We start from the raw sequence: 72,089 nt of genomic DNA, 5'->3' as shown, positions 1-72,089 counted from the left end.
TGGATAGATTTAAATAGACCTCATAAGATAAATAAAAAAGTTAATTTAGAATTTTATTTGGATAGAATTTTATGATAAAATTAGTTTAATATATGAAGCTAAACTTTTAGCCAGGTCACGAGGCTGTGACACTTGGCGTTCTAACTTTTTGCCAAATGTCGCGCCACGTTGGATAGATTTAAATAGACCTCATAAGATAAATAAAAAAATTTAATTTAGAATTCTATTTGGATAAAATTTTAGGATAAAATTAGTTTTATTTTCGATAAAATACCATTATTTCAAATGTACAAATTCAATTATAATTTTATTAAAAAAATTATTAGATTATAATTCTTAAAAATTAATAAATTATTTTTTGTATCATAATATGTTTTTGGGCAAAGCAAACAGTTCAAAGCGTAAAACATGCATTTATAATATATACTAATCGGTTAAAACAATATACTTCACAATCTAGCAAATCGTATAAAGATTAAAAATTTATTTTATAATTCAATAAACAACCCGGGCATCGCACGGGACACAAAACTAGTTATCATATAAATTTATTTTTTGTATCGTAATATTTTTCTGGAGCGAAGGAATTAGTTCAAAATGTACCACATCCATTGTTTATAATATATTCTAATCAATTAAAATAATACACTTCACAATCTAATATAATTTTATTACTATGTGTAGACCTGTCAATTAGGTCGGGTCACCAGTCATTTCAGACAGGGTCATTATTTCAGGTTACGGGTCAAGAAATATTTTTCACCAATATTATTATTATTAGTCATTACATGTCTACAAGTTTAAATCGTCACAAAAACATATCAATTCCTAACTAATTTTGTATTAATGATATATATTAAAATTTGACATACAAATTAAAAATATATCTTAAACTTCAATAAAACAACCCGGGCATCGCACGGACACAAACTAATAATAATAATAATAATAATAATAATAATAATAATAATGATAATAATAATAATATATAGTACTGCTGAAAATGTTCAATAATACTATATTACCTCTTAAAGTTACTTTCAAAACGTCATTATTACAAAATTGTCATTGTTTTGTATTTGCTTGTGTGTAACGATGATGTATTAGGACTTTCTCAATACCTAATCCGAGTTTTGCAGTGAGAAGTTGTTCCCCTCTCTAGAGGGCAGTTGGTGACACAAGGGTTGATTAGATCAATTGATTCGTCACAGTTTAAAACAATTTGAGCCAGCAGTATTGAAGCTTATAAAATGGTTTGGGCTTATTTGGGTCATATATAAGCTAGTTAAATTTTTCCAAGATTATTTAGCACCCGGTTGCATTGTCCAAGACTAATCAAATTCCGGCCGATCATAGATCGGACCTAGTATAAAATACCGTGCTATCCAAACCATTACTCGGCTTTTTTCAGACCGGACTCGGACTTTTGTCGAAATATTTTTTAGGCTGTTTAAACCTGTACTTTTTTAAGTCGGACACTATCAGGCAAGCAAGCCAGACCATTGTTGACTCTAGCCCTGATGTCAAAGGCTACATAATGAAGCATGGTAACCAGTTTCTTACTTTCTTTAAGACCCAAGTTAGGTGATATGGTGCGCTTGGCTGCTTGGGTCTGTGGCATAGGTTGGCTTCCTCTGAACAGTGAACTCCAATTCAGCTGCTGCTTGTCGTTTTTACAGAAGTTCCGATATATGCTAAAGCCAAGCTGCACGTTGCGTATGTCTTTTGCACATCAATGGTTGGATTGATACTCAGCTACAGAGGGTCTGAGACTATGAGGTTTGATAGGTGGATATCTTTCCAGTTGAAAAGTGTTGTTTAAAAAGGAATGCAGTGGCGCGTTGCTTGCAAGTTGCAACGGTCATAGTAAGCTGCAGAACCACGCAGGGGAAGAGGAACTAAGCAGTATGAAAAGCTGTTGTAATGAGACCAGAATAACTGGCTCGCAAAGTCCAGAAGGAAGTTATGCTTCACTTTCATTGATTTATAGCTGCTCCCTTGTAAGTTTGGTAATTGTAATCTGTTATTTCAGGTTGTCTATAAGGTAGCTCCTCCCCTAAGGTTGCTGTACTGATAAGCTCCTATATTCTGGCCTTTGACAGCGTTTTCCAATAAAATCAAGTAAACAAATTAAATATGGAGTAATTAATCAAAAAAAAATGTTTAGATTGAGTCATTGAGGCAATATATTTGCTAAAAATAAGACTAATTACTAAATTAAAACAGAGAGTATCAGAATTTATAACAAAATACTATGGATGGAATACAAAGTACACTCTAGAATGATTCAGAATTATCCCAAATCAAACAATACTTCATCAGGTAATCAAAATGCTTTTCAAATTGCCTATTGCCTACGAGTAATCGCCAAGTGCTTGTTTGGTTAACCAAAAAAAAAAATGGGGAAGTAGAAATTTATGTAAACAGTTTAGGGTAGTTATTTCACATGTTTGGTTAGTACTAAAAATATGAAATTTGGCTTCCCACAAAACATGGGTGATTAATTACCTAAACCCCCTTGGTCGATAGAAATTCACGGGTACGAGGAATTCCTTTAGTCCAACCAAACATGTCATTGCCTAGGTATTGCAGAAGGGAAGTAATTTCTCTTGGAAGTATAAATTCCCATGGAATTTTTTCTCGTGTGAGCCAAACAAGCACAAAGTAAGCCCTTAAAGAGTTCAAAGACCATGGATACTTGAATTTTATGGCAAACAATTCAATGCGCCTTACTCCAGACCTCCCATCAAATCACACTGCTTCCGTTCACTGCAAATGAATATCTGTAGAAAGATTACTCATGTCTGATGCCTAAAATTTTCATGGCAAATTCCCAGGTGACAATTGCTGCCGCATTGGCTGGGAATGCCCGCGCTATAGTTGGACCCAAGCCAGCATAGCACCCTCTTAGCCCAGCTTGTTTGTAAACCTACAGATATACAGTATGTTAGCTGAACCACCAAGTAACACACAGAGTTTCTGCTAGTCCAAACTGAACTTGCTTTCATGCAAAAAAAAAAAGAAAAATCAAAGAGAGAGAATTTATACCAGCTTCAACACTTGAAAAGGATTTCTTGAGTAGTTTGGATCTGGGTTGGTCTGAATCATGGTTTTTGCCATATCCAGGGGCAAAACAGCAGACCAAAACTGAAAATTTTCAGCCAAAAGAACAGTTCAGGAAATGAAGTAAAATGAATGGCAGAGAATTTAAAAAAAACAAAAATAAAAGGATTTAATCCTGTGAACTATCTACACTTACAGCAACACCACCTAGGCCGCCACTGATGATCCCAACCCCTATCTCAGCCAAGCCTTTATATTCTCCAGAACAATCTTTGAGTTTCAAGTGCATAGAATGCCGGACATTCTCATAAACACTAAAGAAAACAGCATTCCCCAAAGATTCTCTTAGAAATGTTGCCGTCCCTCCACGGAAAATGCCTGTTACCTGCACATCTAAGACATCAGCTCTTCAATAACCAGTCGGTCTTTTCATGTACCTCATACATGGCAAAAGAGATTCCTCACCCCGTCAGTTCTTATAGTCTTAAGGGCACAATCAACAGGACCGGTATATGTGCTACCCTTGGGAATCAAAGAATCAGTTCCTTGAATTTGCATCCTACACTGGAGAAGCTCAGAGTCAACTTGGAAGAGCCTAGAGCAATATATTCAAAAACAGCATATTTCCTTACCTTCACTAGCTCCGTAGGACAGAGTACAAAGCTGATTATAGCCCCAGAATAGGCAGCTGATGGAATAATGACTAGGGAATCAGGTCCAGAACTTTGCAGCTTGCCCTTAAACCATTACAGACAAACCATCACCATTGAGGGAAAAATTCACATTTAGTCCATATGGAGCAGATTCCATACAGCAACAATACATTTCATGTCTATAAATTTTGGAAATAGATCTCTGATGGAAAAGAAATGTGATTTTTGTGAGCTGCAGAGAAAGAATTTTTACCTGGAGAGATTGCTTTGTTTGCGAGTATATGCCAAACAGAAGTGAACTTTCAAAACCCATCCCTATAAAAGAGGAGGTAGCACCTCGATAAAGACCCCTAACCTATTGAAATGAACACGACAAACTAGTAAAAAACAAAAAAAAAAAAAAAAAAAAAAAAAAAAAAAAAAAAAGGGACATTGCATACACTAATCGCATACTGTGGCAAAAGAGACAAGCAATCACAGTCAGTGGCAGATCCAGTATGGGTTCAGTGGGTTCAACTAAACCCATACTGGATTTTGGGAAAAATCTGTAATTCGGGAGAAAAAAGAAAAAAACACCTGATATTAACAATCACACATACAATGATTGAATGTGTATGGATTCAGTTCAATGGTCTAAACTGTAAAACCAATGTGCAGGAGTTTAATACTCTTATAAGTGTGCGGGATCAAACTGTGCCAATAGTGCCAAACTTTTTTCTTTCGTGTTTTTGAGAAAGAATAAAATACTTGTTATAAATTTAAATTTAGAACCTCTATCAATCCAAATGAATGTAGAGTTGCAGGTGAAAGTGGTGGATGGTTCTAGTGCTATGTTTACTAAGCTTGTGTTCAAATCTTATAATTTCCTTTTTAATTTAGAATATTTAAAACATTATCGATTATTTTTGGGCATTTCTATAATCTCTTCACCATATTTTTAGTACTTGCACGAAACACAATTACTCTCAAATTTTAGTATTTGGTATGACTTTGGTTTGAATTACGATTATATTCACTTAAGAAAACAAAAACCAATTGAGCTCAAGCTATCTTTTGAAAAATTTTAGCACCACCTTTATACGGGTAATATACTGGTATGGGAATTGAATCTATCAGTAATGTTGCGATTAATTCACATGAAGATGGATTGATTACACAATAAATTACTACATCCAACTTTCAAAATCCTAGTTCCGTCCCCCAGAATATGATAGTAATTGGGAGTTAAGACAAAATTTGATTTATTTATGTTTATTAATATCATTTAGCTAGCTAGTTGTCTAATGCTCAAAGATCTGGGCCCATATGCAAAAATTTCATCCGCGACTAATCACAGTAGCTGCTTCTTCCAAGTTCCAATCAGCAGCACAGCTACATAGACAGAATAGAAATGCTATGCAGAAGAAATTTGTATGCCAACGCTAAAGTAAGCTATTGGAATAAGAGAATGTGGTGTGTAACCTTAACTATTGTAGACTGTTTCTTAAAATAGAGTTAAGGACTGAGAGATCAGCAATCACCACCAGCATCCTGACACTGAAAATTTATTAAGATTATTCCTAACTGATCAATCTACTGAAAACCAACATAGATTTGGCAAGTAAAACTCTTTTTTATTTTTTATTTTTTAATTTTTTAAGATTTGAATCATCTAAATAGTTCCAATAAGTTGCATCATTTCTCTACTAGAAAGTAGTAGTGGCAAACGGGTTGTTTGAATTAAATATGGTTCAAGTGAAAACAGTTCAGGTCATGTCCAAATTAGGAGTGGTTCGGTTCGGTTTCTAAATAGGTCAGTCACATTGTAGTCTATTGTCAAATTTATTCCATAGTTCATTACAGTTGATAGATTGATTATAGTCATAGATATTTCGAATGAATAATTCATGCATATTTATTCACTTTTTACCATTTTAAAAATTTATGACCTTGTACCACACAGTACACAAGAGATAGATTTTGCCTTGGTCTCGCCTGTTATGAAGTGATGTATGAATGCATAAAGTAGCTAGAAAAGAAAAATCATTTTGAAATAGTAATTAATATGTAGTTTATCTGAAACATTTTTCTCAAAAAGAATATCTATATGCTCTTCCTCTGAACACTCTGAAAAATCCTTTTCCAAAAAAGTAACAAAATTGGCCTACACCTCGTGCAAGCTTTCAGCCACTGAACATTGTTACCTCATGCACCCAAATGTCTTAAGAGACTCTTACATATGAAACAGTATATGAGATGGTCAGATAAAAGCGTGTTCCAGCTAATTCACAAAGTAAGCACATAAACTTAGCTAAACTTCTTAAAATGCAGCTCAGATTCAGAAGTGGAAATGTTGCATAATACTTCTCTCATCCCAGAGTAAATTCGACGTTAGTAAATGGAGGAGAGTTAAAAAAAAAAAAAAAAAGTACAGAAAATTTGAGCAGGCCAGTGTGGAGCCTAGCTTTAGAGAAAAATTGGAGGATAAAAACTTCAGTATTAAAACAGATACGTGAATTTTGATACATCATGTCATGGTTTATAACTAATTTTTCAGTTTTGGATGGTTCTAGTATAATAGACCCTTTAAGTCGGGGTTAATCTGGTTAATTTTTCTAAAAATTTAATCAAGAGCCATGATGAATATTATGATTGCTTAGCCTTCTTAAAACATGGGATTCCTAACCTTAAAGCTGGGGAACAGAGATCCATACCCCTTCATTCTGCAATATCCTAGCAGCACAATGCAATCCATTTCTATACTTGACACCATGTAATTCAGTATTGTGTTTTTGTAACTTCACCTGTCAGCAAGAAAATACCACACATGAGCCAGGCCTGCAAAGAAAGCATCTACTTAAACATAATAAGATAGCTTATAGGATTAAATCTCCTTCGTGTACTATAGTCCATTTCATGGATGTTAAAAAATACTTCGTTAATGGTAAGATCTTAAACAGTGATTCCAGATTCAACCAAGTGAAAATCTATATTTGTTTTTAAACTGCATCTCAAGGCTCTCAGCCTCAAAACTAAGAAGATTGAGAATAAATTTGCTAAAATACTTGGAATAATTCTACCAATTCTACAAAGTCAATCTGTATTGGTATAATCAAGTCCATGGCTGCATGCTAGTGCCAAGTGTATTTCAGTATCTAAAGATCACATATAGGTTTTTTGAATCAGATGAAAGAATCTGAGCAGTACAAATCATATTTACCAAAAATGATTTTCATTCTTTGGTTCATTCACAGCTAGAAGTAGTGAGCATTAATATGATAAATTAATATTTAGTGTCCCAAAAATAAATATGCTTAACTTAGGCCATTAACTAACATGATAGTTATTCAAGATAGAAGAAAAAGGCTGGGATCCTGACATTACAGATGTCAAGCTAACTTATGCTACTCGGAATAATTGTCCTAACACACATACATTGTGTGATCTTTTACATCAATTATTTTCCAAGTATTAGGTTGATAAATAATAATCACCTAAATTGAAGGGTATCATTGAGAAATCTTAATCCCAACGCTTCTCAAATATCTAACCTTGTTTAAAAATGCAATCATGAAAAATGATATGTGATAATGGTACTGTAGGATGCCCTATAATTATTGTTGATAAGCTCTAGTATGAATTTAACCAATTGTTTTGTTTAAAATAATTGGACTCAAAATATATAGTAGAAGGAATTTTATTGTAAATGCCGTGAAGTTTTTGTTACCAAGAATAATTAAGTATTCCTCATACAAGAAGAATAAAATGACATAGACACTAACTCTTCCAAAACATGATATATTGCGGGATAACCTAAAACGCAAAAGTTACAAGCAGCCTAGCACACTATAGACATGAATTACAATTTCTTTGCTCTTGTCTAAATTTTCTCCAAGTGCAAGTCTACATCTATTGCAATGCTTTAAAGATTAAGCATTCTGATGAAAAGCAAGCTTCTCCTTCTAACCAATACAAGCACTCTAAGATGAGCATGAAACGAGTACAAACTTTTATACCATACATTATCAAGAAGTTGTCTACCAGACATGGCCGCCAAATTATGCTCAAACTTAATAACATTGTATAGAACCAACAATGGTAACATACATCCGAAACAAAACCCCGGCACTTAAACTCAAATCACAAGAAAATTAATCTTCCATTAACAAACCCCCAACTCATGAACTCATTCCAACATCAAAGATTCCAAGTTTGCCCATCATTAGCACTCAGAGAATTATCAGCAATATTTAAGCTCATGTATTTACAATTTGCTCGGTTAACAATTAATACACCACATTATCAATGAGCTCAACAATCTATGACATCCCCAAGAAATTTAAAGAAACAAAAACATGGGTATAGTGCCAAAATTGTATAAATTTGGTGGGAAATTGGTAAAATTCAATAAAATTGAGGAATGCAAAACAAGAAGTAGAAGAAGAATAAAGAATGGACCTTGACAGTGTCAAAGGGGTGGCCGATGATGACGGTGGCGACGCCGGCGATCAAGCCCGCCAAGTACTCCTTGTACTTGGACCCGTCTGCCGAAGATGCCGAGCCTTCTACCATCTTTCTCCCTCTACATTGCCATAGTAATTGATGCTACAGTAAAGTTAAGCTTTGATTGAGGTTCTCAAAGAAGAGTAGCAGGAAACAGGAAACGAGATGACGCTGTAGAAAAGGAGATTTGAAATCACAGCTTTTTCGTTTTCTGATTTTGCAACACAAATTATAGCCTAGGGTAAAATTTGCATATTTTAAGGCAAAAATGGGCAAAACCCGTTAACGGTTTTACTTATGAACAGTGGAAATTGTACCCGTCATGGGTGGTGGGGCGGATATGGTTATAAGATTTTTAAACGGCTATCAGTGTAGACTATGGAGGTATCATCCTCACTATCCGATCCACCTCATTGTCATCCCTACTCCCTCTATTTTTTATTAGTTATCTCATAGTGATATGACACGCATGTTGATGCAAAACTTTGATCAATTATATCATAACAATTGAATATTAATAATCTATTCATTTTCATAATCATGTTCTTAGGTATAAATCATAAATATTGATCAAATTAGATCAAATGAATAGTGCCAAATTTATTAAGGATCTTACTAACGAGCACCCCCGGGGCGTTGGATAAACATCTTAAATATTACATATAGTGGTATTAATTTAGGAAAGCATGACAAAATCACGCGTCAATCGGTGTAATTAATGCTAATTTTAATTTAATCTTTCTACTTTTAGCTAGCTTATCCAACGCCCCCGGGACGTTCGTTAGCTGTTGTCATTTATTAATGGGGCACTTGAAAAAAAGAGGTAGTATAAATTTGTTATTTGATAGTTACTCAATGTTGCTTTGATTTTCTTTAAACATGAACAAAGATATCAAATTTTAAGACATCTTCGTATAAACCATAGGTCCATGGCTCATTTGATGTTTGACCCTCTAATTTAAGGATTGTGTGTTCCACACTTCCGAATTTTGATGCAACAAACAACCCATCAACCATTGTGTTCGATATCACCTCTAAAATTACTTTTAGCCTTTTAGACCGTGCCTTGTGGCAACAGACAAACCTTAGCTTAATTGTTTAGCGGAAATCTGCAATTAAAATTCATGAATTAAAAATATTCAAAAAATTTATTCCATAGACTAGATATGAAATCAAATTTATTCCTTCAATCACTTGAATTTTAATTATTTTTGTTACCCCAACTTGATTTCTCTCTTCTCAAATTGTTTTGCTTCTCGTCATTCTCATTATCTTTGTTATAGGACTCTCAGGTGTCAACAATCTTGATATTGTTTCAAGGTAATCAAAAGATGTGCTATTATACATTGAGTTTGAACAATTAGCTTAGAGTTCTAATGAAGAATAAAGAGAGAAGAATGACATAAGAATAAGATGTACATGAAGAAGGTAGGCAAAGAACAAACCAATATAATCGAGCATAATGTGGAAAATTACAAGACAATCACACATAGCAGTTTAATTTTAGGTCGGGCCAACATGTTTTGCCCAATCCAACCAACTAATTATTAAGCCTCCAACCCAGCTGCCTAATAACCACCTAATTCACCTCTACAAGAATTCTTAATTGTTGGATTTTAGTAGCCATGATCAACCCATTTAACTGGCGATTTATCATCTCAAACCAAATTATTAGAATATACTGGAATTGTGAAAACACTTCAAACGCACATGTACAAAATAATCAATTATAGTCAAAATTCCAAATAAGTAATTGATGAATTGCAAATAAAGTTTCTTTTCATTCTACCAAAAAAAAAATTACAAGTAACAAAACTTGTACAACATTTTGGCAATGCAAATTAAACCTATCAAAAAACAAAGTTTTTTTTACTCGATCAAGATTAAAACCCTTTTTTTTACTGGCTATTTCACCAAATGCTACTGAGTTTTTTAAAAATTTACCAAATACTATGAAGTTTTCTTAAATTCATCAAATGTCACGTAGTTTTTTTTAGAAAAATTTGTTAATTACTACCTCAAAAAAGGGGTCTTTATGAATTACTACCCCTAAAAAAAATGTTGTTAATTACTACCTTAAAACTGATGAATTCTATAGATTGCTACCCTTTTCCCTAATCAGTCCCTAATTAGGTGATTTAATCTACTAATGATATCATTATCCGACTAATTTGTAATTAGTTACTTTTAAGGCATGATTAATTAAATAAACCCTAACACCACCTCTAAACCACCATTGCACCGCCTCCGAAAGCCCCCTTACTCTATCCCCACCATCTCTGGCAGCCTACCCCCGCCCCGCCCACCTCTAAACCACCCATTGCACCACCTCTAAACCCCCCAACAATCCCTCCTCCCCACCCACCGGCGACCCTAGCCCCCTCCCCCTTGCCAGAGAACCCTATTAGGCCCTCCCTAAGCCTCCTCCATCCCATTCCCCCCTTTAATCACCACCCTAATGTTCCAAAATTAAAACCCTAAAGCCCTAAAATTGAAACCCTAGGGTGGTGATTAGGGGGGAAGGGGATAAAGGAAGATTAGGGATGGTTGTGCAAGGTTTTCCGGCGAGGGGTAGGGGGTCAAGGCCGCCGCGCTAGGGGATGGGGGTATCGTAAATGGAAGGTGGTTTTAGGGTGGGCAGATGGTGGTTTTAGGGTGGGGAGTTGGAGGAGGTAGGTTCAGTAGTGGGTGGTGGGTGGCCGGAGGTGGTGCAATGGTGGTATGGAGGTGGTTCTAGGGTTTAATTAATTATTTAAGGTTTAAAAACAACTAATTATAAATTAGCCGGATAATGATATCATTAATAGATTAATCACCTAATTAGGGGCTGATTAGGGAAAAGGGTAGCAATCTATAGAATTCATCAGTTTTATAATAGTAATTAACAACTTTTTTTTTAGGGGTAGTAATTCACAAATACCCCTTTTTTGAGGTAGTAATTAACAAATTTTCCATTTTTTAAAAAAAATTCACCGAGTGCCATCAATGACTAACGGTCGTTAACTCCGTTAGTTAGGATTAAATCATGACACATGTCATGATATGATTGGTTCATTTTAATCATTTATTTTAACTAATAAAAAAAAACCCTTCCATAGGCCAAGGAATGAAAGTCATACTAAGGTTATTCTTGGATTGAATTAGCAAATTATGTAATTTAAGTTGTGCATGTTTTGAGAAAACATATTATATGAGTAATACATCAATTTACAGGATAATGTTTAAACAAAAATATATTAATTGTCTTATTTAATTATGGTTTTTGAAATTAAATAGAATTTCCAAAATAATTAAAACTCGATGGGCTCACCAAGTTGATGACTTGGTGAATGAAACCCCACAGAGTGAACTAAATTCATAAATTATTAAAGTTCCTAGCTCGAAATCGTTAAACTGGACGTAAATGAGTTCAATATATGGACTAGCATGTATTCCATGTAAGATTGATTGGATAGTGCAGTTTCATGGGTTATAGGGGCATAGAGTGATAGAGATGCTTGGTTAATCACATGGGTATGCATGAATGATGCATGATCGAACTATTGACCTACTTTGAAGTTCAAGTATAGAATTTTTGGATATATTAGTGGATTCCTTTGACATGAATGGGACATTGATTTCATTCAATGATTGATTTAACTGTGGTACATTCAAACGTCTTCCCGTAATTGGAGATTATAAAGGATGTTTCCTGATTACGTCAAAAGTTGAGTGGGAGCCTAGCTTGGTTTCCACAAGATTGGATTGAAACTACCTAATGACTTAGGGAATGTGTCATGACCACTTGAAGAGGGAGAATTCATAAAATACGTGGCCTCGTTCGTTCAAATGTATTACTTAGTAATCATTTGGTTTTATAATTCTAACTCAGATATCAAGAAACGACTTGTAATTTAATATGATCTCGACATGGGATGTGACAGGCTATAGTCGTATCACCTAATCAAAAGTAATTCCTAAATCCTCTGACTAATGCAGATAGGGAAGTAGGGTCGAATCCACAGGGAAAATGGTCTTTCTATTCCTAATTAATTCAAGCAATCTAAATTATAAAGTAATCAATATATTATAATCAAAGGATAACTAAACTATAGGAGTAAAAGTAGGGAAGAATAAAAATAGAGGAAATCAATTAATAAAAGACCTAGGGCATAGGTTCACCAATAAATAACATTCCAGGGTAAAGCATAATAATCAAACATCAATGCATCAATTAATCAGATCATAAAGGGCTTTCGCTACGTATTACAATCACAGAATTAATCTATCGGTATTAAATCTCATCTCTCGAATCTCGACTTAACCATTTATAAATTAACCTGCCTATTGAAACTAGACCTAAACATCAATTCTCATTTCTCGAATCTCGAATCAATTTTTTCAAACTCATGCATAAAAGATCGGGTCTAATCTAGTCACGGAGCATTAAATCAATCAATAGAAAATTAATCTAACATTGATAATCAACAACAATAAATCACCCCTTCATATTATTTATGGATCCCCACAAACCCTAGAAAAGAAACTACTCACGCATAATTAAATCTAAACTAATCAAAGCAATAAAATAAGACATGATGAAAGAATTAAAGTAAATAACTGAGATTAAAGTAGAAGAAATCGTTACCAAATAATCTGAATTAAGGATTAAGTAAAGAACAAAGTTGTAGAGAGAGAAACTAATCTAAAAGCTAAGTAGAGAGAGAAAATCTAAGAGAAGAATTAAGAAAGAGTAAAAGAAGATACTAAACTCGCTTAACGGAAAAGTATTTATATTAAGCAAGAATCCTAAACTAAAACAAATTTAAACGACGATTAAACCCTCCTAATAATGACACGCGCCCGATCGGGCGAGGCACCGCCCGATCGGGCCCGCCTTTTTACTTCCAGGTGCGTCTCTCGCGCCCGGCCGGGCGCAAGTTCGAACGGCAGCTTTTCTTCCCCCGCCCGGCCGGGCGCGCCTTTGGGCGGGAGCTCCTTTGGCCTGGCGGCACTCTTGTGCTACTCTTTGGACTTTGATTGGGCTCCAATTCTTCGGGCCAATCTGGATCTCCTCCTCGGGTCTTGAATACTTGGTCCAAATTCTCCAGTATCACATATACCGAGCCCTTAATCACCGGTTTGATGGCTCTAACCGGCTCTAGGCTATGAAGGATGGTCATGCATCTCCAATGCTCGTAGATACTCCATAATAACTCGGGAAAATGCTCCAAAAGTGCGAATCCCTACAAAAGTCAACCAAATCTACGAAAACACTAGAAAACACCAATTAGTAATAAAAGTGGCTCTAAAGAGCCAAAAACAATACTAATTATGACCAAGGGACGGGGGTAAAATACTATATAAAATGGACATACCAGGATGGAATCATATTAAAAAATAGACACATATTGATTTAAGAAATTTGAATATTGCACACTTGTCTCAAACAATGCAAGTGGGAGATTGAAGGATTTAAGACTTCGTCAAGTGCAATTGCTAGATATATAAATGGATCAAATTATGGAGATAATTAAGTTCTTCTATTTGAGTCATCGTTATATCATAGCTAGAGATACTAACGATCTTTGGGATAGTAATATAGTCCAAAGCCTAATTGGACGAATACTATAAGGTAACACAAAGGGTCTAGATCGAGCATTAGAGGATGACAGGGTAAAGTCGTATCCCCAAATCAAAAGTAATTCCTAAGTCCTCCAACTAGAGTAGATAGGGAAGTAGGGTCGAACTCCACAGGGAAACAAGTCTTTCTATTCCTAATTAACTAATATACTCTAGATTATGAAGTAACCAATATATAAGTTGAAAATGAAATTAAACTACGAAGATTGAGAATAGGGAGAAAACAATATATAAAAGGATCTAGGGCATAGGTTCACCAATAAATAATAATCCAGGGTAGAATATAATAATCATTCATCAATGCATACATCAATCAGATTATAAAGGGCTTTCGCTACGTATTATAATCACACAATTAATTTACCGGTATTAAATCTCATCTTTCGAATCTCGAATTAACCATTTATAAATTAACCTGCCTATTGAAACTAGACCTAAACATTAATTCTCATCTGTCGAATCTCGAATCAATATTGTTAAACTCATGCATAAAAGATCAGGCCTAATCTAGTCACAGAGCATTAATTCAATCAATAGGAAATTAATCTAGCATTGATAATTAACAACAATAAATTACCCCTTCATATTATTTATGGATCCCCACAAACCCTAGAAAGTAAACTACTCACACATAGTAGAAATTAAACTAATCAAAGCAATAAAGCAAGACATGATAAAAAGAATAAAGTAAATAACTAAGATTAAGAGAAGAGAAATCGTTACCAAAATAAATCTGGAATTAAGAGTAGAATTAAGAACAAAGGTTTTTTGAGAAAGAAAATCTAAGAGAACAATTAAGAGAGTAAAGAAAGAGTAAAAAGAGAGAGGAAGGGATGTTAAAATCGTATTACGGAGGAGTATTTATACTCCGTACAAAATCCTAAACTAAAACAAATTAAAACGACGCTAATCGTCTCCTAAGAAATACACGCGCCCGATCGGGCGCGCCTTTTTGCTCATAATAATAATCTCGCGCCCGGACGGGCGCGTCACCGGGCGCCAACCTAAGCTTCTCCCGCCCGGCCGGGCGAGCCTCCGGGCGCCAGCCTCTTTGGCCGGGCGGCTCATTTGGGCCACTATTTGGACTACGATTGGGCTCCAATTCTTCGGGCCAATCTGGGTTTCCTCTTCCGGTCTTGAATACTCGGTCCAAATGCCCCGGTATCACCTATACCGAGCCCTTAATCACCGGTTTGATGGCTCTAACCGGCCCTGGGCTATAGAATCTGGTCGTGCTTCTCCAATGTTCGTGATTGCTCCAAAATATCTCGGGAAAATACTCCAAAAGCATAAATCCCTGCAAAAGTCAACCAAATCTACGAAAACACTAGAAAACACCAATTAGTAATAAAAGTGGCTCTAAAGAGCCAAAAACACTACTAATTATGACCAAGGGACGGGGGTAAAATACTGTATAAAATAGACACATCAGAGGACGAGGCCCGTGATGGGCCTCATCCCGTAGGTGGTCGGCCATGATGAGGAGTTTGGAGGTTTTGGGCTTTAGGGTCACTAACAAGCAAGTTTATTCTCGTGTGAACCAAATGAGCACTTAGTTTATAACAAGGAAAATTTGTCAATTGCAACAATTTAAAATTTGTATTTTGTAAATTGCAGTCATTTAAAAAAAATTGCAAATTGCAACCCAATTCATATTTTTTCATCAATGCGTGTCGAAAAAATACTCTGTTAAGGTTTTAGGGATCATTTGAGCTTAGAATTTGCAAAAAAAAAAATAATGTAAAGGCCTCGTTTTGCGTATCAAATATGTATCAATTTGCATGCAACTATTATTTACCATGAAAACGAGGCTCTTATGTTAATATTTTGTCAATTTCGAGCTTATTTTGGTTTCTTATGTTCTAAAATGGCCCCTAAAACCTTATCGAAACATTTTTTTGAAACGTAAATCGATGAAATAATTGAATTAGGTTGCAATTTACAATTTATTAGTACTATTAGGTTGTAATTTGCAAATTTTTTTAAAATGGCTACAATTTGCATAATATAAACTTTAAAATGACAGTAATTGACAAATTTTCCTTTTAACAAATCAATATGGCAAGCGATTTATTTATTGGTAGCAATGTTATTCCAAAATAGCCCTTGCTGATGAAATTCCTATTTTACCCTTGTTCAAAATGTGTTGTCAATTTGTCATTCTCCTTTTAGTTTTGTTTTGGGCTTTTGGCTAGCAGTGTTTTGGGGGTTTCTCCGTTATTTAGCAGGTGGATGGTGTGCCCAAATGCGCTAAAAGACGAAATCAATTACATTATACTAAAGGCGAAACTTAGAGAACACTTGGCAAAATATTATAAAAAGTTTTTCCTCCCAAACCACTTACCAAAAAAAAACTTATTTTAATTAAATTATGACTTTTAGTTTGTATAAATAAAATCTAAAATAAATGACCTTAAATATCAAATTGCCCATTATAACTATTACATGTTTAATTAGTTTCTTTCACAATATTTCATACTCTTTATTACTAAGTCTATTCCTTCAAAAAAAAAAAAAAAAAAAAAAATTACTAAGTCTATTTATAATATTTATATCCATTATTTTTGGTAAAATTTATTGTCATTAGAATTATTTAACAATCGTGCATTGCACGGGGTTTAATCTAGTTATTTATTAATGTAATATCTTTATAATTACACTGATTTGCGCGTATTTTTGTTATGCATTTCAGCATTTTTTAGCATTTTTAAACTAGTACGGAGTACCAAATGAGGAAATATATTTAATGTTTGTTTGTAGCCATTAGGACTAAATATAGCATTATCTTTTTAATAAGTGTAAAGCTGATAATATTCTCTTTTATTTGTTTCATTTCACTTGTTTGTAATGCAAAAGGTCAACGTTTTACTTTTTTTAAAAAAAAAAAAAAAAAAAAAAAAAGAGCAAACCTAAACCTTAGATGTGTCTATTTGACTATTTACTATTTTTTGTATGCAGCCTGATGTACTGTGCGGTAGGGGTTATTCGAGTTGCCGAGATTACTCGAGTTTATTAGGGGTTACTCTAGTTGTCGAGGTTACTCGAGTTACTCGGGGTTACTCAAATAGGGGTTACTTGAGTTACTCCGCCGAGTAACCCCTCGAGTAATCCATGACAAAACTTCTCGAGTAATCCCTAACCGAGTAACCCCTTAAGTAACCCTGACTGAGTAGTCCGTCAAGTAACCCCTGATCAAACTCCTTAAGTAACCCCTGACCGAATTACTCGAGTAACCCTTGATCAAACTCCTTAAATAATCATAACCGAGTCGGTCGAGTAACCCCTGATCGAGTAACTCGAATAATCTATGACCGAGTGACCCCTCAAGTAATCCTTGATTGAGTGAACCCCTCAAGCAACCCTTGATTGAGTGAACCCCTCGAGTAACCCCTGTTTGAATCCCTCAAGTAACCCTTGACCGAGTAACTCGAGTAATCCCTGACTGAATAACTCGAGTAACCCTAAACAAAATAATTCGAATAACCGCTGGCACACGGTGTAGTCTGCTACACCAAAAAGTTGTTGACTATTTTTTTTTTTTTTTTTTTTTTAAAATCAAATTTTCAATTTTAATTAAATGACAATAGTTTTGGTGCTACAACAATTCATTAGAAGTTTAGACTGTCTTTTCAAATAAATTGTACTCATATTTTCCAACGTGCAACGTCCCATGTGAAAGAAACACATTTATTTAAAGTAACTTTTCTATACATTCAACGTAGAACATTTATCAAATTTAGGGTCACTTTTATAATTTTTTGGGTAACTTTTATCAGTAAAGTATATATACGGAGTATTTCGTAACTTTTATTTATGCGGGGTAACTTTTATTCATATTAAGGTAACTTTTACTCATTTTAGGGTAACTTTATAACGAAGATACAACATTTATTGTATATCAGATTTATTTAAAAGTTTAGGATTATTTAACTCAATTGATAATGTATATGTTAAATATGATTACTCTTATAATTGATGTATGCCTATTTATTAATTAATGTTCATAGAATAGTCATACTGAAATTGATTTTTTTTGTTTATATCTTTAAAGATGAATTATTTTGTACTGTGACATGCATTTTGTACTTAATAAAGTTAATTTTAACTAAATAAATCTATTTGTACTTTAAAAATTATAATTAAGGTGAAATACTCATAACCTAAACAAGTCCCTTTACTGCTTCTCAAAAAAAAAAAAACAAGTCCCTTTACTTTCCACAATCAACAAAAAGATACAAACCCTAGTTTCCCTCCTTCCAATCCCAATCCCAATAAGTTCAAACTCAAAGTCATACCCTCCATGATTGTTCTACATTTCTAGAGGCTATCATCAGCAAATGCATCACTCCTTTCAAAATTCTATCATTCTCCATATTGCTTGAGGTTAATAGTTAACAGTCATCAGCAGATCACTCAACTTCGTTATTGGAAACTCTATAAATAGTCTTGGGCAATTTGGAATCAACTAAATCATGTATGTCTTGTAAATTCAAACATTAGATAAAATCATCCCAACATTTGCTGGGCAAGGCTTACCTAATTTACATTCTATCTCAGCGGCGGAAAAAAAGTCTGGCATTTGCCAAAACCGTCATAACGCAACGAAAAGCAGTTCCTATTTAAATAGCTTAAACACTTGAATTCAGACATAAACAACCTCAAAGCGTCAGCTGAAATCTTGAAGCCACGAAACTCCTCAAACTCCAAGCTAAAACTTCTTAATCTGCAAACACCTGAAACCCTTATCTGTATATTTCTTTTCCCTTTACAAATATGTGATGTGTTGGAATGTTGGATAACTCCTTGTGACCGCCAACATTATTCCTCAGAAACCTCTTACACTCACAGCTTTTTCCGATATGCCAACATCTGAAATCAACATAAACAAAGTGACATTGTTGAAAACCAGACAACCATTCAGTCTAGTAACCAAAGATATAGAAGCATTACCAAGTGGCCTTGAGTGAAATTGCTTGAAGCTTTAAGTCCAGCAAGAGTTTCTTCAGAATTCAACACTTGCAACTCATCTTTGCATGCCTCAAATGCAGTCGAACTTAAAGAGCTGCCTTTTGCTCCCAAAATTTCAACTTTATCAGATGGCAACGAGGTCTGATGAGAAATAAACTGCAAGAATATACAAATAATAATGTTTCATAAACAAGTTTACGGAGAGAGGGTAAGACAGAAATGTCCCCTTTTTGGGGGGTGAATAAAAGCTAAAATTTGGATCAGATGGTTTACTTCGCATATTTGCCCCACAGATAAGGCTGGCCTTCCACACAAGTAGGAGTGCTCAAGAAGAAGTTCTTTCTGCTCGTCGAGAGAAACAAGCACTACTTGAATATCCAACTGGAACAACAAGAACTTATTTCAGCACCCTTACCAAAGGATTTATTCATAATCAAAGCCATTGATACAACGTTATTTTACCTACTCCAGCAGTGTATATATAGTATAAATTACCTCTACAGTAAATTGAGCATGCATCTTATAGCATATTAGCATAATCAACAGTTCTCTTTTGTTCTCATAAGCTATACTAATATTATACTTCGTATCTTATTATATGAAAGTAAAATTTTGATAAAGATTGGTTCTCATATATAAAAAGCTCGTCTCTTACAGACATGCAACCAAATTACCTCACTTTCATTCTGCTCCCATGTCCGAAAATAATCAGTCAACTTCACAAAACGACCACGAGAGTGCTTGACATTGCCACCATTGCCACTACCATATCTAGTACTGCTCCGTAAGCCACCTCTACCCCAGGCAAGAATTTCTGAGGTTCCAACAAATGCTGCTGGTGAAACCCCAGCATCCCTGTGGACCACCTCCTGTTTATTTTCATCACCACCTCCATCTCCGCTAGCGGCTGCTGGCGATGGCTGACCTCTCCACCGCTTTGATCTTTTAGATTTAGACTCTGTGCAACGTTCATCTGCAGAAGATGAATCTTTACCGCCGTCATGACCATTGGCATCATCATCATCGTCAGACCTATAGTTTCTTCTTTTTCGATGATTACTCTGTGATCTTTTCCTTTTCCGGCCAAGTGCTTCACTCTGTCGGCGGAAAGTTTGTGCAATTGCAGCTTGGATCTGTTTGAGTATTTAGAGTTTCAATAGTTTAATGCCCACAAAGAAAGAAAAAACACCAAACATGGACCTTTTCTTTCAAAGACTAGCCTCATCCAATGAATTCCAAGAAGGATTGATGCCAGAGCTAACAATAAACGTAAATGTGCAAGACAAACACATGCATGTATGAAAGCACGAAAGCCAAATCCCTAGAAGAATAAGTTTTCACCTGCTTGTTTCGAACTCTTTCATCTTCCTGAAAAGCCAGCTCCTGTCACCAAGTAATTATCAGGTTTGCCAATAAGAAAAGCATGGAGAAATCACAGTTGATTAAAGAGAGTGGCCCAGAGTGCACAATATAAGTTATAAGACATAACAATATCAGGATAATTGATCAACATATAGTTACTAGAGAGGCATACCTCTTCTTCATATCGATCAATATCAGGATATAATGCAGCAATCAGTGCATCATAATTTGGATCATCTCTTAAGGACCGCCGACTAGCACAGTGCTTGCGGCAAGCAGGGCATTCATTGTTCCTGCTTAACATTATTCAAGGAAAAATGGTTTACATCTACCATGCAGAGTATCCATTTTTAAAAAAAAATAATAATAATAATAATAATAATAATAATCAAACAAAGTGCATGTTTGTTATTATTGCCAATATTGATTATTTAAGTCTGGTAAAAATAAAAACAGGTTTTTTTTTTTTTTTTTTTTTTTTTTAAAAAAAATTACAAACACTTCGTAAGTTATCATTTTTGTTGTCAACTTACAAAATAAGCATGACCAGTATGAATATGACTAGTGAATTCAAAAGCAGAAAACAGGTAGTGATACCGATATAGCCCTAATTATAAGACAGAAGCACTGTCAAATCCTAACAGTAACATTATTAAAAGAAATTCCCATAAAGGAGACTAAGTTGTGCACAGCCTTATACCCATACAATAAAACAGAGGCTAATGGGCCCTTTATATAAAAACGCAAAGACCATAAGAATTGTGAGTAGTTTACGAGTTTAGTCCATAGAGACAGCCAATTATTATGCATATTTTGGTTCATAGGAATGTACAACGCTAATCCTTAAAAACAAAAAGGCACTAGCATATTTGAATATACACACCCCATCCGCATTGATTTGTCAATGCATTCTCTGCAGAAGCGATGCAGACATTCCATAACTGTTCTTGTCTTACGGATGATCCCTAGCACATAAAACAGAAAAATATAAGTATCAAGGTACCAACCAGAGAAACTTGAGTTTGAAATTAAAAGTGAAAAACAAGAAAAGCATTAGCTGAATGTCAGAGAATTTAATATTGTAAGATATCTCAACTGCTTGAGGTTGTTGCTTAAAGAATATAATCAGGAACAGCCTAGAACAAGTGATAAAGCTAAAGATACCAGATTGATGCATAAGATGAGAAATAAAAATGCCATGCTTATTTCATCAAAGTCATCAGGTACTAGTTCTTAGCGCACATAAAGGGTAAAATCACATTTTGGAGCATCAACTTATAGGAAAACAATTAGCTTCACCTGTTAGGTGATTCCATAAACTGACATGATCACATAGGATAGGAGGAAGAAAAAAAATCAGAGAGCCAGATAGGCATTATGTTGATTCGACTGAAAGTAGAGATAGCCTACACAGTATATGTTTAATGTATACTTTATACACATGTAAGGATTTCTTTTCCCTCTTCCTGAAAGAACATACATATAAATTTACACATTGTTGCCGATTTAAACATTCGCTCCACATGTCAGAACCGTGACATACAAAACATCAACAAAAATAATCAATTCTGGGGTGTTCTTATTCCAAACAATTCACACCTAACATGGTATACCTAAATTATCACAATTGGACAATATATTGCAACTTCTGAACAAATTAAAACTATTACTGGTATGTAAAAGGGAAGTCAGGTTCACAAAGCTATATCGGGAATCAGCTCAAATTGCTCAATAATTTCCCCTTCTCATACACTTTGATGGTAACAAGTTCATGCAACATAACTACTATCTAGTTCTGTATTAATTAGTGCCTCCAAATGAGGGCCAAGAATCTCTCTAATAAATAAGTTCCATTTCCTCTGACCATTACTGCCTTTTACAACAACAAAAATACAGGCCAGTATGGATCTTTCCATTAATGGGGTCTCAGGAGGTCCAATTTATGCAGCCATATTCCTAACCAGTAGAGAGTAGAGACTGATAATAATGGTTATTACCTTAACTGTACAGGTTTAAAATTTTACAAAAACAAAAAAATAATGTCAGCCAAAACTCACACTCAAACAACCCATATCAATTAGTGAAAGTACCTCCAATTTAAACTTTGAAATCAAAGTAACACAGTACAATCTCCTATTGTCACAAACCAGATATGTAACAGGCCAATTTACATCTATACTGATAGACAAAAAGAGATTATTAATTGTCACTCATATGATCAGAATTTGTGATCATCTAGAGAGCATGTCTAACATACACCTGGCTAATATCATGCCAAACTTAATATAAATTATTTAGGGAAAACGAAAAAAGTTAGGTCTCAGCTCTCAGTTGGCAAGGAATAAGCCTATTTTAGACAGAACAGTTGCTACAACAGTTACCACCAGTACACCACAACTTGCAACAGACTGCAACTTACAGGTTTGAACTTTGAACTAAGGAAAAAAGAATCTAAGCTTGTAGCCTACAGATCTACAGGTGTTATACAATTTACCCAACACAATATGATACCCTCATCATGAAATGGCAAACCAGCATAACATGGAAAAATACAGAGTATAAATATTGCATGGAATATTTATTTTAACCATGATAAAAATATGTACCCATTGCAATCAATCATTTAAATTCTCAACGTATATCACAAGACTGAACAGAAAATTCCAATAAGTGATTCTATGACACAGTAAACAGGTAGGCAAGCAATTGCAATATACCCATTTCCCAGCTTATTCTACAGCATTAAAGTGAGGATTCTCTTTAGTTGCACTATCCTTTAGGCTTTAAATAAAAAAGTATGAACAAAACAACACCAAAATCATACTTGCACAGCATTCACATACATAATTATGTACAATATAATGTTAATATGATCTAAAATGACATTGCCATCATTAAATTACACTCCTATGTAAAGGATTATGAATCTTACCAAGACATATTGGACATTGTACTTCCTTGCGAATATCTGACAGTTTAATTAAAATTAATCTGCTAAGACAATTAAAAAAAAAAAAAAGGAGGGCATTACAACAAACTCAGATAGTAACAAGTAGAATTCAAAAGACTCAAAAAATTGGGTTCAAATGGGTCTTTATACATTAAGAGCCCTCAAAGGAATGAAAATAATGACAATAATTACATTATAATCAGATAAAGCAAAACAGGAAGAAAATATAAGAGAGAATAATAATCATAAATGAGATGTGCACATAAACAACTAGCTTATCATGCAATTAATATTGTGGCATTTTAAGTTTTACTACCTCCGTAACTTTATAGTTTCAATATTTTGATTAGACATGTTTGCCAACACATCACTTTGAACATTAGCTACGCTCTTAGTTAAAAAAAAAAAATAATAAAAAAATAATGTATAAAATATATATTGAGATTTACTCCAAAACAGTTAAATAATGAAATTAACTATTATACAATAGTAGACAAAAGTGGTCAAAGTTAGTCCGGGAATAGTGTAAACAGTCAAACGGAACTATTATTTGACTGTCCAAGAAGCACTATAAAGAGTAAAACTGCCCAGCAAGCTCACAAATCTCCTTGTTTCTTAAAAAAAGTTGCAACCCAAGAATGTTAATTATGAGAAGATATAACCATGAAGGAGCTTTACCGCAACATGCAACTGCATTTTTTCCCTAATCAAGTATTATCAATTGAAAACTACTGCAAGATGGTTCCTCACCATAAACTAATAACCTCATAGTTGTCCATCTATCAACGATAATATAACAAGCAAGAATGAGGATGAATAAAGAATGTTGGTTCTCATAGAACCCGAAAAAAATGAGACAAAGCTTTCAGCAAGATATAAGCAACAAACACTTTCTACAAAAGAGAAGAAACAAACACACTCCATTAAAAAAAACAAACACACTCCATTAAAAAAAACAAACGGTAGCACTAAAACTCGAGAAGAAAATGTGGAATGTTAAGGCATAAACACAACAATAACGACTACAAATGAGGTACAGACACACTGCAAGTCCTATGGCCTATACTAAACAAGTAATGAATGTCCTTCTATGAGGAAACTCGAGAAAGAAAAGCATAATTTTAACAGCCCAGAATTTCAGAATAAATCATCATAAACATAGTATACTGCATGCTTACAGCAAACTTCCAGCCAAAAAATAACGGAATCAAAACAAAAAAAAAAAATCAATTAAGTGAAAAGTTAATTCATACATCAACAACAGGAACTGCAGAACATCTAGCCGTATCAAACATAGCTGTAAATAGAAATTATTCAGCAACAAAGCATAATATTAATCACAGAATAATCCAGCATCAACATAAATGAGAACCAATGTATCTAACATATCCTCGAGACTCATTTAGAAATAGATAGCCAAATAAATATAGCTTAGTCAGCAAAACTATCGGGAAGTAATTCCGAAGACCTCGGATCAAATCCCGTCTACATCACTGCCACCGCCACCACCACCACCACCACCGCCTTTGGTATCTCCCTCGACACCAAAGAAAAAGCGAGACACGCTTAGAACGCGCAGCAAAAGACACGTCTAATTCGAGCACAATAGTAATCTCAGCCATTATAAAATGCATGAATGAATAACGCAATTTTACGAGCAGCCAACTAAAGAGGAAAATCGAGCACAATAGTAATCTCAAACACGGCAAAAACACTTATCCTACGAAAACCACTGAAATTCGAGATATTCACAACCTCAATCATGAGTGATGAAGATAGAAACTGCGATAACTTACCCTTCCTTATTGACGTTACCATTAGTGATAAACGACGGAGTTCGATCGGTCACTGAAAATCAAAAATCACATCAACACTAACAAAAAATGAAACTGCTAATAGTTTATACTCGTAATACTGGCAAAAAATCCTTCAATTGAATCAAAAAAACAACAAAAATGTGAGTGTAATAGAATCAAACAAACCTCCTCCGCCGCCATGTTTATCACCTTCATCATCTTCCGCATCATCATCATCATCATCATCTTCGTCGTCTTCGTCTTCTTCATCTCCATCTTGTTCCTCCTCATGTGGTGCTTCATCATCATCATCATTCGCAGCAACATCGCGTTGCTCATCAGGCTGGTTCTCCGGGACATCTCCGGCGGCGTTGTTGGGAGGATCCTCGTCGGAGTAGTTATCCTCCGCCGAACGTTTCTGCGCTGGCATTGTGCTGAGGAGAGAGAAAGTAGTTAAGGAAACTCCGATCCGCCGCCGCAAAAAGTGAACGGAATAGAGGTGAGGGTTTCGCCGGCGGCGGTGGTGGCGGCGAGGAGAGAGAAAATGGAAAAGAAAGAAAGGATAGAGGAAGGTGGTTGAGTATTGTTTGCTGCTTCTCTTCCTTGTGTCGTTGAAGAGGAGGAGTTTTATAGAAAAATATTCAGGATTTGCAGACCTTACTATTTTCCTTTTTTTTTCTCTTTTAATTATTTTACAATAATAATTCGGAGTATTTATTTATTTATTTTTAACGAAACTTCTTTTTTTTAAAGAAGGGCTTGAAACGCAGCGTTTTGAGTTGGCTGGGGTGGTATATGAGTGAAACGGTGAGTTTTGATGAATGGGGTTAATTATCTGAAGCCACGTGGTTTACAGGAGGGTGGCGTTAAATTACATGCGAATGAAAATAAGGACGTGTGTGTATTTTTATATTTTCTTCCGGCAATTTTATTTATTTACCTCCCGCCGTTAGACTGTTTTGAGTGTTTTTGGTTAAGTTTTTACTCAAATAGTTGCTAATACAACTATTACAAGTACTAGTGTCCATTACTCCACTCGTCTCACAATAGTAGCTAATATATGAGTAACTTTTTATGGAGCAACTTTCTTATTTATAAAACGTTGTCAAGTGTATGATTTTATATCCTCTTACTACATCTTCGTTGACTAGATAATTTGTGTCTTGTATAATCTCTCATGTCCTGGTGTACAGTACATTACAACTTCGCCTGGTAGACTGGTACAATATTCATGAAGATGAGCACTAACTTCGTCACTTAATAGTTGTATAAATGTTTGACTAACATTTTTTTATAAAAAAATCGATTGTATAATAAAAATATTGTACATCTAATATAATTATATAAAGTTATCTTAAAATTATCAAAAGTTACTCTGTAATAAGTTTTAAGTTACCTTAACACAAGTAAAAGTTATTTATACTTCATTGATATAAGTTACCCAAAAATTTCTAAAAGTCGCCTTAATTTCAATATAAAAGTTACCTCAATGTACAATAATATTAGTTTACATCGGATGCATATACAAATTTTGAAAATGTTTTATGGTTGCAATGCACTAAATTGATCACAATAACGAAGTATATCTTAATAATATACTGATAAAATTATAAATATTAATATTTTAAAAGTACATATATTATTTGGACACTTCTAATAAGATTTCACTTCACTGTATATGTTTATTCTTTAATGAGCAAAGTTTATTCAATGAAGTATATGTTGAGTTCTGTCCCATGAGGTATGGAGTTCCATTGCATTAAATTGTTGAGTTCTCTAGGATTTTGATTATCATAATTTAATTTTTAAGGGTTTTAATAATATTTGAGAATGAAGGTGACTTGGATCCATATGGGTTTAGGGTTCGTCATCAAGTCTACGATCAAAATATCAGCGCAGATTGTGAATGTCTCTACTTGAAAAGATGTAAAGACATCGAAAATCACTGCTCGCGTCAAGTTTGAAGCAGTGGAGTGTGTGTTATGCCCAATATGCAAATTAGTTATGCTTTTGATTGTAAAAATTGTGTTAGTTTCTCTAGTTCTGTGGTTCCCAAATCCATATTAATATTGTAGATGTCGTATGACTATTTATTTTAATAAACTTAGGGGGCCTTTGGTTCGCAGAGTGGTATAGGTTTGGAATCAAGAATAGGGTTAAGGTGGTATCGGGTTGGAACTTGATACTTAATACTATGTGTTTGGTTCAATTCTGGAATGAAATATCATCCCCTTAATTTCATATATTTGATACCTAAGGGAATGGAATGAGTCAAACCCACCTTCCCCCCCCCCCCCCAAGGTTTCTAAACTCCATACCTCATGGGTTTGAGGTGTGGGTTTAAAAATCATATTTTTGACAACCAAACATATTGTATGGGTTTTGGTTATTCTAAACTCATACCTAATACCTATAATCCGCGAACCAAACGCCCCCTTAGTATTTTTTACAGACCAATAAACTTAGTTGGTTAGCAAAGTGATAAACTTGTTTTTGAGCGGATTTGAGATTTTTTTAAGGGTCTACAATTCCAAATATCTAAAAAAATAACTTGATCACATTCGATTTGAGAACCTAATTATTTTTTTAAAAAATCTAAAATATCTCATCTTTTTTATTAGATTGGATCAATGGCTGGTCAAATTGGATAAATTGGATCTCTTTTCGATCATAATCCCAAATGCAAAGCATTGCTACAAAATCATACAAAGTTAAAAGCATAGGTGGTTGGTTCAAGCTATTCATCAATCACGGCATGTAACTCTCACATGCAGAAAATAAAAACCATCTATATAATGTAACAAATATTTATTAATAAAATATAAAAAAAAATTAGATTAAACAAATATTGTTTAGAATCATACCTCGGAATTGATGAACGCGGTCGTCGAAGTAATTGACAAGTAAACCCTTTAAGAAAAATGTGCATCGCGATATTTTACTTTTTACTGAAATGTATGAAGATGAGTTTGTGAAGAATTAAAAACTGAAATCGATTCAAGAACAGAAATGGATCAGCAATCCGAGAGGAAAATGTAAAGTTTATAGAATCAATTTCATGTTTTGGTAACAGAGATCTTCTCTTGGAATTTTGAGAGAGAAAATGAAAATTTATGATGAGCAATTGAAAAGACAGGGATGATATTACCTAGGTTGGCTGAAGTAGAGTATTTATGTGAAAAAAATTAGGTTTTGGGGGTAATGGATTCAGACTTGTTTTAAGTCCACACAAGTAAAAGAGTTGAACACATTTGAGTTTAAGTTCGGCCCATGAAATACTGAATCAATAGGCCCATTATTGAATAATTAATCGTTTGAGATCAAACTTGTAAAAAATTAAACCATGTTGATTTAGTAAAGTTAAGCTTAAATTGCTATTAAGAAAAAAAAAATCTGATTAATATGCAAGCATGAAATTTAATACATGTATATTACGCGTTCTACATACTAATAGATTATGAAATAATAATTCAAGTTGGATGAAAATGACATACTCCGTATTATTTATTGTAATCATGTTTATGAATTACTCTTTTAATAATTTATCATGTATGGGAGAAATGAAATTATGTATACATGTTAATAAAATATAATGTGTTGTATTGGTATCAGAGCAACTTTGTAACATTGTTGATTTTGTGGATTTAAGAACCCAAGTTAATCACCTTGTAGGGGGGATTGTAGGGCTATACCAACAACTTTGACCAAATTTGTGGGCAATTTCCGTTCTTGAACTATATACCAACAACTTTACTAAAATATGTTGGCAGTTTTTCAAGCTCAACTTCACCGTCACAGTCCTCAAGTGGGGATGTATAATATATGCTTCTCATGATTGCTTTAAAGAGATGTAATGTCCTACCCATACCAATAAGATTTTTTTTTTTTTTAAAAAAAAAATCTCGCATGGAGTATATGAAGATACTCCACAATTATGTGTTGTTGGTTTGGAGCAGTCTTATTACGATGGGTGACATATGGGAAGTTTTTTCAGTAAGGTGTTATACGAACTTTTTTTTTCCGGTTAACAAGTACTTTTTAGTTACCATTTATAATTTTTGCAAATTTATGTCTTATATAATTTAATTTTATTGTAAACTACTACCCTTTTTTTTTTTAACTTTGTTTTGTGTTATACTAATACCATATGACCAATTTTTTTAAAATTTTCTACTGTGGGGCTTACATTCAACTATTTCAGTTATTTATGACTAAATTAAGCATAAATTGAAATTTGAAAATTTAATACAAATTTTATTAGAGTGTATATTGAGTGCTAAAAATGCACATTGAAATCGCAAATGAATTTAAGCATGTTCGAATTCTATAATTTAGCATGGATTTGAAAAACCTGGCCGTAAACTTATTATTATTATTATTATTATTATTATTATTATTATTATTAATAATAATAATAATAATAATAATAATAATAATAATAATAATAATAAAAAATTAATATATCCCCAATTCGAAACTCTAATATTAATTGCGTGTGACTTAGGAAAATTGATATGGCAAATGATTCTTGTTAGTTCTTCATTTAAATGTTTTCAATTCCTTAAAGTATGGCGAAAATATAATTGTTTGTGAGAAATTTAATGGTCATGAATCTACAATAAGGTTTTAATTATTGAAAATAAATTATTAAACTTTAAACTTTGGATAACCTAAAAAATTAAATTAGTTGTAATTTGAGGTTTAATATAGCAAACTTTAGCATTAATGTGTTTAAAATGAGGTTTAGTTGAATATAATGAGTGTAATTATTATTTTTTTTTTTAGGAAATGTAATTAAGGTTATTTAGATAGTTTGAAATTAATTAAATCATTGGATGTTGGCCGCATTGATTAAAATTTTGACAAAATATATCTTAAACTCAGTGGTAACAAAACAAAAACCTAGTGAGCGGTAATTTGACAATAACACAATTTCTTACTATATAGTTGTTGTACAAAACCACTCTCAATCAAGACCTATTTTAATCAAAGTAACAAGTTTATATAGGCAAGTAATAAGTTTGTATTCCACATGGAATAATGACTAACAAGACACTGAAATTAGGGAAACAGTTGCAAATTGCCTCAATCACAAAATTGAATTTTGTATTAAAATATAGGCGACAACTAAATTAGATTAAGGAAGTTAGCAAGAGAAACAAACACTAGAGGGATCGATGGGAATTGATACCAACCATCCATATATATTGAATCTATAAAAATAGGCAAAAGAAGAACACAATACACTTGAATTGGGTGATTGAACGAGAAACTACCTGTTCATATTACTGAACTGAACTGATTGGAGCTGAACTGAACTAAACTGAACCGAGCTGAAATAAATATTTTATAAGAGAGGGAAATTAGGAGCTGAACTGAACTGAATTGAGTTGATTGGAGCTGAACTGAACTGACATTAAAATGAAGTGAACATGCCCTAAATTGCCTTCTTTCAAAGCTACAAGACTAAGTAATTCCTAAACCAAATACCTAATAAGGGAAAATGACAAGTTCTCAAGAATAAGAGGTGGATTTCTAATAACTCAGCTATATATATATATATATATATATATATATATATATATATATATATATATATATATATATATATAAATTAGTTTAATTTCGAGAAAGCACGAAGCATAAATAATTGAGATTTCCCACATAATTACAATAACTTAGACATCCAAGCCACATCAATGAAATAAGAACCCATATCCAAGATAGAAATTCAATTTAATTGCACAAAAGAAGGTCAACAATCAAACTCCATATTTTAATACAAGATTGGTAGTAGAACTGTGGAAGTATAAGTTTAATGTGGTTACCAAAATACACATGCAATTAACCAACTCAAGAATAAGCAATGATAGATTAACCCAAATCTATATCTATATCTATATCTATACTCTATACTTCTATACTTAGTATTTAAAAAAGCAAACCAAAAAAGACATATGTCATAATTCTATTACACTTCTCTATCTTCTTCTTCAACTCAATGTGCCACATGTCGTTTTACATTTTTTATTTTTAATTATACAATTTTTCTTAACTCTTTCATTAAACACTTCATCTTCATCTCCCCTCTTTAATTCAACCTTTTTATTTTCTCTCTTTGATTTTAGTCCCTCCATCTTCTTTCTATTAAGTCTCATTTCAAATTAAAGTCCCAAATTTTTTTTTCTTTAATTATGTCTTCATTTACATATTACACTCATAATTATTTATTGGTATTTCCTTAATCATCTCTCAATGCAATTTTCTACGAACAAGCCGTGCATTGCACGGGCCAAAAGACTAGTTAGTATTTAAAAACACAAACCACAACTTTTTCAAATGACATGTGACATCATAAGTCACTCATTACCCCATATGCCACATGTCACCTCCCTTAATATTTATATTTAAGTCTTTATGTATTCTACAACTTGCAAATTCAATTAAGAAAGTGAAGTGTTTCATTTCCACCATAATAAAATAAAGTTTAATTAATTAGTACACAACTACACATTACATCTATTAAAAAAAAAACAAAAAACAAAAAAAAATAATTTTAAAAAAAAAACGCATTACATAAATATATGATTTATAATAAAAATTGTGTTTTCATCTCATAGACTTTAAATATAATCTTAAATTAATATGTCATTTTATATCCCACAATCTTTATGTATATATATCTAACTGAATTCCTTCATTTTCTTTCACAATTCTATCCTCACTTTTTTTTTGTTTTCCTTTTAAATTATAGAAATAAAGCATACCTACATATGAAAATAATTAATCCAAGAAACAACCCGTGCATTGAACGGGCCAAAAAGCTAGTTGAATATAAAAATGCCTCAGTTTATTCACTTGGGTCTTCATCCAACCCCTAGCTAGACTACTCTCAATCTATGGTGTATAACAAAGTGCTAATACTCCCTCCATTTTTTTTTTTTTAGTGTTACAGTTTGTTTTTTTTTCTTTTCACTATTCATAATTTCATATAATGGTTTCGACTTGATTTGTTTACTAATTAAATGAACAATAATATGTTGTTGTATAAACATTGTTGGATTCGTTATAATGTATATTTTAATAATATCAAAAAAATTTAATTCATTATAAGAAGTTATTATCAAATTCTATTCAATCACTTAAAACTCTATACCGTTATGTGTATAACTACTACGAAGTATATAACAAATCCTATATACATATAAAAATGTTTGTTCTCAAAAAAAAAAATATACATATAAAAATTTTTAGTTGATTCGATATACAATAGTTGATTATAAAAGTATGGAAAATTTGTCAATTACTACCGCAAGTTAATACTACTTTGTAAATTACTACCGCAAATTAAAAAAGTTGTGAATTACTATCGCAAATTTTTTTAAGATGTTGCGATTACTACCAAACCCCTATTAAACCCAACTATGACGTCATTATATCACTTTAACCCATGGTTAAAGCCCTTGACCATGACATCATTATATCCCTTTAACCCGTGTTTGACCATGGTTAAGGGCTTTAACCAGCCCCCCCCCCCCCAAAAAAAATGGTTTAGGGATATAATGACGTCATAGTTGGGTTTAATGGGGGTTTGGTAGTAATCGCAACATCATAAATTTTTTTGCGGTAGTAATTCACAACTTTTTTAATTTGCGGTAGTAATTTACAAAGTGGTATTAACTTGCGTTAGTAATTGACAAATTATCCTAAAAGTATTACCAGTATACAATAACGAATTTTATTCAATCACATAAAAACCTATTTTTTCGAAGTGTTACACTAAAATAAAATACGAAATACGGAGTAATTTACTCAAAAGTTAGAGCTGAATAGGCGAATATGCCCAAATATATAAAGTGGTGACTCGTTAGTTTTTTTTTTTTTTTTTTAAAAAGAAAAATACAAAAGTTAGGTAAATCTTCTCTTAAGACGTACCCCTTATCTAAAGAAATAAACTAAGAAAACAACCTCAAAGTTAGGTAAATCTTCTCTTAAGACGTACCCCTTATCTGCTACACAATTAGCTTCTCGATACAGCAAGAAGAAACAACCTCAAAGTGAGCCAACAACTGACTCGTTAGTTGTTACGGACCTTACGGTGTACTCGTATATGCACTTTCCTGGAAACAAAAGCACAAGCTTTAATTTAATCACCTGAAGAAATCAAACAGTTTTCCTGATTTATCCCTTATCAAAAAAACCTTCCAACAATTTCAATACCAAACTCATAAGCTGTAATTTTAATCATGGAACTCCCAGATATTGTCGAATTTGCTCGGAAATTTTCTGTTATGGTTAGAATCAATGGCCCTGTAAGCTCTCTCTCCTTTCTCTCTCATCAATTCTATGAATTTATTTATTTTTTGATAATTTTTGTGCTGAATTTCTCCCTTTTATAGGATCCAAAAGGTCTAAAGATGAGAAATCATGCATTTCATCAATACCAGTAAGTTCTAACCTTCAGAATTCTTGTTAAATTGTTGATTGTTATAGGTTTTTTGAAATCATAATTTTATCATTACAAAAATTAAAACTTTTGTTGATTATCATGTCATACAGTTCTGGGAAAACAACCCTTTCAGCTTCTGGGTTATTGTTGCCTCATAATCTTGTTGGCAATGAAATTCATGATAAGGGTGCTGTAATTGTTACTGTTGCATCAATTGTTGAGCCTTTTCTGTCACAAAATTCCAAATTCATCAATACCCAGGTTTAATTTCATTGCCCATATTGTAATTTTGTTGCTATGTTATTTTTTTTGATGCTTATACTGCTTATAATGATGTTATTTAGGGTACTCCTGAGTTGATTCCCGGCGCTCGGATCGATGTAATGGTTGAGGTAGTATAACTTATGATTGCGATATGGATTGAGTGCATAACTGTATTAGTTGTCCTCATTAATGTGTGCATTTTTTGTCTAGGTGAATGTAGGAATGGAGAACAAGGATGAAAATCCAAAGTGGTTTGGTGCCGAAGTTTTAAAACTGGTAGGATTTTGATTTTATGTGTGTTTGAGTTCATGCTTTTATGAATAGAATTGTTGTATTGTGACTTTCTTCTTGCTTATCAGCATATTTCTTTGAATTTAGATCTTTTTTGTGGCCAACTGGCCATGATGATACTAGATAGAAATATATAATTATATTTATATGATTACATGGAGTAGAAATATTTATATGATTACATGGAGTAGATTTATGGGTTATTGAGCAAAGAATTTGGTGATTTTGATTGTGTAGTTTTTTGAAATATTTAGTTTCATACCGATTATTGAAGTTATGTTATGCATGTGTGGGATTGTTCTATTGCAAATGTCTTATTTCTTGTGAATTTGTGATGTATTGTTTTGTACTTAGATCCCATTTTGTGGACATGATAATCTCATAAATAATTGGAGTACTATGATAGGCTATTAGATGAAGTATATGTTGCTTATTTTTTTAGAAATTTTATTACTCCGTATTTATTCAACCAATTCTTGATTAGAGCTATGTTTGTTCCAAATGTAATCATGTAATGTGCTCCTTGTCAGTTTCTTAGCTCATAATTCCCTTCACAAGCAGTGTATAAGATCAGGGTGAGAGCCTTATGTTTTTTTATTTGCTATTTTTATTGTCAGCTTCCTTGTCTTGAATAGTTCTCAGGGTTTTTTGATGGTAAATTCTTAGTACGATCTGCCATGAACCTCTGAAGGTGGATGTCCCTGCTGCTTCATCCGCTATTAAATCATTAATTGAAGCTTCTTCTGGATCATTGGAGCATGGTTGGGAAATTGGCTGGTCGTTGGCAGCTCATAAGGACAGCTCTCAAAAGTTTAAAGGTTCTATGCAAATTCAGGTTGGCTTAATAATCACGTTGTTGACAGTTTTTACGTTAGCTGATTATGACATGGAGCCTTTTAACTTTCTCTGATTTTGTATTTAAGGTGTATATTATATTTTATGAAAGTCAATCTGGTATAGAACTCATTTGTCCTTTCATTAAGGCCCTTTCTCTTCACCAACTATCTATTGAACTTAGATTAGTTTCGCTGAACATAAAATTATTAATCAATCAAAGCCTTAATCCCATAAGCGAGGACAAAATTATTAATATTGAAATTAAATTATTTTCGTTGAACTTAAATTATTTATACTAAGGTTATATTTATCTTCACTGATTGAAACTTATTTTTATTAATTGTCGATTATATTTTCTCTTTGAAGTTACTGATTAAAACTTGTTTTTATTGAACTTTACATATTCTTGCTGAACTTAACATATATTTACTGAATGGAATTTTTTTTTTTTTTTACTGAACATTAATTATTTGTACAGAATATTACTCCATATTAGTTTAAAGTGAAGAGAACAAGGCCTAACAATTTTGCAAAAACAGACATGGTTGCAGTTTTAATTGTGTAATTCTGTTGTCTGAATTTTTTTGCCTAGAATCCCTACAGATTATAGCTTTCAATTCTGTTTGAATAGATTACTTATTACTGATAAGTAATTATCGCCATCTATTGATGTTGTATCGATATTAACCACAAAATAAACTCTTTTTGGAGATAACTCATTACTACATGACATGGCAAAATATAAGTGCTATTCGTGGGAATTAATAGTATTTTCCATCTCGATGCAGTTACGTTGAAGAAGTACTTTTTAGAAACAGACTATCAGATATTATGTTAATGATACTGAAACATACTCAACTTTCTTCACCTTATCCTACTAGGAGCCAGTTGGTTGGTATCTAGACTTTCTGCTTCAGTTAGTGTTAAAACTTCTAACCTAGATAATATACCTAAATTTATGCATCATCTTCAAGTTGATACATATTATTTAATGTAAGAATTGTTTATCTCTTTGGTTGTGCAAGAATTGATTCCGGTCTGTCTTGGGAAAGATTTTAAGCTGTAATGACTGCTCTTAATCACTTTTTATCAATGTTATTATAGTATGAGGAAAATGCTTTTCTTTGGCTATTTTGCTACTATGTTGGAACTCTTGGAAGTATTCCCTAAACTCTGAAGTTTAGATATTTGCTTGGAATCAATGGCCTCTTCCTTTCTCTAGAGTCTAGATTAGTACTGAACCATAATTTTTTTTTTTCAGGAAAAGAATGGCATTACATCTTCAACTGAGAGACTGAGAAATGTGAATATGATGGCTCAGGTTGCTTCTAGAATTGTTTTTCTTCAAGTACCCTCATTACTTGATAAGGTGAAGTCTCAAAGTCCGACAATGCCTTCAATGTTGCTTTGTATGTTCAAATCACATTTGCATGGGATGACAAGGTGGTTTACCTTTTTTTTTTTAGGAACTGCCAGAGATCACCATGTCATATTCAAATAAGAGAGGAGATTTTCTAGTCTCAATGGGATCTCCCTTTGGAATACTCTCTCCATTGCATTTCTTTAATAGGTAGAATTTGACACTTTCTTTTTTGATTTTTGATGGTCTGAATTTGAGTTGCGTTTCTATCCTAGTCATTTTTGCTATCTAAGATTCTAAGAAGAGTATAGACTTTAGAGGATATACATTATCCACAAATCTTCTGCCGTTTGTTGCTTTTGCCATCCTCCTGCTAGGCATAGCATAGAGGCTGTTTCTAAGTTATTTTGAATTTTCATTTTAATGTGAGTACCCAATTCTTCAACTTTCACTTAGACCTTTCAACTATCTTCGAATCTTGAATCACTTACTCTTAGAAAAAAGATTGTGTACAAAGGGAAAGTGAATAGAAAGTTGAACGGCATATGCTTATAGACAGTCTTGAGATCTATATTTACAAATTAGCAAACAGATTAGTCGCAAATATTTATGTGTGTTAATGATGTATAAAACACATGAAATGCCATAATCTAGCACCCATTTCTAGAGCCTCCACGTGTTACACTTTGAGACACGCCTGTAACTAATGCCTGTGTCCAATTGACATTGCTATTCACTTTAATCTTAATACAGCCAGAAAAGTGGAGACTTGTGCTTTAGCTTAAGCTCTTTTGTGCATTTCTTATTAATCATTTGTCTCTGTATGTCTTCAAATTTGCTTGGCTCTACTTCACCAATTATTAGCTAGTGGTGGTCTACAGATTAGATTTTACAGGAATGACGGATTGTGGGGAAACACTTCTGGATTCTTGAAACTAATAGTCTACAACTGCATATTATCAAGAAAGAAGCTCTGTGTCCACCTTCACTACCCCCCCCCCCCCCCCCCCCAACCGCATTGTCTTTCATGTATTTATTTTTCACTATGTATTGGATTTCTAATTGTATACTTTATTTTCTGCATTGATCAGCATATCAGTGGGTTCAGTTTCCAACTGCTATGAGTGCTATCCATCTACGTCAAAGGATAGGTCATTGTTGATGGCTGATATTCGGTGTCTTCCTGGTTTGTTCCTCTCCTTTGGTGGTTATCTTTAGTCATTTATAGCTCTTAGGTACTAACTCAACTTCTATTTATATATTAGGTATGGAAGGGGGTCCAGTCTTCGGTCAGAATGGATGCCTGGTTGGTATACTGAACAGACCTTTACGACAAGCTGGGGGTGCTGAAATTCAGGTATTTCGACTCTGTCAATTAACTTTTAGTTCTCCTAGTGCTTGAGCTAAGGAGCCACCTTTGGATAACAGGTTATAATTCCGTGGAAAGCAATAGAAAGTGCTTGCAATGGCCTATTTCAGTTGATGCCTGAAAAGTCAGAGAGAACTCAACTTGCTGGCGACTTCTGTGGCGTAAGGACAGCTGCAATGAATTGCCTAAATTGTAGAGCTTCACCTAATTTAATTGAGAAGCAGCCTGTGAACCATTGCTCTGTACCATTGACAGTGGAGCATGCAATGTTTTCTGTTTGTCTTATTACCTTGAACAATGGAGTGTGGGCATCTGGCATTCTTCTTAACGAGCAAGGCTTGATACTCACAAACGCTCACTTACTTGAGCCATGGAGATTTGGCAGAACTCCTATACAGAGTGGCCTTGATGAGACAAGAATCAAAAATAAATTTTTTATGCTAGATGACTCCATGCCCCTAAGGCAGGCAGTGGAGCAGACAAGTGGAGTTGTCCAGTCAAGTTCTGTCCAACCTCTCAATTATCTGCGTAATAGCCATGGAATTTATCCAAATCACCAAGTTCATAGTGAAATAAGTGTCCGCGTAGATCTAATGGAATCATGGCTTTGGTGTAAAGCTAAAGTGCTATATATTTCTAAAGGGCCCTTAGACATCTCCTTGCTTCAGCTTGAATCTGTTCCAAAGCCGCTTAGCCCTATCTGTGCGGATCTTACTTGCCCTTCTCCAGGATCAAAGGCTTTTGTTATTGGACATGGATTGCTTGGGCCTCGATGTGGTAAGGATGTATACTGTTTCTTTGTCGGCACTGTGATGTACCTTAAAATCTGAATCCTTGATCTTGCTCCAAATGCATGATGTGTTTGAAGTTTGAACCATGATTTCCATTTTCTATAGGTTTCTCTCTTATCATTATGTGTGCTACCAACTACCTAGTGACTTGTTTTACCAAACAAAATATTATGCTTAATCAAATAGATAGATACCGAGTAGCTAACAATAGAAGCTAATTTTTTACTACTAAAATAACCAACAATTATTAGAACAGCTAAGTTGTGAGTCTTGCACTCTTGTGACAAAGAGTGCCAGGATTTTCCAGGTTTCTTCAGTGCCCTGTCATTTTATGTGAACAATTTCATTCCTGGGATAGTGAATTTGTAATTTCTTGTTTAATATTAGTAGAGTTTATATGCGTAATTTGCTTTTATCATTTAATCTGGAAGTGCCTTGTGGTTGATGACCTTATTTATATATTTTATTGAAGTGGGGCCAAGATGTTTATTATTATGTTTCTAAAGCCCTTTGTACCATTATTATAGCGATTACAGAATGTTACCGTGATTTCAAATCTATAGCTTATTATCTTTCAAAAAAAAAAAAAAAAAATCTATAGCTTATTATCTCATTTATGACTTGCACCCTTTGGTACAGTTCATTTGTTTTCTGTCTTGCATGTAAAGTAGTCTTCATTTTTAAATAATGCACTTCCCTCCTTATTTTTCTGTACTGCTCAGACTTTCATTTTATGCATGCTTCATAATTCTTTTTCCAGACCTGTTGCCAACTATCACAACTGGTGTGGTTGCTAAAGTTGTGAAGGCAAAAAAGCATGTACCCGACCAGTCCGCTTTGCGGAAAAGTCCTGCTGGAGAGATCCCGGTGATGCTGGAGACCACAGCTGCTGTGCATCCTGGTGGTAGTGGCGGTGCTGTAGTTGATTCATCTGGTCGCTTGATTGCCCTGGTGACAAGGTACTCCGTGTATGACACACATGATATTTCAAAGATGAATCTTGTTACTGAAAGCTCTGTTTTAATGATTAGAAGCCAAATGTTGAGTATCTGCTGTAGAGTGGTGGAATTTCTTAAATACTATTGTCTGGCATAAGTTCTAGGCATTGATGGCGAAATTAAATATAAAAGATGTGAAGCCTTTAATCCCCCCCTCCCCCCTTTTTTTCCCAAAAAAAAAAAAAAGAAAAAAAAGAAAAAAAGATGGATTCTGGCGAAGTAAAAAACGACTATATAAAAAGGCAGCTCCCTTTTATGTTTTTCTTCCACTTTTTAACCTGCTTGTTTTCTTTTACCCTGGACCTGCTAATTCCTGTAAAAATTATTCCTTTTATGAAGCTATTCAGCTATATACTCTATACTTACTCTGTTCTATTAAAAATGTGTGACCATGAGATTTTGTTACACCAAATAAATGGTGAAGATTTGTTTACAAGTGCTGAAATATTTGTCTGCTGCCAAAAAGTTCTATGTATTTTGAACTCTGTTGGGTTCAATTTTCCTGGACTTCACATAAAGTCCGAACACATGTTAATGCATTTTTTGCGGCAAATGCTTGATTTTATGGTATGGTGTCCCTGATGATCTTAAATATTTGCATACAGTAATGCTAAGCATGGAGGAGGAACAGTTATACCACACATGAATTTTAGCATACCATCTGCAGCTCTGGAACCAGTTTTTATATTCGCTAAAGGTAATTGTGCCTTACCATGTCACATACTCACATGTAGAAGTGTAGAATAGATGGCTAATCAATTCTGTTGTCGATAAGGCATTCAATATGGAAACCTTCACTCTTGTGGTTAAAAGTAGTTTCAATGCTTCATTATATGACTTCTATAGTGGCAGTAGTGTTAACCCAGCACTCATAAGTCCTCTTTATGCACACTGAAAAAATGTATGGTTTTCTCAAACAAGTCTTCTCAGATTTTGTGGTATATCTCAACATTGGGCATCATTTTTTCTATTGCTATGGTTTACTTAAAAGGCTCTTCCCAGCTCCCCTGCATAATACACTAGTGACAGGTTTTTGCTGTAGTTTGTTGATGTATAGAAGTGTGCCTTTTAGAAATGGAGAGGAAACCCCCCCCCCCCCTTCCCCTCCCTCTATTCCTTCCCTATCATCTGCATGCAATTGAATATTTGAATTGACACCACAGCAATTCTGAATCAAGATAATTGAGCCGTAAGTGCTACAGAAAAACATTGCTGATAACTGAGCCTTTCTCCGCTGTCCATTCTAATAAATAATAATAGCTGCCTTTCTTTCCACAGACATGCAGAAGCTCTCAGTCCTTCAGCAACTGGATAGACCGAACAAGGATCTTACTTCAGTGTGGGCAATGATGCCATCCATTTCACCTGATCCAGATCCCTCCTTGCATAGTGCGGATGACTTACTCAGGAAAGATGAGGGAAAACAAAGCAAGGGCTCTCAATTTGCAAAATTTATTAATGAGAAAAAGAAGCTGTTGGGGAATTCACGTCATCTTAACACAATGCAAAACCTTTCTTGTGATACTTTCCCCAGCAAGTTATGACAGCTACTAAAGGCTCTTTGGATCCTACAAAAATGCCGAAGCTTTCTTAGGAGGATATTGCAAGACATTGACAAGAGGCTATTCAATGGCTTATTTTCCTGACATGGGCGAACCAGAGTTAGGGAAGTGTGAGCTTTGTGATGTGTTGACACATTTAATCGTATATGGATGCCTATCAACCAAGATAATCACATGCTTTCTTGACTCTGGTTCGCCCATAGTGTAAGGACAATTTCCTGTTGAATTTTTTTTGTCGATGCTTTGTAATTTGCTGTTAAAAAAATAGGGGGAAAAAAGAAAAAGAAATGCATACATATTTACCCTTGTTTTAACTGTTTTAAGCCATGTAAGCTTACTGATGACCTAGAGGAGGGATGTTCTATCTTGTCAAAATGCCTTGTAAATTTGTTGCTTGTAATTGAATTGATAGCTAAGGCATTTCTATCAAAGATTTCAATTGTGATGTAATTATGATTCATGTATAGTTTCTGGTATGGATCATTTCTTACAAGTTACACAAAGCAGACAGTAATTCAATGCTCTGCTTGGAGCTTATTGTGTATATACAGATTGTTACATTGTTATAGGCATGGATTTGCAGCAATGTAGAGGGAAGCGAATTGCCACCTGATCCTATTTTCCAACTTGAAACCAGAGTAGCAAGCTTGATGCTTTCTCGCCGTAACTGTGGTTACTGAATGTGATTATGGACCAAGAAGTTTGGCTACTTATAGAATCTAGACTTTCATTTCAAGTAAAGAAATGTGGAATATCCCCTGTTTTTAGTGTAAAGAACAGGATTTCAGAATGATCAGATTAAATACAAGCATAGTTCTTGGTAATGGCTAGAAGCCAAATCTTCCGGATCTCCTATGTATTTTATGAAACGATAATCATGTTGTCTGCACTAATCTCATCCCGGTTTGTAATCATTAAAATTTATCATCTCCGCTAGATCAAAAAACTGGAAGAAATCATCGAAAACTTGGTTCATATTAAGAAGCAATTAAGCACTGATTGTGCAAGACTTGATGTTGAAAATGGATTTATGTAATTTTAAGAAGGAAAGAAAGACCTGATGTTTTGTTACTCATTAGTCATTACCAGAAACAAGAAAGTTTATGGTTCATTTCTTCATTACAACCAACAACGTCAGACAACAAGGTAGCTAAACAAAAGCAGCATTACATGCAACAAAAAGAAGTCTAGTCCAGGAACAACCGTGACAACAAAACTCACGTCGTCGGGCGAAGACGATGAACACTACATACTTATATTTACAGGACATGAAACCATGAATAACATCATGATTCATTAGCAACATCAAAGGCAAATAACTAGATATGTAACAATAACATAGTAAAAGGTTATCACTAGTACTCAGTTGAACTTTTGTCAATTGGTCACTCAAATATGCTTGCTCCTCGTCTCTCCACTGTAGAGCCTGTAAATTTAAGACGTAAAATTACGATTAATTAATGTATACGAGTATAGTGCAACCTCTAAAATAAATTATCATCATATAAAATATCTAGTTCAACCGCTAAAACAAATAATTACATGAATAGAAATATCTCGAGCAACCGCTAAAATAAATTCCAATCAATTAATATTATGTAATTAAACTATTCCGATTACTTTCTTCTTATTTTAATTTCTAAAGATCTTAGATCTATTAAGGTTGCACCATATTACTTAATACTAATATGGTGCAACCTTAATAGATCTAAGATCTTTAGAAATTAAAATAAGAAATTAAAATAAGAAGAAAGTAATCGGAATAGTTAGTACTAAGTCGATATAGTAGCTTTGTCCAAAATTTATACATGGTCCAAAATCAATCATCCAATATTATCCAAAAGATCCTTTGTTCATTAATTTATCCAATATGTCCGGTCCAATATACTTGTAGATGATATAAAATACTCTTAAACCCATTTATTTTTATTTATCCTTTGTTTATTTTATGATCTTTAAGGTTTTAGCTTGGCCAAACCAAATTATTTTTATTATTATTAGGCAGATCTGTTTCGTATAATTAGAATTTTAATATGTTACAATAAAGAATAAGCATGAATTTAAAGTATTTGGTACGTGTTGCACGTTATAATAAACCATATATGAAGTATATATGTAACGTTACCAGTCATAAACAGTAGGAGAGGTTGCTTGAGAGGGCTTATCAAAGATCTGATTTCCAATATTCCTAGAGTTGAGGTTACTGCCTGGGTTAAACACACTCCTCCACACGTTATCCTTACTACGTGCCGAATTCGGTGTCGTTGGTGTTGTTGGTGTTCCCGGTGTTCCGGGGCTAGCCGATGTCGCTGCCGGCATTGACACTGACCTCTGGTATTTCGCCGCCTCCCCTTCTATAGTATAACACACAAGATAACACTCTATGTTATGATCGACATAATATACACACAGAACGTACAAAATATATTAATCGTTACGTGCTTGTTTGGTTGACATAAAATTATATCGAACTAAAAATCGTGCATACCTTGGTTGGCTAAGTTTTGAACTTGGAGCTTCCTGAGCTTGCCTAGGCCACGGTCAGGGTGTGGACCGGCTACAACATCATCCCATAGTTTTTCTAGTAGCACCATTTTTTTCTTGTTGATTAAAAATGGATAAGTGAGTGGCTTGTTTATATAGACAAAAGTTAAGTGATAAAATATCTTGGATGATATTGCCACATTAGCAATTTGCTATTTACACACCCGTTGGATTTTGATAGACTTTTTTTTTTAGTATGGTAAATTGGTAATAATAAGATATTGCCATTTGTCACTTCTCAATTGAGCTTTTTTAAAATCAATAATATCTTCTCTTATCTCTAATGCTCCGTATTTGATGAGCTACATAACACATCATGCTTATAAAAATTAGTACTCCATATTAGGAGAACTTTGGACAAAGGATTTAGGGTCTGTTCTCAAACAGTTATTTTCAGTTCAGTTCTATTCAGCTCTAATAAGTTTAGCTCAGTTCAGTTCAGCTCCTAATTTTCTTCTCTTATAAAATATTCAGTTCAGTTCAGATCTACTCTAATAAGTTTAGCTCTAATCAATTTTGTTCAGCTCTAATCAGTTCAGTTCAGCTCTAATAAGTTCAGCTCAGCTTAGCTTAATGAGAACATACCCTTATTTTGCAATATAGTCATGAATTATGATCGAGTTCATTCTATCCACCAAAATAAGGTTATTGACTAGTTTGTTTAAAATATCTAATTTAATTAATCAATTGAAAATAAAATTTAACCATTTAAACAAACAGAATTTATATTAACTTATTGTGAGACGTTATAAATTACCTTAAAAATCGAGCATATTATTAAATCTAAAATATCATCACATTATTCTTACATTAATTAGTATGATTCCGTCCCATATAAAATGTCAACAATTAGTGAAATAAGTCCAAATTATTACTAAGCCCTTATCCTAACAAGTTGTACATAAGAAAGATCTAGATTGGCCAATTAGGCAAATAGTACAAGGGAGTGAAGTATGGAGTAAAGAGGGAGTGGAGATAGTAAAAATGCTAAGGATAAGGTTGATGGTGGAGCCCACATAGAAAATATCCTATGAAAGAGAAATGATTTCGGATCAACTTCCACCTGTCTCCTACTGATTACAAAATTGTCCTGTTCTGTAGAGGCCATTTGTGGGCCCCAATGGATGTTGGCCGATGACATGTGGCCCCCTAAAACTTTGATTATGGAATCTAATCCCATGTATTAGCTTAATCAAAAGTTATGGTCCCTTCTAAAATGTGGCATTTGGTCACGTGAGTAGATATAAATCTAATTGGGTCTAGATTTTTTTTTTTTTTAAAAAAAAGATGTTTTAAGAGCCGAATTACCCAAATTGGAAGGAAAAATTTGACCATTTGAGCTATTTTTCACTCTCGTTTAAGTTATTCTTTAAGAACGATAAATTTTTATTGGAAAAATTAAGCAAATTCTTAGTTTGATTGTAGAAAAGGCATCAAAATTATAAAATGGATTAAATAGTGATTTTGCCCTGATTAATCAAATTCAAGCCTAGCTTATCTAATATATCATCTAAATTCAATTTAATTAGGTGAGGCATAAGAGTTTTAACCAAATACACAAACATTTTAGAAAAGTAAACATGTATAAGACATTGAATTGGTACATCGTTTGTATACACATTTCTTAATCAAAAGTAAATTCATACAGTAAAGAACATTTTAGCTATTGATTGAAAAGAACAATGAAATTCAATATAGTGATGTGGACATATATTAAAAATAAGTAAATAACTCATTGAAAGATGCTATATAACGTGATTGATAAGATAACAAGAAGACAACAGCTTTAATATTATGGTGTTTGGTAACCATTAAGCATTATAAGAACTTTTTTATTAGTAATTAAGTTATTAATTTGTGAAAATCTGCATATTTATCCTGTGATGAAGATGACAAAGATAAGATGTTGAATGGTTGAATATTCTGCAAGCTTAGACAATCAACTTCCAAAGTCGGTGGTATGTCTTTGTCTCAGCATCTTATTTTTCTTTCTTAAATAACAGTACATCATTACAAATCAACTACTACCTCCGTTACACGATTTGACAAGTAGAGAGAAAAAATGTCTAATCGTTGCAAATAATATGTAACGGAGGTAGTACATAGTCATGTGACCAATTGGCAATTGCTTTGTCTTCAAAAATGTAAAACCTCATCGTTGCAGAAATTCTGCTCGTAGTATTTTGTGAGAGAAGTCTTTGGAATGCCCCTCAAGGGATTATAGTTCGCGCAACATGTCTATTAGACACCTAGCTTAAACTCGGATTTTAGATGTCTCGTACACTTTTCTAAAAAATAGCCGATAAACTAGCCTGTTTTATAAATATAGATTTGGGTTTGGTGTGTACAAAATCCTAGATGCAGCCGAGTACATACGTAAGAAAATTTATCTCTCAAAAGTCCAAAAGATAACTCTTGTCATCCATCTGCCTTAAACAGCTACTTAGTTCATACCTTCAGGATGATTAGGAGAGGAAAAGACCATCACAAACAGTCGTTAATACGTTATTAGTGATTCATCAGGGTAAAAAAAAAAGAGTTCCTGACTAGCAAATTGCAAGCTTGCAGCTTCTAGCAACATTATGATTCAACCTGCTAGCTACGTTTTCAAGCACTTAATAGTGATGCCATTTACCTTCAGCTTTCACCATTATACTGCAGGATTCTTGTGATGGCTAAACAGCTGCAGTCTAAAGGGTCAATTATTTAGAACCTCTTTCACATTTAAACTTTGACAGGAACAAAACCAAGCCATAAGCCACAACATTGGAGAGAATAAGAGCTGCCATACTTTTCTGCCAAAATATTTATCCTGCACGGGCAAGACACTGAGGTGGTAACGTAACTTCAACATCATCTTATCCATTAACAGCTGCCGCAGCATTGCCCATGAGCATGGTTATAATGGTACATTGAATAATCTGGGAGAGATGAAGTACAAGGGCTACATAGCTACCTGTCAAATATCATTAGACAGTATCCTTGATACTGTGAACCTCCATCAGAGGCATAACGAGAATTATGTTTTCTCCTCCAAGTAAACTAACACTTGATATTAACTTGCCATAAACGGCATAAAGTGATAAAGGTAGACTTGCCTTAAGATATCTCACTTTTATAACCATAGTAAGAGACTTGGACAATTTTTATCACGATCCTGATTAGTAGCTAGCACTTGAGCTAAAGAAATTACACCACATGCCTGCTTAACTTCTGTGGTTCTCATCTAGTCAACCAAAGGTATACAGTATACACCACCTACATCCAAACCATGCATCCAAGGAAGACAAATATCAACATCTCCAGTTCATTGACATAAGCCAACAAGGAGACATATAGCCAATCGTCACCCACAACATAGTAGGGAATAGAGCAAGCCTTCTCTACTTTGAGTAAAACCTCTCTTTCTAAGCATCTCCCGACTTCCCCACATTAAGCAACTAATTTTCAATTCTAGCCTAACAATGATGGAGAGAGAGAGAGTGCAAGCTATTTACCACAAGTCCATGGTATCACATTTATCAATTGCACATTTGCACATAGTGTGGAAAATATGACGAAGGTAGATGCTTTCAGCACAAGCATACTCATAATACTTTCAACTTTCAAGCTATCAAACAAGAACAGACGAATAAAGTTCTAGATTCTAAATTTCACTTAAAAACATTATGCTTTGCCAAACTGAAACCTGCTAGAGACAATGAATCATAATGACACACTATATACTTTGCTCAACAGTAATATGAACCATTATGTGAATAATGTGCCTCAGGTACCATGGATGCAGATAAAGTGCAAAACTCTTTGAATTGCAAGCTCTACATAATTACCGAGTATAATGTGAAAAATCAAATGAAAAAAATAAACTCCTAAGGCATCTACCTAGATGTCATTCTTTTTAATCCACATTCTCATATTCCTATGGCTCTAAAAACAAGTCATCATCAACATGGAGTTGGACAGGTTAAGTGTGATTAGGTAGACACTACATTCAGTCAAGATATAAGAAAGACAATAAAGATTAAGCTCTTGGAATTCCCTGAGGAGCATGGAAGCATTAAGCAAAAGCCTCTGTTATTATAGTAAACTAATTCAAATGTTTAATAAAGCATGAAACCAAAAGTTCATCTATTGGGCTCCGATAATAAAAACTATATAGTCACGAAAACAAATTATCAGAAGCTTCGTTCTTTTCACCTGTATCAGCTGTGACTTTAACTTATATGAGCTAATTAGCCTTTGTCTAGACTATTTTTCCCAAAAAAATAAATAAATAAATAAATAAATAATAAAAAATCTTATGAGAAAGAAATCCATCAATTTTCACAGATATCATCACATCAATTTTAAGGGGAACACACTCTTGTAGTTCTGCATCAATACAAATTGTCAAGCTGCTTCTCTAAAACATTAAGCAATCACATATCTTTCTCCAAAAGGAAAAAAAAAAAAAAAAAATCATTTCAGGTTTTTTAAAAATAAATTTCATGTATTTCTGGAAATATAATTTGCTCAAAAAGTCATTCATACATGCTATGGAGCATATATAACGGATAGCACCAAATAACCAGAATTTAGGCAACAGACAAATCACATGCTCAAGGATGCAATCAAAAGCAAGTAAAAACACTACAAACAAATATTCAGCAGTATGGCTCTTCACCAATTCTTCTCGCTGTTCAAAATAAGTTAGTACCAAGCTAGCCAACAAATTAGTTCCATGATACTACAAAATAGGCTACATAATGCATATTAAGAAGAAGATGAAATACATAGCATGACACCCGAGTCCATTTAACTACACAATGTCTAGATGCAAGCAAAAGAATTATGAAACATCATTTATTTAGGACTAAATCCAATCCCCTTGAAAATATTATATCCAACACAGTATGTAAGGGAATGTCTTCCTTCCATGGTTTCAATTCTTTCTTTCCTATTATTTGAGAAAAATTCAATAAATTCAAAAAAATTACAGTAGAAGTTCAAAACAAAATACCATATATCATCCAAATGAAATAGCTCAAATTATAAAAGTGATTATATTCTTCTTAATGGTTAAAAATTAGAATACTGAATGTGATGATATTTACAATCTCAATTACATGATACACTAATATAATGTTAGAGAAGATAAGAAGACTTATTACCCAATATATAGTGGTAATAAACGTAGAAGCAAGTATGAACACATTACCTGAGAGTTGAAAATTTTGATTTTAAATTAGATTTTTGACACCAACTGCTATTAGACATTGAAAAAATGTGAACTACAAAAGATTCTAGTCAAAATAATAATAAAAGCTTTGTTAGAGAGGCATGCTCTATTGTCTATTCATATACACCATAAAGTTCCAACAAATTTTGCAAACGAAAAACAGCTTAAAATTGGACTTGGGATCAATGAGCTGCAAATGAAATTGGCAGCTACAGTTCCTCAAGAGGACTTGTCATGATGCAAGTATGGGCAGCATAAAATATAAAAGGGAGAAACATGGGTAGAAAAAATAAACTATGAAAATCGTCTCCATATAATTCTAGAAGAGGCCGTGCACAAATATGGAATTAAACTTATTCCAAATATTTTTCTCTATGCATACCAGACGGAGTGTAGGCAAGACATAAGATGAAATGAAGCCAAAAAAAAAACAACTTACCAATATATACTTGGTAAAGCATAATCAGCAAGTTGAACAAATTTGAAGAATAACCAACCAATGTTATACTTGCTCCTAGCAGACAAAAGTATATCAACAATATGGAAATCAAAGAAGTACAACTTCCAATGGAAAGAAATATAACATCAGATACCACAAATAATTTACTCGTGTTCAATTATCAATCCCGTGGTAAAGAGTAAACCTTTTAAAAAAAAAGCACATGGAAATGCCTTAACACCCTATTTCTCATCAAATTAATTTGATAATTCAGAAATAGCAGTGAACCTAAATGCATTCAACCAATCATCTAGCCACAATTGTCCACTCAATTAATCCTCCCCCTAGGCCTCAACCTCACCCTTCTAGATTGAATTGAGCCAAATATGGGTTAGAATATCATTTATAATCACCATTACCAAGCTTTGGAACCTTTATGGCCCACACTTAATGGGTTGTTTATCCCAAGTCCTACATGGAAGAAATAAGGTGAAAACTTCCTTTTAAGTAAAAGCATACTCCAATTAGTATGAGGCCTTTTGTGAAGGTGCTATAAAAAAAATAATAATAATAAAATAATAATAAAAAAAAAACGTGCGGGCTAGGCCCAAAGCGGACAATATCATACTAATATGGAGTGTAGTACGTGCATGCGGCCTTAGAACACTAAAGATGTCTATATCTAACCCTTGCATTGTTATGTACCCATATCAGATTGTCAACACTTGAACATGGGTTTAACACTTTTACCTTTCTTTCTTTTTTTTTTTTTTACTAAATTCATGAGATTGTTTCACAAAATAGACAAGGTAGACAATTACACACATACCCAGGTTGGACATGGCTACACGAGTACGAGCAACATAGCGCATGCCTTTGGAGATTAGAATGAAAAGCTAATGAAAACAATAAAGATGTAAAAAAAAAGTGAGTGAATGCTAGCACCTCCATATTAAAATTTTAAATAGTCATACTAGAACAAGATCGGCTTAACCCCTTATCCTCTCCTAACTTGCCTTTTATTCACTCAATAGAAAGTTGGACAAACTTGACATAAACACTCGATGAATGACATTAGATGGGCTCTCTCATTTTGTGTAGCCTCGGAAAGTCAACTGATTTGAAGAGGTGTTAAAGTGTCAAAATTGTTATGGTGACACGAACCAAGACATTTTTTGGAACAATTTGATGGGATGGACATGTCATGAACCTCCTCCTTGAATTAAAGAACGAAGAAGAAGAAAAAATGCCCACATCAAGCATAATAACAATCAAATTGTTACCTTGACTAAAACATTAAGCAAAAAGCTTATTAACCTTCCTGGCTGGAAGTGATGCCATTAGCTTAAAGGCTAGTACGATGAACTCGTTATAAACTCATCTAATCCAAGATATGATAGCCATAGTTTCCAAAAAATAATTTAGAAGCTCTCATGATAATCATCATTATGTGAATCTCCACACCAAGAATATAAATATGCTATAAATGTCATCCAATTACTAGCCTCTAAAATTCCAACTAACCTTGAAAGCATGTCCCTTACTTCTTAGAGACATGCAATAATCATGGTGGTACCGCGATGACTAACTACTCCCTCCGTCCCATGATACTTGACACAATTACCCTTTTCGCCCGTCTCAAAATACTTGACACGTTACGAAATATGGAATGGGGCCACTAATAAAAAAAAATATTAGGTTATACTCTCTTTGGGACCACAAACCCCAAAACCCAATTAAATCCTATATTTTCTCTCCTCTCACTATCCCCACCTCCCCCACTTTTTGTTTTCTTACAATATAAAAATACAAAAGATAATCCTTTATATAATAAACAAATGTTTTAAATGGACCCACTTGTAGTTTTCTTAAACTACGTGTCCATCACAACGTCCCAAGTATTATAAGACAATGTGAGTAATAAACAATCCATATGCTCACTCTAAGGGAATTGCTTCCCTTAGGTACACATAATATTAATAGCTTAGATCAAAAGGACAAAAATTTAGAAAATCTTCTTTGTCATGATTGAGCTATCCCAAACCCATTAATGGAAAGATGCACTTGACTACATCAACCTTTGTGCATTTTGCTTTATATATCCAAAGATCGCCTCTAAGGTTGAAATGTGAATCAATGGAATGGCCCTATTAATTCCTAATATATTATATTCCTTCCAAGAACAAGCAATAAGAGCTGACGACAAAAACTTTCAAGTCACCTACAACAAAGAGAAAAGGGACTTCATCACAAATGAAGAAAGAGAAGGACTCACAAAATTGACTAGTCCTACAAAGTTACTAAAGAGACATTGTTAGTAACTATCACCTCATCGCCTATGAAGATTTCAAAAAAGGCAAAATAAGATAAAATGATCTATCTTTGAACTTTGTTTAGAAAGATAAACCCAATTAAAAACAATTCAACACAAGAAGTTTTCCTATAAAATTTGATTTGCCTTTCTTGATGATAAAGTTGGAAAATGGTTTATGTCAAAAGACTTTTGATTCCAACTATTGTCCATATCATAGGTTGGTAAAGCATCCCATTGAAATGTGTATAACCATTACTATGAAGAATACACAAGGATAAAAAGTCTCTCCTAGACTTCGATGAGCAAATGACAATTAATCAACATGGGCTAAGTTATGTTGCAAGCTTGACTTTTCTATGGTTTATGGTTCACAATAATTTGGGTTTTTCTTTTTTTTTTTTTTTTTTAAATATAAAGTAAGCAAATAAATCAAACAAAACCTTGTCATTATGTTGATTGTAGTTCTATTACAAAGCAATTTATATATTAAAAGTGATTGTACTTCATTCCATATCTACTATGTCCCATAATGCTCTTTTAAGCTTTCTTAAGCTTTGCTTTGCAATTTTGCATTAGTAGTTTAATACTTCTCTTCCGACTACTATAAACTTGGATCCCAAGACTCTCTTAACACCCTCTTTCATTCAATTAATAAGAAAATGCCCCCACTAATTCCTTGCACGTCTACTTATTCATTAGAATAACAAATGATAACCATTTATCACCTAAACATTGTGCAAAGGAAAGTGTAAACTTTTTTTTTTTTTTTAATTTTTTAAAGAAGAGTGAAGTGTAAACTTTGTTGAAAGGAAAGTGCAAACATTTTTTTAGGATGAAGGCAGTAGATTGTATCATGGAAATTGTGTATCAAAAAGAGTTAAGATAAAACATTAAATTTAAAAATTAGAAAAATAAAATAAATAATAAACTACCTGGTACTACTTTAATCAATAATGAGTTTATTTACTTGGTCATTTGGTTTGATTGTGATAAATTAATTTTTGAATTTTAATTAATAGCCTAATTGGTACAAGTAACTTTCTTCGAGAACAACTTTTTCATATTCTCAACTTATGCGATACTTCACTCTAATATGGAGGTGGCTTTCATTTTTGCACTATGTGGACAAAGGTTTGTGATGATTGCAAAAGAAGCCACGGGTTTGAGATAAATCTTTCATATTCTTAGCTATGTTACATGGAGTAAGCTAAGTCTCCAATAAGAAGGCAACTTTTTCATATACTTGGTTACGTGGAGTTAGCTTTCACTTTGGCACCATGCTAGAGACAAATTATACATCTAACAATGTCAAACTTTGTATTGGGGCATTCCTACTCAAATTGATTCTTCACCCTTTACTCATTAACATAATAACATCATCATCCTAATTTCACATGTCCTTTGTCTTAGGTTAAGGTGAGCACATACTCTTTCCCTACCACCCACCCACCCCCCCCCCCCCTCTCCAAAAAAAAAAAAAAAAAACAAAAAAACAAAAACAAAAACAAAAAAAACATCCACATTAATTATCAATCCAACTCATCCTCTTCTTTCCTGAGCTAAAACAACACCCATGTCCATAACATTATGTCATGTGAGCACAGGTTCAAAGTTTAACGCCAAATTTAAAAATCATAGTTTTAAGTCATTTGCCTAATGTCATAACTTGTGAGCATAAAAAATCGACTTGGTTTCAATATGGTAAAATGATGCTCAAAGTTTGTCGTTTAAAAGGAAACTAAGATGGCAAGAAAAAAAGCAATAAATACATATTGCACACCAAGGGCTTCCACTTGACTTGGCCTTCACTGAAATGACCAAAAATCTTCAACATAATGTACGACCAAAAGAAATTCTTAAGGCATAAAAATGTTCTAACCTAAAAGACACCCAAGAAAAATACCTACACTGGCATTTTATAAAGTTAAGGTTCTGGTCATATTCAGGAGAGTCTCATATGTAGCTCTCAGCAGGTAAGAAAACTGTACAATAACCAGGACCCATTATGTGCTTCTAAAATCTGCCATATTTGTCAACATATGCCTGAAATAGGTATAAATACATGTCAGATTTAGAACACCTTGTGTAATTCTTAAATACGTCTAGCTGATTTTTAAAGTCTCACCTGAATAAGCTTCAATATTTTAGGACGGGAAAAAGACAGATATTGCTTAATCAACTCTGACGAATTTGGAACTTGATTTGGTTTTAAAGTGCTCAGAATCTTGTCTTCGGCTTTTTGAACTATTACCTTATATACATCCTTCGACAGGCGGCCTTCATGCCATATTGGTTTCATCAACTCCTTCACGAATTCTATAAGAGCAGCACGAAAACACCTTATTATCTTAGATTCTTCATCATCTAATTCAATAGGTTGCCTGCCATTTTCTAACTTCAGTTCCCCACTTTGTATCTTAGAGTTACCATCATTGACACTTCTGCTTGCTTTGAGTATAGCTTTGACACTGCCAGGAACCATAGGATTCTCCTCTTCAGTCAAACTCTTATTTTGAGCATCACTATTAGAAGTTGCGGCTGATTCTGCTTCAACAGCAGGGATGACTTTGTCATGGCCACTGTAATTTTTGTCCCAAGATTCAATTTCTAATCTTCTAGGCAACTCCGGAGAATTCTGTCCGGAGATGCTTTTTGCATCTTGAGTTTGACATGAAGGAAGCCTAACGGATTCACGTCCAATATCAGATTTCTCAATGCTATCACGAAAAGGGTCATATGGAACATCTGAAGATCTATTTACTGGAGGTTTGAAATAGGAGGATTGAAAGGGGACAGATGGCTCCCAGTTATAGGGAGTAAAAGCCTTCTTATACTTAAAAGAGAGAAGCCCACCCAGTGTATAACTCGAATCAGAATACTTTCCTGAATTAGATCCTGAATACAAGGGAGAGCTACACAGTAAAGAAGTGTTTTTCCAACTAGAGAAATGGTAAGAAGGCACAGAACTCTGAGCATCCAATGAATAACCCCTTCGCATAGCAGCCGATTCTTCCACTAACCTCGAGATAGAATCTGAGCCAGAAGATACTCCTAATTCCCTCATTGAAGATCCAAACCTAGAGCAGAAATTCTGCTGTGGTATAGAACTGCTTTCAGCAACTGACGATCCATAATTATCAGATGAGTGATTTTCTTTATAGATATCTACTTCTACCTCTACTTGCCTAGGGCCATCTTTACAAGACGGCAAATTCTTGAAATCAGTAGAAAATAGGGAAGATGAAACCTTTCTCTCAAGCAAGGCATTCGTATCCGTATCTTCATATTGACGAGATCCCACTCCACGCTCTCTTTGAATACCCTTTCCTACATTATCTCCAGAACCTGCTAACATAGAGGTACTCATTAGAAGAATTAAATTGCAGGTGCGTTACAGCCGTACAACACTCCTTAAAGACTTGAATATACCTTTATCAGGTGAAAGCTCGCTTTTAGTGAGCAGCACACCTCCCTCTACTTGCGTAGCATTTTCATGATCTCTTTTATGAAGAAATCTACAGGAACTCCCTTTGATGCACCAACCTTTAGCGAAATACTCACAAATAATCGCAGGTCGTTTACTCCCATCCTCACATTCAGCGCCAGGTGACAAGCTCCTTGACCTCACTCGGGGAAACCACGATCTGGAAAAACTCATGCATTAGCAATATAAACAATAATTGGAGCATTAGAGCCTCTGTTCTGCGAAAGAATCAACACAGCATAACTACCAGTAAGAACTAATTTATAGAATCAAATTTGCAGACCTTGAGTCCTTATGGTCCATGTCTTGTCTTGACGGGGAATGATGATTTGGCTCCTCAGAAAGCAGCTTAGAATCCTTGACATCAGCAGTCTCCATATTACCCAATTGATCACTAACAGCATGAGGAGCAGAAACATGCGTCTCAGAGGCAGAAACTAGAATTGATTGTTTTACATGCTCCTGTTTCTCTTCCACAGCATCACTTCCATTACTAAGAGGGCCAGCGATATGTTTGTACAATTTTGAAGATTTGTAACGCCCAACATCAATTGAAGGGGTCCCCGATTCATCCGCATTCTGCAATTTAGGTGATGAATTTCGGTCACAGCAGGTTTCTGCAGCGCGGGTATCACATAGAATACTTGCTTCAGACTTTACATCACTTGTATGTCCTGATCTCAAGCATACCTCACCTCCTTTGGTTTCAACATCTTGGCTATCATCTACATGAAGATAGAATGCGAGTAAACAAATGAATGAGGCAGCATCTTCTTTAGATCAATTGCTTCTAAACCAAACATAAACTTCTAATTAGAATCACTTCAAACCTTATCAGTAAGACAAGCCAGTACGAATGTAGAATTAAACAACCAGAAGAGAAGAATGGACAACAACCAAGACAAGGGCTTAAAATGCCTTGACACAAAGCAGATCCTCAGTGAGTATCCACCACAATCTACATTCACTGACAATATTGAGACTCACAGCATACCTTAAGACCTCCAACAACATCATAGACAGCTTAAAATGAGTTTATTATACTCCATTCCAACTCAAATAACCTTGGTAATGCAATATTACGCATACCCTTCTCCAAGAGAGATTATTCCTTGAAATATATTCAATCTCAAAAATAATCCTCAATCCAAGCATCCAAAGTAAAATAGCATGCCATCTTAGGAGAGACACACGCTTAAGGATAGAAGCCCGAACCACCCTTCACAAAACCACAAGCTCCAAACTTGTGATCTTCAAAGCATCAAGGGATGGCAAAGGATCCGACTTAGATGGACAAGTCTAGTCCATTTAATAATCGGACCCGGATAAAGGATACGGACCTCCGAATGAGTCCATTTCCACATGATTTAAACCTCGGAATCCGAATTAGGGTCCAAATTTTCCCCTTACATAATTTTCATATATTATTCTAAATGCTAATTCCAAATAAAATCAATTACACAACTAAATACTCTCACTAAATCCAACCATAATAGCAACATCAAATAGTAAAGCATAATTATCTTCAAATTACACCATTTAAATCCAACTCGACTAGGCATGGTCGAACACAAGTCGAACCATAACCAAACCCGATCCAACTCCAATTCAAAGACCAAATTCAATTTTTGAATACTTTTTCTACAAACTTGGGTATAACTTTTTCCTTCGAATGGGTTAGATTTGGATTTGAATCACCATCCTTATAAGCATCGAAGATGCAAAACCTTAACAAAGTTTTGTAGGATAGTACCTTTAAAACATATTTGACACATCTAATGGCTACATTTGACCATTTATGATGTAGCCAAACATATTCATTGGTATTTGGCTTTGGATTATGATGCACTAAATCAAAATGACTTTTTGAACACCATGTATGAAGCAAGCCTAAATGGTTTTGAATGGGAAGGATTAGACTTATCAAAACTTCATTCCTTACCATGGCGAGACAAGGGGTTATAACCAATAGCTCACGGACTAGTCAACAACTTTAAGTAACAATCGAGCCTAATATTTTAAGCTTGAGCCAGTGCTTGTCGAGGGCAAATCTTCAAGCTTATCCAATGTAGTCATGTCGCAAACTCGCAATAATAGTTGCAAGACCGCCTTCCACCTGATACATATTTAGGTGATCCAACACAATGATGTGACCTAGATTTAATGCTTAGCCATATGGGCTCATAGCTTAATGTAAACTTAGTAAGTTCAAGAATATAATCTTTTAAAAAGATAATGTTCTTGACAACACCAAGTTTAAATATTTTGTAACCCTCAAAATATATTTGTAAGTTGTAACAGCTCTGAAACATGCTCAAGCTATTAAAGTCACACTTAGTAATGTTCTAACTAATAAATTAATTTATCAAGTCAATCTTCATACGAACTTTCACCGGCCAAGTTACGATCAACTTAATATCATCTTAAGATGATAGCCTCTTAACATAATGTAGAATGTTTTTGAATCCTATTCTATGTCCTATAGTCCTAATTAAAAGAGCTAACATCACTTGTGTACCAAAGTCGACACATCTAACATAATGTTCGCACCGAACATGGAGCAAGCATTACTGCATTAGATCTTTCAATAGCTTCGTAACAAAGAAAAGGATATGTGATATGAGGGTTAGTTATGCATTCATACTCAAAAGGAATAAATCTAGTTCTTCTTCCTTCTCATCTAAATATTATTTCTTCTTCACGCCAAATAGAAGTCTAAAATTCAAAGCATTAGATCTTCTAACAATTACGTAAAGGAAAATATGATAAGAGAGTATAGTATGCATTTTTATCAATTCAAGTTAAAGAAAATGAATCTAGATCTTCTTAATTTTCTTTCTTCATCTAGAATCCGCCTTCTCCAAATTCACCTTTCATTAGTTTGATTTTAGAGTAGTATAAAAGAAAGATAATAGTAAAGAACATTTTATGATTTTTGTTTTTCTTCATCGAATTCCTAATAATTTTGATTTTTTTTTTGTTTCTTGATCCTTAGAATTTGTATCCCTAAATCTTAGGCTGCTACGCAATTAGTTCAAACTTCATCATTTAACATAAGAAAAGTACAAGTTAATTGAATAATGAATAAATAACTATACCATGATATCATATTTAGTAATTTTACTTTTTTCGATTAGCTATTCGTTCTTTCACGGCTTTTGTTTGTAAACAATTCATGCTTGTCTAAAACCAATATTATAGTTTAGCTTTAATGCCCTATATGCTATAATAACGGTATGTTGAATGCCAAGACCATCGAGACTACCCACCCTTCACATGCACCCATGACAAGCTAATAATACCACTACACACGTCAGTTGCTCCAAATAACCATGGAAAAACAAAGTGTATCATAAAGGTTAACTAGGTTAAACTCCAACACCTTATAGCTTGGCAGACTTAACGTTTTTCCTTTTCAATCCTTTTTAAAATGTTCAGATTTAAATTCTTCCTTTCAATGCCTTGATTTTCCATCAAATGCCCCTCCTAAGAAGCCTACAAACTCCACTCATCCACTTTTTTCAATTTATATAGCCAACTTCCCCATCAAATGGGGTTCCTATACCTCACTACAGCCCCTAGTTTTTTATCATTATATAACCTCAAATTTTCGACTTACCTTGGTTGCTCCCCACTTTCCTTTTACAAACACCAAAAGGGGAAATTATGTGCATATTAAGATTTCTTCTTTCTAAATCCCTCATTCCCTTCAAACTCTTTATTTCATTCCTTTCTTCCATAATATTTCTTATTGTAGCTCTAATAACCAAGATTTGCTAAATATGGTGGATCAAACAACAAGATATGTGCCCTCAACCTTTCACAAGCACCCATATTTAAGGTGTCTTCATCATAATACAACTACACTCAAATCACTCCAATCAACCATGCCAAGGCGTAATGTTTCATAAAGGGTAATAACCATGGGACACAAATTAACAACCAAGATAATCCATCATAATCATGGTAACTTAAGTACATAAATTGATTTTAATCCTTATTGAATACTCTATCCAGCACCTTGCCTTCTTAATATTTAGAGATAATAAGATTCTAAATTTACAAAATTAATCAAATTCTATAAATTCTAAGTAAACCCAACAGCCTTGAATAGATTCCAAGGGTTGATAGAAGCTTCTGGAAAGTCTAATTAGATTAAGAATTTGAGTTTCCGGAAGTAAATGAATACTTTTTTAAGCCATAAAACAACAATCAACAAGCATCACTCAACTCCACCTTATGCACATGTCAAAAATTCATCTTAAAACACTTCTTGCAATCCCACCTTTCCTAAACAAGTCAGTGGATTTTATATACTAAGAAGCTACTTAGCCCTAGTGGCTAGTTATAACAACAAGCTAAGATAACCATAATAACCACATCCTTCACTCCAACCAGTTATAACAACAAGCTCGTTTTACCATAATAGCCACATCATTTCAACCCATAAATTTCACACAGAATCTATTTCCTCAGATCACTTTTGACTAATCAATGCCCCAAATGGAGAATTTAGCATAATGGGATGATCGAAAGCCTATATATTCGATGGATGATCGAAAGCCGTCCGCTTTACTTTCTGCACATCACCCCAATCCAGTTGATCCTAAGGGTATGTACTCGATCAAGGTTTATATAACTCATCTAAATCAAATTCAAACGAACAACATCAACTAACATGCAAGCAAAGCAAAAAACATTAATCATCATCAAAAATCAAATACAAATTGAAGCAAAACTCGGCAATCAAACTATCAAAATCAAACAAATTGGCAATTTAGATGGTAAAATTGAAGATAACAAACCGAAAACTGGCGAATTCAATTTCGCAGGAGCAATTGCAATTGCGACATCATTGATTTCCCCTTCTCCTTCTCCGCCATTGTCATCGCCTTCAATTTCCGCCATTGTTACATCTCGCTCCGCCAAATTCGCATCCTCTTTACCCAAATTCGAACCTTCTTCCGCCATTGTTGCATCTTCTTCATCATCCGTTACTTCTTCCTCTACTTCTTCTTCAACCTCTTCGTATTCCTCAACCTCCTCGTACTCTTCCTCTTCTTCTTCTTCTTCAACCTCTTCTTCTTCTTCTACTTCCTCCTCCTCTTCCTCAACATCATCATCTGCAACTTTATCTTCTTCCTCTTCTGCAACTTCTTCTTCAACCTCTTCGAATTCTTCCTCCTCTTCTACTTCTTCTTCAACCTCCTCGTATTCTTCTACCTCTTCATATTCTTCTTCAACCTCCTCTTCTTCCTCAACCTCTTCGTATTCTTCTTCGTCTTCCTCCTCTAAAGGATCGCCATTGTTGCGGTGAGAATCGGAGGAAGCCATAGAAGGATCGTGGGTTTCTCAAAGGTAGTAACTGTATAGTACTCTGTATATTTATTCATGTATCATCTCCATCTAAATTGATCATGTATTTATAGGATGAATTCATTAGGTTTACCTATCATTCATCCTCTTATTTATTGAAATAATTTATCTTGTTTTTTTTTTTTTTTTTTGTACTCGTACTTTTTCTTTTTTTATACACATGGTGACATAGACAAGATCAGTGGCGGATCCAGGATTTTACGGGTGCTAGGTCACCATTACTCTGTTACGGGGAAGGAGAAGGATAATGACAAGTCACTAATGAAACTATCAAAAAAATTTCGAACAATGACTTTAACAATTTACCAGTAAAAAAAAAAACGCTAGTAGCTTCCCCTGGGAGTCGAACCAGTAACTTTAGTCTAAAAATATGAAGCCTCCACCATTAGACTACGGAGTACATATCATTATCAATTGCAATATTTAATATTTAAACCTTTTCAGTTTTCGTGCTAGGTCACGTGACCCACCGTGCACAAGGGTGGCTCCGCCACTGGACAAGATAACTCGTTTATAATTAGGCTCGATTGAATGTACTCCGTAATATTTTTTATAGAATACGTACTATTTTTTTTCGCAAGTACTAAATACAGTACAAAATAACCTAAAAATTAATGATATGAAAATATTAAAATGACTTAAATACCCTTTTCTAAAATGAAAAAACTGATTCACAATTTCACCCGCCTTTTTGTTTTTACATTTTTAATTTTGCAATTCATTTTACTGGTCAATTTTTTTCATTTCAGTCACCATTTATTTTTTATTTTTTATTATTTTTTTTTTCGCAATTCATTTCATTTCACTATTTCCCTTAAAATTCTTCAATCTGAGCCCTAGAGACGAAAAAGTCGTTCACCCCTCATAAACCATCTGGTCTTAGGTTTTTTTTCGTTTAATTTTTTTTGTTGAATTATTGTAATTTTTCATTATAAGTACCACCGACTATGTTTTTCGAGGGTACTATATTTACCCCCAGAAATATTATCAGAGGGTATTAGAGACCCCCGGAAATCTTAGCCGGGGGGTACTGGAGACCCCCGGAAATCTTAGCCAGGGGGTAATAAAGACCCCCGGAAATCTTAGCCGGGGGGTACTTGAGACCCCCGGAAATCTTACCCGGGGGGTACTTGAGACCCCTGGAAATCGTATAGGGGGTTGCTAGAGACCTTCAAAAATCTTATCCGTATAAGATGGAAATTTTATTTCGTTTGATTGTTCATCTATTACAACAAAAAAATTTCATACCTCAAAAAAATGTCGTAGTGCATTTCATTATTGTCTATGAATTTATATAGTATTGAATATTAAATAGGATACAAGATTGAATACATTAGAATATGGTTGTAAATTAAACAGTTGGGATGATTATGTAGTTAGGAGTGTATAGGATTTAATTTTAATCATTTAAAAAAAAAAGTGTAAAATAATAAGTTAAAACAAGTACAAAATTGTAATATAATCTTTTTTTTAAAAAAATAACTTATTCTGCATTTAGTTAAAATTGGCCTGCATTTAGTAATCCCTTTTTTTTTTTGGTAAGGTAAGAAAAAGGAAAGAATTAGGACCCCCCCCCCCCTCACAAGGGGCAATCCTAAAGCATCTGAGGTGAGAATAGGGTATAAAGCTGAAGAGGTACAAAATGGAATATCCAATTTGTCGGTGACAATATGTGCAACATTTGCTATCCAATCTGCTGCTCTATTTGCTTCTCTGTGGACATGCCGGAGTTCCCAATGGGGGAATCTGCGAAGTAAGATCTTGATATCTTCTATAATGTGATCAATTTGCCATGGGGTCGACCAAATACTGTTTACTGCGTTGACAACTAGGAGGTTGATGTTGGGGTTTGGTGAGTCCGACTCACCGCGGAAACAAACCCCTACCCAAGGAACCACTCACAATAATTAAAATCATAAAGCATAAATAAATAATCACAAAGAAAAGATAACGAATCTTACCCTCGAAGCGAGCTTCGCCCAAAAACCGGAGCTCTTACTTGAAAGCTACGAGCACGTCAAGCGCCGCGCCTCCGACGGTATCCACCCACAAAAAGGGCGAACACAACTTTAAGGTCCGCTACCTTGGGGTTAGCAAGGTCCGACCAAAACCCGAGTGTTATGTGAGTTTAAGAGTTTTCCCAAAATTATGGAATGCTCTTTTTAACTCCCACTCAAGCATCATTTCCAATGCCCCAAGTTGGGTATTTATAGGGAATGATGGGAGTATGAAAATCTCTCCCATCAATGTGGGACAATGAGATTTTCACATTTTATTTTAAAGCTAAAATAAAATTATTAAGCAAACTAGTAATAAATCAACAAGTGTTAAGCATACATGAGAGAGTAGGTGAGGACCACTTGGAGATGGGGACCAAACTTGCTCCCCACTCTCTCCCTCACCTTGCGCCACATGGCAACCCACTTACTCCCATATTCCAAGCTTCCCCTTATTCACGGCCCTATGGCCCAAGCCAAGTCACGAGCCAAGCCCGAGCCCGGCCCGAGCCCAACCCGCACCAGCTGCTGCTGTGGCGCGGTGCGGCTGCGGTCGTGGCGCGGCGCGGCTGCTGCTGTGCCTAGCCGCGGCTGGCCGTGGCTGCCAGCACGGTGCGCCAGCTCGTCTTTCCCCTAGCATTCGGATGCTCGGGGCACTCCGATGCTAGGGGTATTTTCGGGAATATTGTCGATTTATTATTATTTTGCGTGTCTCGTCTTTTATCATTTAGACTCGACTTCCGGCGATCGGTTTCGACGCTCTAAGCTCAAATTACCGACGTCTAATTATTTAACACTCGGGCGACGAATTAATTTCTTCCGAATTAATTCGTCGAGTTGGTTCGCATATATTTGCTTGGGTGTGACCCGAAGGGTTCAGTCAAGATTAAGCTGTAATATTAATTATATTAATATTACTGATCGGAAGCGGCCTCCACCCAGGCATTCCGATCACTTGACCTTACTGAATATATTAGCTTTCTAATAATTTTGAACCCGCTATCAGAATAATACACTTGTTCGAAGGACACCATTCCTTTCAATCTCCCACTTGTCCTTCCGGACAAGTGTGCATTTAGTGTATAGCCCTTATCCTATGTCTCTTCATGAACTACAGAGTAAGATTACTAGTCATCTCTGTTACGTCCAAAAGTGTTTCTCGAAATCCGATTTTGACTGTCAATAAGCAGATGATTTCTAAAATCCATCTGAGCACGGCCATGCATTTTTCATAGTCTCGCTCTTCGAGAGGCCTTGTAAACAACAAGACATGTTCCCTATTGTTAGTAGGGGGACATTTCCAGTCTTGTAATGTAGCTTCTCTTACTAAGAGGACTCACCCGCCCGATATCTGTCTTTATAATCCCCAGTTACGGCAGACGTTTGGCGGATACCAAAGCGGACCAGTACTCAAACAAGAGATCTCCCACTACTCATGGTCAAAGGAAAAGAGTTCTGATAGTAATAATGAGGAAATACTTATGACGATTTTTAAATCTCTTAAAGTATCCTCATAGGTCGATCCAGTATGGTTCTAAACCAATACCTGTGCAAATGATTTATATCCTCATAGCACAAGAAACGGTGCTACAAATCATACTACACACTAATCTCTGATGGTCATCAATCGTCCACAAAATATGACCTTGATTAGGGATAATTTTCGATTAAAATATTCAATGTTCACTTAATAGGTGTTTCTTTATCCAAGCCATTGACTTGATACCCTATTCTGAATATTTATTAAAATCGAATGGACTCATTATTTAATTCTAAACCACAATTAAATAGAGACGGAGTGATTTAAATTGCATGAAAATTTTAATTACTCCAAAAACTGAATGGTTCATCATGGTGCTTTACATCAACATTGTTCAAAATTTGATTAAAACACTATAAAATGGAATTCAAAGCCAGTTCATGACATGCTTGATTCCCATTGCCTCAATGTGTTTTTTGTGCTTCACTTGAGGCAAAGGTTTAGTAAGTGGATCGGCTACATTGTCATCCGTTCCAACTTTGCAAATTCTGATTTCACCTTCTGACTTCCATTCTCGAATCATGTGAAATCGCCTCTGGACATGTTTGACCTTCTGATGTTCTCGTGGCTCTCTAGCCTGAGCAATAGCTCCATTGTTGTCACAATAGAGGTCTATTGGACCCTTGATGGAGGGTACAACACCAAGTTCATCAATGAACTTGCGAATCCAAACTGCCTCCTTGGCTGCCACAGATGCTGCCAAGTACTCGGCTTCAATTGAAGAATCAGCGGTTGTGCTTTGCTTTGCACTCTTCCAACTAAACGCTCCTCCATTGAGACAGAATATGTATCCTGATTGTGACTTAAAGTCGTCTCTGTCTGTCTGGAAGCTTGCGTCGGTATATCCCTCAACAACCAATTCATCTTTACCACCATAAACCAGGAATTTATCCTTGTTCCTTTTCAGGTACTTTAGAATATTCTTGGCCGCAGTCCAATGCGCCTCTCCTGGGTCTGATTGATATCGGCTCGTAGCACTTAAGGCATACGATACATCAGGCCTAGTACATATCATGGCATACATGATCGATCCAATAAGCGAAGCATATGGAATTCGACTCATCCTTTCTCGCTCATCAGGTGTCTTTGGACACTGCTTCTTGCTTAAGGTTATGCCATGTGACATGGGTAGGTGCCCTCTCTTGGCTCCTTCCATTTGGAATCGAGCCAGTACCTTATCGATGTAAGTACTCTGACTCATTCCAATCATCCTTTTTGATCTATCCCTATAGATCTTGATGCCTAATATGTACTGAGCCTCTCCCAAGTCTTTCATTGAAAAACATTTCCCGAGCCAAGTCTTTACAGACTCTAGCAATGGAATGCTATTTCCAATGAGCAAAATGTCATCGACATATAAGACTAGGAAGGCGATGTCACTCCCACTGACCTTCTTGTAGACACAAGACTCATCTGGATTCTTGATAAAACCAAACTCACTGATGGCTTCATCAAATCGCAGATTCCAACTTCTGCTTGCTTGCTTTAATCCATAAATGGACTTCTTAAGCTTGCATACCTTCTTAGGATTATTCTGGTCGACAAAACCTTCAGGCTGTGTCATATACACAGTTTCTTCCAAAATCCCATTGAGGAAGGCGGTTTTGACGTCCATCTGCCATACTTCATAATTGTAATATGCAGCAATCGCTAGAAGAATTCGAACGGACTTAAGCATAGCAACTGGAGAAAAGGTTTTATCATAATCAACGCCGTGAATTTGCCTGTAACCTTTTGCTACCAGCCTTGCTTTGTAAATAAATACATTTTCATCTTTATCGGTTTTCATCTTGAAAATCCATTTACATCCGATAGGTGTATAACCTGCGGGTAAATCAACCAAGTCCCATACTTGATTTTCAAACATGGAGTCCATTTCGTATTTCATGGCCTCTTGCCATTTTGCAGAGTCGGGGCTCGTCATAGCTTGCTTGTAGGTTGCCGGCTCATCTCCATCCACTACTAGGATGTCCAGATCTTCGGTTAATACAACACCGAGATATCTGTCAGGTTGAGATCTTGGCCGAGTCGACCTACGTAGGGTAATGGACTGAGCATTTGCATTGTCGGGTTGACTTTGCATATTTTGACTTTGACCAATGTCAACAGCTGCTTGGTAAGCACTTTGATTGTCAACTTGTTCTTGTTGCTCGTCCTCTCGAACTTCGTCGAGTTCGATTTTCCTCCCACTTGTCATTTTGGAGAGATGCTCCTTCTCCAAGAAGACACCATCACGAGCAACAAACACTTTGTTCTCGGATTTATTGTAGAAGTAATACCCTTTGGTTTCTTTTGGATAACCCACAAAGTAAACCTTGTCAGATTTCGGATGAAGTTTGTCAGAAATGAGTTTCTTGACATATGCTTCGCATCCCCAAATCTTGAGAAAAGACAAAATTGGCGGTTTGCTTGTCCATAATTCATATGGAGTCTTTTCCACTGCTTTTGACGGAGCACGATTTAGAGTGAGTGCCGCAGTTAAAAGTGCATGTCCCCAGAAAGAGATTGGAAGTTCACTAAGACCCATAGTAGATCGGACCATGTCTAACAGGGTTCGATTCCTCCTTTCAGATACTCCATTCCATTGAGGAGTTCCCGGAGGTGTCAACTCTGAAAGTATTCCATGTTCTTTCATATGGTCATCGAACTCTTGGCTCAAATATTCTCCACCTCGATCCGATCGAAGCGCTTTGATTTTCTTGCCGAGTTGGTTTTCAACTTCTTTCTGAAATTCTTTGAATTTATCAAACGATTCAGATTTGTGCGACATTAGATAGACATAACCATATCTACTAAAGTCGTCCGTGAAGGTTATGAAATACCGATAACCACTCCTTGCGGGTGTACTCATTGGTCCACATACATCGGTGTGTATTAGTCCCAACAAGTCACCGGCCCTTTCTCCTAACTTGGAGAATGGTTGCTTTATCATCTTGCCTAATAAACATCCTTCGCAATTCTCAAAGGATTCTAAATCAAATGAGTCAAGAATACCTTCTTGTAGAAGTTTCTTGATGCGTTTGATGTTAATGTGGCCAAGGCGACAATGCCACAAGTAAGTTTGACTAGACTGTGTAGTCTTAGCTTTCTTTGCAGGATTATTAACGTTATAAATTTCCTTGTCTAGTGATAACACATAAAGACCATTTTCTGAATGTGTCGTACCATATAAAACATTATCGAGATAAAATGAACATGATTGGTCTTTAACTCGAAATTCAAAACCTTTGGCGTCCAACGCCGAAATTGAAATGATGTTTTTGGTAATGTTGGGAACACAATAAACATTGTCAAGTTCCAAAACTAGCCCCGTGGGCAAAGACAAACTAAGAGATCCTATGGAAATAGCACCAATCCTTGCTCCATTTCCTACCCGGAGCTCGATCTCTCCCTTCGCTAGCTTCCTAGTGTTCCTTAGTGCCTGTGAATTGGAACAAAGGTGTGAGCCACATCCGGTATCTAATACCCATGAAGCCGAGCTAGTGAAGTTAAAGTCTATAACGTAAATACCTGATGTAGAAGCAACGGTTCCGTTCTTCTTATCTTCCTTGAATTTGAGGCAGTCTCTCTTCCAATGTCCCTTCTTCTTGCAATAGAAGCATTCGGAATCAGACTTAGAAGATGCTACCTTTTTCTCCTTGTTGTCTTTGGTAGCTTTCGGCTTAGGCGGAAAGTTCTTCTTCCTTTTCCCCTTGAAGCCCTTCTTCCTTTTGCCTGCCCTTTTGAACGGCTTACCCTTCTTAATCATGAGCATATCATGCTTTCCCTCATCCTTGAGCGTCTGCTCAGCTTGCTTTAACATCCCATGAAGCTCGGTGAGGGTTTTCTCCATGCTATGCATGTTGTAGTTCATCTTGAACTGGTCATAGCCTTTGTGAAGGGAATGGAGAATGATGTCAATAGCCATTTCAGTTGAATACCCCGCATCAAGCCTTCCCATGTTCTCAAATAATCCGATCATTTTGAGCACATGTGGGCTGACTGGCTCTCCTTTCTTGAGCTTAGTCTCAAGGATCTGCCTGTGGGTTTCAAACCTTTCAGTTCGAGCCTGCTCTTGAAACATATTCTGTAACTCAGAAATGATCTCATAGGCCGATTCCTTCTCGAAGAAGGTTTTTTGAAGTTCAGGAGACATAGTGGTTAGCATTACGCACTTGACATCCCGATCGGCTACTTGCCATCGGTTAAGGGCCGCTTGAGTTACATCCTCATTGGGAGCATCGGGCATTTCCTCATCAAGGACATACTCTTTCTGTTCTTGCATAAGAACGATGCGCAAATTCCTTTGCCAATCAAGGAAATTGGTACCACTCAACTTCTCCTTGTCGAGAATTGAGCGCAATGAAAACTGATTGTTTGGGGTTGAAGACATGATTCTACAATTGAAAGAATTTTAATGAAAAACCATTCAAAAATACTTAAATAAGATTGAATTTTATTCATGCAAATTTTCAATACTTATTTAACGTCTTATTCACACGTAAAATTTGTCCCTATTTTGTGAAAATAAGGCGATTCCAAGATCCGAAGAAACAAAGAGTGGTTAAGCATGCTTTGGCTTGTCTTAAACACTCAATCTTCTTGGGTAAGCATTGCCTTGCTAATGGCTCTAAGCCACTCTTGGTTAGATAATCGTCGCATCTAATGCATCTTTGACGATGTATCTCTTTTGCCACGGTATGTGAGGACTCCTCACTCATACCGATGAGTTAAACCAAAACCAACGTGCACACCCGGTGTGCCTTATGCCCCTTGGAGAAGTGATGGCACCTCGCTTTGGCGTAGCCTACCATCACTCTCGTTCGGTTAGTAAGTGTTATTTTGGAAAGGCAAGTTTGACTCAATATTATTAGGGACCTAGGATTTCTATGTTGGTTGATTTAAGTGAACTTAACTAATCATCGCAACATCAAGAAAACCTAAACATGCATCTAACGAATAATTCACACATATATATAAGCATAAAATATAAAGCGAAATTATAGATGCATATTGGCAACTAGCATGACCCCTTGAGATCTTCATATCTTCAAAAGGTCTTCATTTGCAATTCAAGGTTTTGTCTTCCAAGATACGCCGTCTTCAAGACTTACCCAAACTATGCAAAAACTAGTGTCTACAACTAGGAATGATCTAAATATTAAAGTACAAAAATACTTAACGGTGCGTAGACCGTATTTAGATTTACAAAAAATACATAACGGCACGTAGTCCGTATTTTCTATCCTAGTCGGGTCCCACTAGTTGCCATTTCATAAAACCTGTGAGAGAGAATATATATATTCCATTCATCCATTCACTATTTGTGAATGGCCCATGCAATTTACAAATTAAAACAAAATAAAATGCATTTAAACAACGCACGCACTAGTAACTGATCTAGGTGGTTAATCCGATTAACACACCTAATTAAAACTAGTCAAAGTTGTTGAACCAATTATATAATTTATGTCATTAATAATTGAAGCTCCCACTAAATTCCGCATTTCCTTAATTAATCTAATTAATTAAGTCGGTAGCACCCAAACTTGTCAAAATGAAATTTTGCCAATGCCGCTCAAAACCGAGGCCTAGCCTCCCAAAATTTTAATTAAAATAAACAAAATTAATTAAAATAAATAAAACGGCAAAATAAGCAACATCAAGCCCACTACGGCTGGCCACCTCACCGCACCAAGCATACGCACACGCCAAGACCACGAACACACGGCCCACGACACACGGCCGCGAGCTGCTGCCACGGCACAGCCGCGCGTGGCTGCTGCAGTGCGTGGCTGCTGCCGCGCGTGTGGCCGCAAGCAAGGCGGCGCTGCCACCTTGGCAGCCACATATGGGTTGCTATGCAGCCCGGCTCGCCAAGGTGATGCATTGCCTCGTTTTGCGTGCCACGGCCTCGGGATTTGATCCCTTTTCGCGAGACAACAATAATTAATTCTAAATTAATTTTAGAACTAATTTAGAGAGCAAAATAAAAATTTTAAACAAGTCTAACTTAATAAAATTTTCAAAGTGCAAATAACCAAAATAATTCCAAGAACCATTCTTAATTAAATTGGTTTAGCTTGGTGCAACATAAAATTGAGGCAATTTCTCACTTTCAATTTAATCAATTTAAATTAAACTTGAGAATTTGACAAAGTAAAGGGAAGTTGGAAAAATATGAACTTTAATGTTCAAATGAAAATTCCAACATCTAAATTTTGTGAATCCTTGAAAATTATATCTTCCAACATGAAGATAACCAAATTTCTATCACAAAAATCGAAACTTTATGTTTCCAATCAACTCAAAATGATTAAAACATCAAAGTTTAACACAAAATAACATGGAATTTAGTGGTTTTTAAAGTTTCAATCACTTATCACAAATAAAGATTGAATCTTTAACACTTAGGAAGCCTCAAAAATATAACTTTCACACTAAAAAGCAATTAGTTTACAATTATGTGAAAATAAATCAACCTTTAAGCATCAAATAATACCAAGTAAGTGTGCTTTAAGGGGACATAAAAATGCAGAAAATAATGCAAATAATCAACCATATAATCAACAATTTATGCCATTAATTTCAAGGTTAGAAAAGTCTTAAAATTTTTCGTCAAAAACGAAAAACCCCTCGAAAAAGGCATTTCTGGTCAGAATTTGGCTAAAATCACAGTTCCCTTGGGGGTAAAAACCTTTCCAGAACACGTTTTCCATCCAAAATTCACTAGTCTTGGGCGAAAATCTGGGTTCTGGGCCAAAATCGACATTAAAACGGGATTAAAATAAATAAAACCGAGCTACTAATCTAATTAGCAACTTAAACCAGAAAATTAAGCCAAAATAAACCTTGAAAAACATGATTATAAAAATAAACGAGCGGGGCTCCGATACCGCTGTTGGGGTTTGGTAAGTCTGACTCACCGCGGAAACAAACCCCTACCCGAGGAACCACTCGCAATAATTAAAATCATAAAGCATAAATAAATAGTCACAAAGAAAAGATAACGAATCTTACCCTCGAAGCGAGATTCGCCCAAAAACCGGGGCTCTTACTTGAAAGCTACGAGCACGTCAAGCGCCGCGCCTCCGACGGTATCCACCCACAAAAAGGGCGAACACAACTTTAAGGCCCGCTACCTTGGGGTTAGCAAGGTCCGACCAAAACCCGAGTGTTATGTGAGTTTAAGAGTTTTCCCAAAATTATGGAATGCTCTTTTTAACTCCCACTCAAGCATCATTTCCAATGCCCCAAGTTGGGTATTTATAGGGAATGATGGGAGTATGAAAATCTCTCCCATCAATGTGGGACAATGAGATTTTCACATTTTATTTTAAAGCTAAAATAAAATTATTAAGCAAACTAGTAATAAATCAACAAGTGTCAAGCTTACATGAGAGAGTAGGTGAGGACCACTTGGAGATGGGGACCAAACTTGCTCCCCACTCTCTCCCTCACCTTGCGCCACATGGCAACCCACTTACTCCCATATTCCAAGCTTCCCCTTATTCACGGCCCTATGGCCCGAGCCAAGTCACGAGCCAAGCCCGAGCCCGGCCCGAGCCCAGCCCGCACCTGGCCCGCACCCAGCCCGCACCAGCTGCTGCTGTGGCGCGGTGCGGCTGCGGCTGCTGCTGTGCCTAGCCGCGGCTGGCCGTGGCTGCCAGCACGGTGCGCCAGCTCGTCTTGCCCCTAGCATTCGGATGCTCGGGGCACTCCGATGCTAGGGGTATTTTCGGGAATATTGTCGATTTATTATTATTTTGCGCGTCTCGTCTTTTATCATTTAGACTCGACTTCCGACGATCGGTTTCGACGCTCTAAGCTCGAATTACCGACGTCTAATTATTTAACACTCGGGCGACGAATTAATTTCTTCCGAATTAATTCATCGAGTTGGTTCGCATATATTTGCTTGGGTGTGACCTGAAGGGTTCAGTCAAGATTAAGCTGTAATATTAATTATATTAATATTACTGATCGGAAGCGGCCTCCACCCAGGCATTCCGATCACTTGACCTTACTGAATATATTAGCTTTCTAATAATTTTGAACCCGCTATCAGAATAATACACTTGTTCGAAGGACACCATTCCTTTCAGTTGCCCCCTTCAATGTGAAGATTTTGTATTCCTTGTTGGAGGGCGATAATGATTCCCTTGTGGAGGCCAAAAGCTTCAGCGACGAAGACGTTGGTGGTTCCAAGGTTGAAAGCTTATGCTGTAATGGGTGTACCTTCACTGTCTTTGATGATGACTCCTGCTGCTGCTGAGTTGTTTTTTACCGAACCGTCGAAGTTGAGTTTGAAAGAATTGAGAGGAGGTGCCTCCCATGCAACCAACTAAGTGTTGGGGTGGTTTGGGTAATCTACAATTTCA

General features: G+C 35.1%; 5 protein-coding genes across 7 annotated transcripts; 1 reads left to right on the top strand and 4 right to left on the bottom strand.

The window, feature by feature from the left end:
- Positions 1 to 2,198: 2,198 nt before the first annotated feature.
- Positions 2,199 to 8,406, bottom strand: LOC145635204 (mitochondrial arginine transporter BAC1-like). Of its 2 annotated transcripts, XM_081686491.1 has the most exons (8): positions 8,154 to 8,406; positions 6,410 to 6,499; positions 3,970 to 4,071; positions 3,696 to 3,800; positions 3,529 to 3,627; positions 3,260 to 3,448; positions 3,049 to 3,147; positions 2,199 to 2,929 (listed from the first exon to the last, which is right to left on the bottom strand). In XM_081686491.1, exons 1-8 carry the CDS (start codon positions 8,265 to 8,267, stop codon positions 2,795 to 2,797), a joined length of 933 nt encoding a protein of 310 aa, XP_081542617.1. In that variant the 5' UTR covers positions 8,268 to 8,406; the 3' UTR covers positions 2,199 to 2,794. The 2 variants fall into 2 exon arrangements, with proteins under 2 accessions (XP_081542617.1, XP_081542618.1); XM_081686492.1 differs by lacking the exon at positions 8,154 to 8,406 and having other exon boundaries at positions 6,382 to 6,426.
- Positions 8,407 to 18,295: 9,889 nt separating this feature from the next.
- LOC145636259 (putative E3 ubiquitin-protein ligase RING1b) lies at positions 18,296 to 25,482 on the bottom strand. Its single transcript, XM_081687769.1, has 10 exons — positions 25,083 to 25,482; positions 24,897 to 24,948; positions 23,083 to 23,141; positions 21,034 to 21,115; positions 20,323 to 20,443; positions 20,130 to 20,171; positions 19,463 to 19,921; positions 19,062 to 19,169; positions 18,771 to 18,944; positions 18,296 to 18,689 (listed from the first exon to the last, which is right to left on the bottom strand). The coding sequence occupies exons 1-10, from the start codon at positions 25,324 to 25,326 to the stop codon at positions 18,663 to 18,665; spliced, it is 1,368 nt and encodes a 455-aa protein (XP_081543895.1). The 5' UTR covers positions 25,327 to 25,482; the 3' UTR covers positions 18,296 to 18,662.
- Positions 25,483 to 33,021: 7,539 nt separating this feature from the next.
- On the top strand, positions 33,022 to 41,320 carry LOC145636256 (glyoxysomal processing protease, glyoxysomal-like). 2 transcript variants are annotated; one of them, XM_081687766.1, is made up of 14 exons: positions 33,022 to 33,208; positions 33,296 to 33,342; positions 33,456 to 33,606; positions 33,690 to 33,737; positions 33,820 to 33,885; positions 34,592 to 34,735; positions 35,999 to 36,106; positions 36,204 to 36,307; positions 37,189 to 37,283; positions 37,363 to 37,454; positions 37,526 to 38,243; positions 39,018 to 39,216; positions 39,861 to 39,952; positions 40,534 to 41,320. In XM_081687766.1, the coding sequence occupies exons 1-14, from the start codon at positions 33,143 to 33,145 to the stop codon at positions 40,797 to 40,799; spliced, it is 2,196 nt and encodes a 731-aa protein (XP_081543892.1). In that variant the 5' UTR covers positions 33,022 to 33,142; the 3' UTR covers positions 40,800 to 41,320. The 2 variants fall into 2 exon arrangements, with proteins under 2 accessions (XP_081543892.1, XP_081543893.1); XM_081687767.1 differs by lacking the exons at positions 33,022 to 33,208; positions 33,296 to 33,342 and having other exon boundaries at positions 33,538 to 33,606; positions 33,830 to 33,885.
- A 579-nt stretch (positions 41,321 to 41,899) lies between these two features.
- LOC145636255 (auxin-repressed 12.5 kDa protein-like) lies at positions 41,900 to 43,463 on the bottom strand. The gene is made up of 3 exons (XM_081687765.1): positions 43,306 to 43,463; positions 42,943 to 43,171; positions 41,900 to 42,243 (listed from the first exon to the last, which is right to left on the bottom strand). The coding sequence occupies exons 1-3, from the start codon at positions 43,409 to 43,411 to the stop codon at positions 42,207 to 42,209; spliced, it is 372 nt and encodes a 123-aa protein (XP_081543891.1). The 5' UTR covers positions 43,412 to 43,463; the 3' UTR covers positions 41,900 to 42,206.
- Positions 43,464 to 53,078: 9,615 nt separating this feature from the next.
- Positions 53,079 to 60,287, bottom strand: LOC145636254 (protein FRIGIDA-ESSENTIAL 1-like). The gene is made up of 5 exons (XM_081687764.1): positions 59,622 to 60,287; positions 55,100 to 55,541; positions 54,762 to 54,976; positions 53,458 to 54,677; positions 53,079 to 53,375 (listed from the first exon to the last, which is right to left on the bottom strand). The coding sequence occupies exons 1-5, from the start codon at positions 60,148 to 60,150 to the stop codon at positions 53,346 to 53,348; spliced, it is 2,436 nt and encodes an 811-aa protein (XP_081543890.1). The 5' UTR covers positions 60,151 to 60,287; the 3' UTR covers positions 53,079 to 53,345.
- Between the last annotated feature and the right edge of the window lie 11,802 nt (positions 60,288 to 72,089).

This window comes from Chenopodium album, chromosome 6, assembly GCF_948465745.1.
Source record: "Chenopodium album chromosome 6, dcCheAlbu1.1, whole genome shotgun sequence".
NCBI classification, from domain to species: Eukaryota; Viridiplantae; Streptophyta; class Magnoliopsida; order Caryophyllales; family Amaranthaceae; genus Chenopodium; species Chenopodium album.
Note: the sequence above shows the minus strand (reverse complement) of the source record. Positions and strands in the feature narration are given on the sequence as shown.

Bases quoted from the DNA above. Each gene is read 5' to 3' on its own strand.
- LOC145635204 (XM_081686491.1), bottom strand. From the start codon at position 8,267: ATGGTAGAAGGCTCGGCATCTTCGGCAGACGGGTCCAAGTACAAGGAG. The intron at 6,500-8,153 runs GTCCATTCTTTA...TCTTGCTGACAG, and splicing joins ACCCCTTTGACACTGTCAAG to GTGAAGTTACAAAAACACAA. The intron at 3,148-3,259 runs GTAAGTGTAGAT...GAAAATTTTCAG, and splicing joins GCGGCCTAGGTGGTGTTGCT to TTTTGGTCTGCTGTTTTGCC.
- LOC145636259 (XM_081687769.1), bottom strand. From the start codon at position 25,326: ATGCCAGCGCAGAAACGTTCGGCGGAGGATAACTACTCCGACGAGGAT. The intron at 20,444-21,033 runs GTGTGTATATTC...AATGTTAAGCAG, and splicing joins GACAAATCAATGCGGATGGG to GAACAATGAATGCCCTGCTT. The intron at 18,690-18,770 runs GTAATGCTTCTA...TGTTGATTTCAG, and splicing joins ATTTCACTCAAGGCCACTTG to ATGTTGGCATATCGGAAAAA.
- LOC145636256 (XM_081687766.1), top strand. From the start codon at position 33,143: ATGGAACTCCCAGATATTGTCGAATTTGCTCGGAAATTTTCTGTTATG. The intron at 33,886-34,591 runs GTAGGATTTTGA...GAACCTCTGAAG, and splicing joins GTGCCGAAGTTTTAAAACTG to GTGGATGTCCCTGCTGCTTC. The intron at 36,308-37,188 runs GTAGAATTTGAC...TGCATTGATCAG, and splicing joins CCATTGCATTTCTTTAATAG to CATATCAGTGGGTTCAGTTT.
- LOC145636255 (XM_081687765.1), bottom strand. From the start codon at position 43,411: ATGGTGCTACTAGAAAAACTATGGGATGATGTTGTAGCCGGTCCACAC. The intron at 43,172-43,305 runs GTATGCACGATT...GTTATACTATAG, and splicing joins TCAAAACTTAGCCAACCAAG to AAGGGGAGGCGGCGAAATAC. The intron at 42,244-42,942 runs GTAACGTTACAT...TTAAATTTACAG, and splicing joins TCTCCTACTGTTTATGACTG to GCTCTACAGTGGAGAGACGA.
- LOC145636254 (XM_081687764.1), bottom strand. From the start codon at position 60,150: ATGGCTTCCTCCGATTCTCACCGCAACAATGGCGATCCTTTAGAGGAG. The intron at 54,977-55,099 runs GTCTGCAAATTT...GAGTTTTTCCAG, and splicing joins ATGGACCATAAGGACTCAAG to ATCGTGGTTTCCCCGAGTGA. The intron at 53,376-53,457 runs GTGAGACTTTAA...TACCTATTTCAG, and splicing joins AAATATTGAAGCTTATTCAG to GCATATGTTGACAAATATGG.